Source organism: Abramis brama (assembly GCF_963993115.1).
Source record: "Abramis brama genome assembly, chromosome: 7".
Classification (NCBI taxonomy): Eukaryota; Metazoa; Chordata; class Actinopteri; order Cypriniformes; family Leuciscidae; genus Abramis; species Abramis brama.
This window is the reverse complement of record NC_139969.1, coordinates 38179821-38238888: the sequence shown is the minus strand read 5'-3', so window position 1 is coordinate 38238888 and position 59068 is coordinate 38179821. Positions and strand designations below refer to the sequence as shown.

Genomic DNA, 59068 nt, shown 5'->3' with positions numbered 1-59068 from the left:
TGTTCATATTACATAGCCATATTTATTCTGCTCTAATAAGGTAACTGCTAATACACTGCACATATTTATATTTAATTTATATTACTCTAAACCTAGCCCTTGACGTTGTCATACACAGATTCTAGTCAGAATTCCCGACCTAAAAATGTTGTGGGCGGGGCTACGTTCGGCTGGCATCCAGGCTACTCTAAACCACCTTCTGTAAACCAACTGTACACTACTGTCTACACTGCACTATATTTCGTGTCCTCTCTATACTTGTGTATATAACACATTGCACTTTTCTGCTCTTTTTGCACTTCTGGTTGGACGCAAACTGCATTTCGTTGTCTTTGTACTTGTACTGTGCACAATGACAAAGTTGAATCTAATCTAATATAATGTATTGCTACAAAGACTGAAATATTTCAGAAATAACTCTTGCTGACATGTCCTTTCCGCGGAGGTTATCATGAGAACAGTTGTCTATATTTCACATAATTATCAGGACATAAATAAGCCTACATGTTGTAAATAGTGTAGACGAGCACAATTTGCAAACTATTAGGATAAATTGCAATAATCATGTCTAGCGACATCATAACGGCCAATGTTATGAAACCATCATCAGTAGTTCATCTTCAATAGCACAACATACAATTATGCAGTAGCCTAATATTTGTTTGAAATTGTGAAACATTACCTCGTCAGTAGACATCTTCGGAGGCTATCTGTCTGTTCGATGTCCGACGCTTCCATCCTACTGAACAGAGACCGGTATACAGGCAGGGGGATCAGGCCGTGAGTGCAGAGACGGCTCTGCGTGAGTGGTATTTACGACAGTAACGTAAAATACAAGTACTCCACAGCGACTCTAGGGGTCACTGTTTGACAAAAACGCAAAACTGCATAGTGTGCCTTTAAAGCACTGCAAACTGCTATAGTGAACACTAACTATAATAATTATATATAATATTTCTATATTATATAATTCTATAATAATATAGAATTCATAGACAATTGGAAAAGTTTTTGGGGCAAACCTGACCTGTTGAAATGAGATGGTATTCATCCCTCCTGGGATGGTGCTGCTCTTCTCTCTAGTAATATGGCACATAGTCTTAGAGCTCAAACATGACAATCAGGGGCTCAGGTCAGGAAGCAGACAGACTGGCTAAACCGACCGTCTGCTAGCTGTCTCACGTCACCAAGGTCAGATAAATCCCATCACATAGAGCCTCTTTCACCTAGCTATCATCATATAGAGACTGTGTCTGTTCCCCGAACTTGGAAATCCAAAAAACGCTTAAACCCATCTAAGGTTAAAAATTTAATTGATGTTCAACAAATAAAAAACAGCTATAATACAGATGAGCAAATGCTAAAGCTTGGGTTGCTGAATATTTGATCGCTTACTTCAAAAGCACTCGTTGTTAATGATATGATTTCAGATAATAACCTAGATGTGCTGTGTTTGACAGAAACCTGGCTAAAACCAAACGATTACATTACTTTAAATGAGACCGCCCCGCAAGACTACTGTTATAAACATGAGCCTCGTCTGAAACGCAAAGGGGGAGTGTTGCTGTAATTTATAGTAATATTTTCAAAACCACTAAGAAACCAAGTTTTAAATATAATTCTTTTGAAGCATTGGTGCTTAATGTAAAAATATATAGTGTAAATGATAAATCACGCTTGAGATTTATGCTGGCTACTGTATACTGTTGCGCTTAAAGAAGATTAAAGAAAATAGTCCAACGCCGTGGTACAACGAGCACACTCGGACCCTTAAGAGAGCAGCCAGAAAAATGGAGCGCAACTGGAAGAAAACAAAACTAGAGGTATTTTGCATTTCATGGAAGGAGAGCTCGATTACTTACAGAGATGCTTTAAAAGCTGCTAGATCTGCTTATTTTTCAACCCTATTAGAAGAAAATAAACATAATCCTAGGTATTTATTTGAAACGGTGGCTAAACTAACGAAAAATAAAGCTTCAAGCACCGAAGTTTCCAAGCAACACAGCAGTAATGATTTTATGAACTTCTTTACTTATAAGATTGATAATATCAGGGACAAAATTATAACTATGCAACCGTCTACTACAGTATCGCATCAGGGAGTGCATTGTAGTCTCCCTGAGGAAAAATTGTATTCATTCGTTGCTGTAGGAGAGGAAGAATTTACTAAACTCGTTAAATCATCTAAATCGACAACATGTATGTTAGACCCAATCCCGACTAAGCTACTGAAAGAGATGCTTCCAGAGGTCACACATCCTCTTCTTAATATCATTAATTCGTCTTTGTCTCTAGGATATGTACCAAAAAACTTTAAGCTGGCTATGATTAAACCGCTTCTTAAAAAAACGCAACTTGATCCTACAGAATTAGTCAATTACAGGCCGATCTCAAATCTACCTTTTCTGTCAAAGATATTAGAAAAGGCGGTATCCTCACAACTATGTTCCTTTCTTGAAAGAAATGATATCTGCGAGGATTTCCAGTCCGGATTTAGACCGTACCATAGTACCGAGACAGCTCTCGTTAGAGTCACAAATGATTTGCTCTTATCATCCGATCCTGGTTGTATCTCTCTATTAGTGTTACTCGATCTTAGTGCTGCATTTGACACCATTGACCACAACGTTCTTTTAAATAGACTCGAACATTATGTTGGCATTAGGGGAAATGCACGACATATGCTCTCATTGACAAATGCGGAACAATTAGTTCATGCGTTCATGACCTCAAGGCTAGATTACTGTAATGCTCTACTGGGTGGTTGCCCTGCACGCTTAATAAACAAACTACAGCTAGTTCAAAACGCAGCAGCTCGAGTTCTTACCAGAACCAGGAAGTATGACCATATTAGCCCGGTTCTGTCAACACTGCACTGGCTCCCTATTAAACATCGCATAAATTTTAAAATATTGCTGATTACTTACAAAGCACTAAATGGTTTAGCTCCGCAGTACTTGAGCGAGCTCTTAACGCATTATAGTCCTTCACGTCTATTGCGATCTCAAAATTCCGGCCAGTTAATAATACCTAGAATATCAAAATCGACTGCTGGCGGTAGATCCTTCTCCTATTTAGCACCAAAACTCTGGAACAGTCTTCCTACCATTGTCCGGGAAGCAGACAAACTCTGTCAGTTCAAAGCCAGATTAAAGACACATCTCTTTGACCTAGCATTCACATAACACATTATAGACTTCTATAATTCAATGTTAGGCTGCATAGATTAGGTCAGCCGGAACCGGGAACACTTCGCATAAATCCTGATGTACTCGTTACCTCATGAGAAGAATGGCATCTACGCTAACTTTAGTGTCTGTGTTTATCCCGAGGTTTTCCTGCAGCCTGCCGGATCCAGGCCGTATCCAGATCTGACGAAGGACCTTCGCGTGGACCCGATGAAAACGCAGTGCTGAAGTGTCTCTCCCTATGGAGGATCCCTTTATACCACTCTACAGACAAGCAATGTCGGGAAAATTCGTTTCGCGTTCCTACCCCAAAGCGACAAAATAAAATAAAATTCTTTATCAAAATTTATAAGGAAAGACCAGTACTTTGTTTAGGCTTGGCTTGTAGGGAATTCCAAACCTGCGCACATATATTCAAACGCACATAACTATAGAACCAATTCTAAATGCGCATGTGAACGCCATCAGCGTTTCTCACAGGTTCGCGTTTAAAGTCTGTGTAGAGAGAATGGTGTCGTCTTAGCGGCCCCTAATTTAATAACAAATGATCGTTGCGATGGAAGCAAATCAATCAAAACTAACTTTAGCTGGAAAATAACTTTATTAAAGAACCTCTATAAAGCCAAAACAATCTCTGTTACCTTAAATTATATGCTTATCTCTGTGAAGCTGCTTTGAAACAATCTACATTGTTAAAAGCGCTATATAAATGAAGATGACTTGACTTGACTTGACTAACTAGCAATTTAAATGTTGAGCAGCAAACTCATTGGCTGCAGATGCGACAGGAACCAATCAGATTGTGCCATGTAGTTAATGATATAAAAGTCATCAGGTTGTGTTAAAGACCCATCAGCCTGCGCCATCTAGAGTTTCATGACAGAACTTGGTATATATCCTAAAATGTTTTCTTGATTTGTATGGTTGGGTTCAAGTCATTTTATCCTATTGTTTTATTATTTTTCAGAGCCAGCTTTTATTTTATTTTTTTCGTCTACAAGCAGCTCTTCTAGGTCCCCAAACGCTCAGTATAGTCAATGACAAACAGCTTATTGTTAAAACAGCATATTGTTCATGACAAACAGCACTCCTGATCAACCACTCCATTCTCTTTGTTATTGTCTTTGATATTTGTCTTTTATTCTGCTTTTCTTGTGAAGAAAGAAAGTGAAATGCAATTAAATATGGAACAAAATGGAGCAGCATGTTTCTAAACTCTCATGTCATTAAAATGGAGATGAGCATTAAAGAACAACAGAATAATGTCTTGTGTGGGATATTTATGGGAAATGTTATGTAAGCATGTCACATTTTTCTCTATGTTTCATGTCATTATCACTTCTTGCTGTGATGTTCCTTAGGGAAGACTTGAAGATTACAGTGAAAAACTGTATCCACATTACAGGGATTTTTTTTTATTGCTTTGCTACTATTTTTACAAGCAAGTGGTAAATTCATAGTACTAACTCTTCATACTAATCTGATAACAGATCAGCAAAAGTGCACTTTTTATTGCACAATAAGTATTTCATTCACAGTAACTGCCTTTCATAATGCTTTTACAATCACGCTTTTCATTTCCATCTCTTCTAAAATGTTTTAAAATGTTAACAAAGAGCACACAAGAGAGACACAATCAATGACTGTGCAGACATCAGTTTTATTATGAGGGATACCATTAGCAATGTATAGATAATACCATTACATACATTATAGAAGCTAGTCAGTTACATAATTAATGCAAGTCTATTTTATAATGTGTCAGCTGTAGCAAGCATTACAATGACATCTTTCATTTTGCAACAAGGGTGATTTGAAACATGTATCTTGCATTGTTGGCTATAAACAACTGATTGATAAAAGGACTAAATTGATTTAAAAAAAAAATAATAATAATAATAATAAAAAAAAAAAATAATAATATATATATATATATATATGTGTGTGTGTGTGTGTGTGTGTGTGTGTGTGTTTTGAAAATGTACACATATCCCATTAATCCCATTAAAAACTCAAAATATCAAAATCTGAGGTTAATTTTACAGCATTTCTGTGTAGAACAAACCTCTTCATTGAACTTGGATTATGAGTTATGGAAGCAAATCATATTGTCAAGTGACATTGGAAGCATATCATATTATAGAAAAACTTTACTAATTTATCTGACTAAATGGAAATCTATCAAATGCTACACATAACCTGTAGGCTTGGAATAAGTTGGATTGTTTTGAGTTCAAAACTTAACATTCAAATCCTTACTAAATAAATATCTTTGTTGTTAAATGTTGATTCTCAGAGGAATAGATTTCGCTGTGATGTCAGAGACGTCCTTGAATATTCTGATATCTGACCATAATTTATCATTTCATATGGATGAGCAGATGTAATTAAATCATTGTGCTGAAATGCAAACTATAAAAATATGGATTCAAATATGAGTTTGGAGTTATGCTCTGGAGTTATGCTGTTAAACCCCAAAATTACAATCAGTTTACACTGATGTTCAAGAGAAAGATCAACAGTGACATCTAAAGGACAAACTCAGTCAGCACAACAAGCCCAACAGAACATCTGTATGTCTGTATACAGGATTAATACAGACATTCATACATGTGTTTCGTTTACTTATTTTGAAATATTTTGACCGGAAGTGTGATTATATCGGTCTCTATGTAATATGGTGTTATTGCACGAGGCAGTGACATAGAGAACAGCGACAGTATATGACATTTATTGGTCTCACACACTTTAAGTTGGAAAAGTTGGAACGGACACTGAAAGAAAAGTGGCCACACATTTCACACAAAAAGGCAAAGGGTCTAAAACATTTTCCACCACATATTTCCCATTTTTGCATCAAAGTTCATATTTAATAGTTGGATGACTTTATTATTATTTTGAAATCTGAAAATAGCCAAATAAATGGCTATAATGGCTATATCATATTTTATCATCCCTCAAAAATACACCAAAATGTGGATTAATTTCTGAATAATTCCTATCAGAACAATAGCTCTATTTATAATAAATCATAGATTAGGAAAAAGACTACACAGAGCTCATAATGTATAATGTAAAATACATATACAAATAATGCAACATACAAATGCTAATACTGTAAAAACTAAGTAGTTAATGTTAAATGACCATGTATGTTCACTAAATGACATTTAGCAGCCAGTATAATACTGAATATAAGAACAATAAAAACACAGATTTCATTAGGAGCAAAATGCACATAAGATCTACAGTACCTGAAGTACAGTTAAACAAGCTTAATCTGTTTAAGAATATAACCTCACTGCTTACTGTAACACCCGAGGGTCATAATCATACAAATGTGTGTTTATTTACAGATAAATAAGCTGATTCAGAAGCAGACTTCAAGAATTGACGGCACCAGTGTAGTTTGTAATAATACATAGAGTGCGAATTATGAAATACTAAAACATATTTCTGAGATGTGTATGTTGCACATAATGGAAGACAATGTCAGCATTTATTGTTTTTAATTTTTTAATTGTAATTTAGGTTTTTTTTTTCAGACAACTGTGCCAGATTTCGCCTCCATGTGACTTAACCCCCCCCATCAGGCCCTTGTGCTCCTATAGCGTGATGCGAATGTAAGGGTAGACCATCGGAAAGTCTCAATCACTCTGATTGACTGATTGCCATGTCAATGTGTGAATGCCCACAGCCCACTTCTCACGCTCGCAATCACGGATCCTAAGTGGCTCGTACCGCAGGAAATGGAGTGGCTAATTACAAAGAAAACAACGAACACACTCAGACGTCATCACTGTCAATCACATATCAATCAAAATGATGAAATGAGTGAGCCGCTTATTAAAGAGCTCGCAGCTCGATTCAGTTAGGGTGTATAAAACATCAGACACGTTTTTCAACAAGTACAGACCGTAACTAACCTAAACCATTTATGCTGTGCCTCATGTTGATTTAATCCATGGCACATGGTAAAAACCTCATTTGAAAAACATGACCGCAGTGTGCTGAAATGAACACTAGTGGCAGTAAAACAGCAACAACTATTTCTTTTCACAAATTACAATCACAGGGGCAGATTGCTGATTAATAAAGACTCATTTTCACGCCAATCCTTGCGAAATACTGTTATGATCTCAAAACACTTTTACCATAGTGCAACTAATACATTTAGACATTTCCCAGACAGTAACATGGTGTCGGCCAAGATCCGGCCCACATCTGGTGTGTGAGGAATCCATGTTGCTGTCTGGGTTGCAGCATGTATGGCTTTTCTAAAGCGTTGTGAACAGCTCACCTGGTACCAAGGCCATAGCTAGGGTAAAAAAAAAAATATATATATATATATATAAAATAAAATAACTAAAGCCCTGCCTGGTACAGCATTGCACTTGCACTTCACGTGAAACACGAGTCACAATAAAAGAGCTCAAAGACTTAAACAAGCTAAAATGCCATGGTTGCTTCAGCAAATGTGTTTGTTTTGGAGAAAATTGAATGCGCTTCTAGTGCCTTTGAAAGTTCAAGAAGAAGCGTAAAAAATAATATTACATTTATCTTGTTTTAAGCATATTTTTACTGTAAAAAAGAGACAAAAATAGTGATTAAGAACACTATTTTTAATAGTGTATTTCTGGCAGTTGTAGAATTTGAGGTATAGTATGTAGTATTTCATGAATGTAATGCAAACTTTACTTGAAATGATAATATATGACTTCTATTATTTTATTTCTAAAAGTATCAGTGCTGATGTAAATATAAATTCTTGGCACATGTGACACTGGAAACAAAAACTGTACATAATGTACACCATGACAACACGGCTCCCAGAAACCTTGTTTTTACAATCTCTGGTCTCCCCTACTGGACCCTTTTGATGCGGATCATCATGTTTATCATCGTGGATTCATCATCAGTTTAGGAATGTTCTCGGTTCAATATATTTCACGTTCTATCATTATCTAGTATAATGTCCAACCACTGTAAAATCATTTTAATTCCTAAACCAGACTTTGTGAAGGGTTAAAATAAAAAAAGTGAAACCTGAAAAGGGTCATGACACAACAAATAGCTATTCATTATTAATAGTTCATTATAAGTAAATCTCAAGGAACATATTAATGTGACCCCCTTAAATAAATAAAAAATAAAAATTAATTTTCCAAAAAAATAAAAAATAATAATAACTTTTCGAATACTTTTTCGTGCAACTACTTTTCTAGGTGTATGAACCTCTAGTTATGTAATATAAGTTTCCGGGTTTACTAATCCATGCATTGTCATTACAGCGAAGTTGAACGATTGTATAAACTTCCTGAAAAAAAGTGTTAAAAAGTGATATTATGACACCAGCCTAATGTTAACACATATTATGCTAAAGTCTATTTTTTTAAACTGTGTATTATAACATTTATTTATGGAAGCTTGTTTCCACCACGGAATAAAACAATTTAAAAGATAAATGCGTCTTTTTATCTCACAATTCTGACTTTTTTCTCATAATTGCGTAATACAGTCGCAATTGACCCTTCGCAGGGAGTTTGAGTGACAGGGGATCTGACAAATCATAATCCGCCATCCGCCATTTTTGCCCGACAAAGCAGTCAGGAGAGTTCGTAGATTAACGTTGGAGGATTTGAACTTGAAAAACGGAGTGTAGCCTACTGATCTTCATTCATGTTTATTTAATGCTATAAATTAACTAGAAGAGATGATCGGTTCACAAGCAGCTTTAACTGAGGCGACACAGCAATCTGTCACAACACATTAAAGAGACACAAAATGGTATTTATTGTTTAAATTTCTTTAAAAAATGACCAAATTTGAAAGTTGAGACTTTGTTTCATATCAAAAGTAACCTGGTCTGTCCTGTCTGTCAGCGCATTTGTCAGTGTTCTCCATTGGACACAGCGACCCCATTGGATTCAACGGAGAAAAGTGAAGTCAATTAGAAGCACTCACTTCCTGATGGCTGACCGTACTACGCAGACTCAAACTGAGCTTGACGACGTAGATGTGACGTGAGCAACCCGTCTGTCTTCTAGTAGCTGTGCCAAGAGAAATCTGAATCATTCCCTTCCGAAACTTGCAGAGACGGAGAGTGTGAGTAGGAGGTGTCCATGAGCTAGGAGCAACTTTTGCTAAGTATTCTGATGAATTATTTTGTCATTTTGCCTCCACGTCCCCCCGATTGCCCGCGAGCTTCTCCTCCTGTCCATACGGTAATCTCTCTACTGTGCGACAGAGTCGCGTGGTTATGACGCAATCGTTAGCCTATTTTTACAAAACTGCTTCTACGGGCCCATAACGTAAGATACAAGGTAATGGAGCCTTTTATACATTTTCGTGTTTCTTTAGAAATAAATAATGGACAAATGGAGTCTTCAAACGCCTCAGATGTAAAGTTATTCACTGTCAAAGTGACGCCAAAATGAATGGGAGTCAATGGAATGCTAACAGCAGGTGATGGTCTGCTAATCAATGGCGGGGAAGCTTCAGTTTACAGCTGATAGATTACCCCCTTGGTGTCCTCTCTGCTCCACGATGTATTTTGCAACAGTAACTAAAGAGGGCGGGTCTTTGCCAATGGTCAATTGCGAGTTATTGAGTCAGAACAGCATAATAGAAAGACAGAACTGTGAGATGTAAACTTGCCATTGTGAGAAAAAAGTCAGAATTGTGAGATTAAAAGTCTATGTCATGACCACTTTAAAGCTACACTGTGTAATTTTTTAAGTTGATTCTTAGCAAAAAACACTTTGTTCTTTCAAAATTATATGTGCTCATTAATGTGTAATTACTTCTACCAACTAATCAAGTATTCTGGTAAGCGTAGAATCTGGCATTTAGAATACATACAAGCGAGTCGCTCGAATGGCGGAAGCCATGTTGTGCCTCCATCTTGAAAATACATTAGCCAAAGAGGGACATACATGTTTTTACACTCAGTGGCACTGTGACGAATGCAAGGGGGAGATTACTCACAAATGCCAGCAGATCTGAAATAATACGTCCACCATAGGAGTTAAAACGCCCTCGCAATGGGAGGGGCTAGAAAGTAATATTCAGTTGGTAGTCATATACAATTTCACCGCTAGATGGGAGAAAATCCTACACAATAAATGAAAATAAAATTGTAATTTTTTCCCCAAATAAAATACATTTAGAATACTTTTTTGAAGTGCAACTACTTTTCTAGGTGTATAAAGAAAAAAGAGGAAAAAGTCATAACTGCGAGATATAAACTTGCAATTTGGGATTATAAATCTAAAAGATTTTTTTTATGCTTCACAATTGCTGTCAACAGACCTGTTTTGAACCAGGAACATTCCTTTAAATGTATAGGCACTTAAATCCTCTTTTTTTAAACACTGTTTCCAGTACATGTGCTGATGATTCAGACACTATCTGTGTGCGCTGGATGGACGGTCCGTCAGGGGAATGGTAGTCCTCTGCCGAGGGCACAGGATCTTGACGAAGGCCCTACGGAAGCTGCTGTGGCACAGCGGGTAAAGGAACGGGTTGATCGCTGAGTTTAGCCACAGCAGCCAGAACGTCACCTCGTACCAGTGATGCGACACACAGTCTCCTCTGCACGCCGCCCGCACGATCATCAGCAGAGTGTACGGCGCCCAGCACACTGCGAAAACACACACGATTATCGCCAAGGATTTCGCAATCTTCTTGTCCTGCCTCAGACGCGAGCGCTGAACGCACCGCATGGACAGACCGTCGCTCTCCGAGCTCTTCTTCTTGCTGTCTTCAGTCTTTTTGAGTGTCAGTGAGTTCCAGTAGATCCGCACGCTCACGCCTGTCCTCTTCCCGTACAGAGCCGAGGCATCCTGGCGCTTTGGAGAAGGGGATTCTCTTTTACTGCCGAGCCTCCTCCGACGGATGCTGAGGTAGATGCTGATGTTGAAGAAAGCCACGGATAAAAAAGGCGAGAAGAACTCAACCACTGAAGCAGAGAGCAGGAAGTACCAGGTGTAGTAGAACTCGGCGAAGCACTCGTCATCCGGCACACGACTCCTGCCGGTCAGCGGCTCCCAGAATAAGATGGCCGGTCCGTACAGGAGGAAGGCCAGAATCCAAACCGCTGCTATCTTCACCACAGCGAAGTGGGTCATTCCTTGCTTGGCACGATAAGATACCTGAAATCAGGTAAATAATATTGAATAAAGTTAAACCACTGTTTTTATCAGTTTTGTTTTGTCCATCATTTATACAATTATTTGATGCAAAAAAATTATAAACTTGTGGCTTCGGTGTTCTTTAAAATGAAAAAATGGCTTTGTGTTTTTTATTAAAATACACATTGCCTAAATATATAGTGATTTTTTAGTCACAAGTATCAATTATTTGAACATATAAACAGCCATTTCTTTAAAATAAACACTTTCTTGAGGGGAAAACAAAGGAATTGACATGCTTTTAAACATGCTTTTTAAATGGCACATGAGCTTTGTTAACAGGACTGAGAAAACGTGCATCCATCTTCTGTTTAACCGCTCCTCAAGCCCGAGTTGAAGCCCAAGGACATCCAACTTGTAAGATGTGTTAAGAAGAGTGGCTACTAGAGGAGGCAGTGTGTTAATGGTAACACTGTTTTCAAATGAACATTTGCAACCAACTAAGAGAGCTAGCATGTTTAGCACTGGTGAAATAAATACTATTGGCTTTCTACCGAGGCAGATAACATGGCTAAGTAACTAGCTAACATCAGCTAGTTTCCCACTTCACGTTACTTCACAAAGCTGGGGAGAGCAGACTGTGTTCCTGTGATTTAGTACAACAATGAAATATAGCTGGTATCACTTCTACTTTAGTTTAAGTCTTCCACAATTGTGTACAAACAAAAAATCAGACCGTTTGTGTGTTGTACGAGAGAGAGAGTGTGTGAGAGTGTGTGTGTGTGTGTGTGTGTGTGTGTGTGTGTGTGTGTGTGTGTGTGTGTGTGTGTGTGTGTGTGTGTGTGTGACACACTCGCGCTCTATCTGTCCTTACGTGTATATGTGCATCAACACTGAAATAACAGTAATCAATTTTATAGCATTATTTGATATTATTCTTAGCAGTAGTAGTATATGTTTTCACATGAAATCAATAACATAAAATATAAAACCTGTCTGGGAATTTTTTAAAGAATGAAATCCCTAAGATGAGAACAAAAGAACACAGAAGTCAGGGCTAGGTGCAGAAACAACTGGCAGAAGCGGTGTGGTTTTCTGCAACTACCGATGTTTGGCCCAGCAATGGAGGTAGTGGAGAACCAAACATCAGCTTTACAGAGCATTTCCTCTCTCCAGATTGGGAATTGAAGTCCTCCTGCCTCTAAGCTGTGTTTCCCCCAGAGGACCACACAGCTGACAACATCTTAGATTTATCTGTAAACATACTGCAGGACTGAAGAATCATGAAAAAGTGTTTGTCTAGCATCACAACAGACCATGCAACCAACCAACCATGTTACTCTGTGTTTGGCTTGGCTGTTTTGGCCATAACTTAAATCTAGCTATAGCCAAAGTGCTCAAAATTCAAAGCGTTGACTCAGCTGTAAGAGTATCCTGTATATATATGGTATACAGGGAAGCTCTCGCAGCTGGAAAAGAAAGAGAATTTAAGAAAAATCAGGCAATCCTGAACATTCCTGAAAAATCACTCATTCATCATGTAGTGACGAGAAGGGGGTTCACTTTCAAAATGATTGAGAGATTTCTGGAACAGCAGTGCAGTGCTCGCAGCAGACAGAAGCTCATGGCATTGAATGCCAAAAGACAGTGATGTGCACATTTTGGAGACGGTCTGTGAACTTCTGGGGCCTCTAAATGACTTCTTCTGAAACACAGACCACTCTGTTATCTTTGAAGCCTGTTATGGAGCACCTCAATGCCATACTGAATGAAAATGAGGAAGATGATGCCCTTACAAAACAAATGAAAAAGGTAATGATGGATGATCTGCAACACCGATACTCCTCTGAGAAAGTCAATAAGGTGGTTGACATTGCTTGCTTCATTGATCGCTGTTTCAAGGGCAACTTTTCTCAAACCAGGATGACACCATTATCTATGCTAATGTTAGTCTTTCAGTTTATTCCGAGATTTACTGTAGTCAGCCGGATCTGGGCACTGATCCTCAACAAACTCATCTCCATACCGGCGTGATAACTCCGATCTTCAACCAGATGGAACTGGATAAATATTCTGAATGTTCTGATCTAATCTGACTTCTGACCTGTAATGCTGCCTGGATCATAATCATTCACTGTTCGCTCGTTGGCCAGAGGAGAACTGAGCGACTGAGCCTGGGTTCTCCCAAGGGGTTTTTTCTCCATTCTGTCACTAATGGAGTTTTGGTTCCTTGCCACTGTCTCCTTTGGCTTTTGTCTTGCTTAGTTGGGGACACTTAATATTCAACAATATTATTGATCTGACAGCATTTACACCATTATATGAGAACTGAACACTGTTTTCTCCAGAGCGGTTATATATATATATATATATATATATATATATATATTAAAAAGGGGTTCTTAAAAAGGGGTAAGGATACATAATGTATCAAATAATGAGACTAAGTTCGATACTTGCATGTCTCGCCCATTTGAATTAAACTGTCCTGATGTAATTTGTTGAGGCTCCAGTTGATCTTTGCTGATGTGGTCATGATGAGAGAGAACCAGTGGGAGTCAGAGGATCTTTGGTGAATGGAAAGACAAGGCCGCAAACTGGCACATGCTTGGGGGTCCGACAGAATTTCTAGGCGCAGCCAGGGGCCGGAGGGTGTCAGGTTTGGGGACCACACAATTTCGTCTCTGCTTTTTGCGGATGATGTTGTCGTGTTGGCCCCATCAGACCAGGACCTTCAGCATGCACTGGGACGGTTTGCAGCCGAGTGTGAAGTGGCTAGGATGAGAATCAGCGCCTCCAAATCCGAGGCCATGGTCCTCAGTCTAAAAAGGGTGGCTTGCCCACTTCAGGTTGGTGGAGAGTTCCTGCCTCAAGTGGAGGAGTTCAAGTATCTTGGGGTCTTGTTCACGAGTGAGGGAAGGATGGAATGGGAGATTGACAGACAGATCGGTGCAGCTTCTGCAGTAATGCGGTCGATGTACCGGTCTGTCGTGGTGAAGAAAGAGCTGAGCCGCAAGGCGAATTACCGGTCAATCTATGTTCCTACTCTCACCTATGGTCATGAGCTGTGGGTCATGACCGAAAGGACAAGATCCCGGATACAGGCGGCCGAAATGAGCTTTCTCCACAGGGTGGCTGGGCGATCCCTTAGAGATAGGGTGAGAAGCTCAGAGTAGAGCCGCTGCTCCTCCACATCGAGAGGGGCCAGCTGAGGTGGCTCGGGCATCTGTTCCGGATGCCTCCTGGACGCCTTCCTGGGAAGGTGTTCCGGGCGCGTCCCACCAGGAGGAGACCCCGGGGAAGACCTAGGACACGCTGGAGAGACAATGTCTCCCGGCTGGCCTGGGAACGCATTGGTGTCCCCCCGGAAGAGCTGGAGGAAGTGTCTAGGGAGAGGGAAGTCTCTGCTTAGACTGCTGCCCCTGTGACCCGGCCCCGGATAAGCAGAAGAAGATGGATGGATGGATGGATGGACTAAGAGACGTGATCTTGTGATCAGTGATTTTTAAAGCGTGAAGATGTCACACCCTCTGGAGGGTTCTGAGCAAGAAGAAGTTGTTCCCTTTGGAGGGAATTTCTTTACGACCTTTTGTTCAAGCAGGCCTTTGAATATGTAATTTGATTGGGTGTTTAACAAAAGAATCTTCAAGATTCATATAATACTAATGTGTCACAAAGTTAGCAAAATGTAATGTAAATTAACAAATGGGGAACGAAGATTGGAGTTTAATGGACTAAACATGCTACACATGATTTTGGTTAACAACTATAGTATGCAAGTCTGAAACATTAATCCAAAAGAGCTGAATACATAGGCCAAACCACATAAAAGGAAAATCATGAGATAGGAAAATTAGACACGTTTATACATTTCATTCCTTTTAGGGTCGTAAAAAGTCTTATCAGTCTTAATGTGTCTTGCAATCTCTACTAATGAGCTGATGAGCTAAATCAGATGTGTTAGATGAGGGAGACACAAAATGTGCAGTGGTGGGGGTCCACACGCACCCACTGACCTTTTCCAAATCTTTTCCAAGTTCCACTTGATTTCAAACTGAACACAGCACTTTTTCCAAATGCTATACTGAAGTGATGTCTAGTGTGAAGACACGCTTGAAGGATGAACGATACTGCTTTTCGATCCGATACTTTCAAGGCAAGTATTATCAATACCAAAAACAATAACAATACTTCTAAACTTAACTGATCTTTTAAATCATAATTTCTAAAGATAAAATGATTAATTACACCCACTTAACATGTTCACTATAAGAAAGAAAAAAAATCACCTTTAAGCCGGGCTCAGACTACAGGAGTTTTTCAATCTTAACCGATTGTGAAATCTTTTGTGAAAACGATTGTTGTATCACGCACATAAGGAGAATCTTCACAGATTTTTTTCTTTCAAATCTCAAACCTGTACACACTACCAGATTAAAAAATTGTGGCGCATCACACACTTCAAATATTCTTAAGATTATCGTGCCAGATTTAACACCACATGTGATCTCAAGTGGATGTAAACAAAATGGATACTGTGTCGTGGCAACTTGCTGTAGACATGTGAGGAGACATTATAAAGGCAGTTGTGTTGTTCCCACATTTCGACTAGCTGTTCCTGGTTTTATCCGTTGTCTACTGGACTTGTACAGCTGCTTGTTGTGTGCGGTCGCCATTTCAAAAGTTCCTTCACTTCCGTCTCCTTAAAGACTTGTCTCTCATTGGCTATTGTGGAAGTACGTAAGTAATCATAGTCGCAATCATCCTGATTAAAAATCCTAAATATCAAACATGTTTGATATTGTCGGGACGGCCCTGAGCAGATCGGGAGGTTTAAGATTTGAGCAGAAAAAATGTCTCACATTACCAGATAATCTGGCCTGAACATCAGAACCGACCGATGCTCTGGACGCGATTTATTTCTCTGAATGTCGGGAGGGGTAAATCTGGCATAAACTGGCCTTAAACTCCTGTAGTCTGAGCCTGGCTTTAGCTTCTCACTGGGGCAGTAACCTTGTTACATGTGCATGTTAGTATTATAAGATACAAGTACACCTTTAATTAAAAATAACCATGGTCAAATACTAGTCAAACAATGGTTACTGTAGTAAAACTGTAGTTATTTTTTGTAACGGACTGGCAATGAATGTGAGTTTCCATTTGTTTATTGTGAAATAACTCCCAATTGTACTGGCCATCTGTCCGGGTTGTTTCCGTGCCTTCAGCCTGAGATGCTGGGATAGGCTCCAGCATCCCTACGACCCTTCAGAGGACAAGCGGTTTGGAGAATGGGTGGATCGAAGAGGGTATGGTGCCAATGGTTTCTTATGATCTACTTATGCTTATGATGCCTTTGGGAAATGCAGCTCTGTTTGGATAAGTGCTGCAAGTGAATCATCAGATGAACAGGAGACATGGCTCTATCCCACACTATTATTCGTCCATTCATATTTTGCACTTCAAAGCTGTTTTTATGCATTCAATTATGTACTAAATAAACAAAATCTCTGGTTAAATACTAAATATCCCACAAAAGTCCCCCTGTAGTCAATAATTGTATCCCTTAAAACTCATATTTGATCACCAAAATGACATACAGTATTAAACATTTTTTCCTGTGAAAAAAAAAATATTCCTGCCTTAAAATAGCCCACATAGCAAACAGACTTGGCCCAAATGTGGCCTCATCATGGCACTGCTGGCCTGTTGCCGGCACTGGCATGCATCATGTCAGCCAACTGTGGGCAATGTGTGGCAATGATGGCACTGCATGCATGACGGCAGACAACATTTGGGCCGATTGTGGATGGGTGGTGTGTGGCCCAGATCATGTCAGCCAACTGTGGGCCAAGTGTGGCGATGATGGCACTGCATGACGGCAGACAACATTTGGGCCTATTGTGCATGGGCGGTGTGTGGCCCAGATCAGTGTAGCGATTATGGGCCATACTTTGTGTACGGGACAATTATATGTATTTAGGCCGCTACTATTATATGTCTACTATATGTCCCCCCCACCACCACAATTTTTCACGGGAGAAATAAAACAGTTTAAAGTGTTGTCCATGGATAGTGCAGTTATCAAAACTACGAAAGAGATGAAATGATTTTAAGAATTAATAACAATAATAATATGAATTGACTTTTGAGTCAGTGAAAAAAGCTATGTCCAGAAAAAATTATAAATAATTATAAATATAGCATTTAGTTTTCAGCAGTGTTCACAAAATTCAATAATCATTTAAAAATTCCCAAATCCATTTGACCTGAACAAAATATACATTTTCCTAACATGACAACTGAGTTACATGTTTTTAAATTATTTATTTTAATTTGTTTTTATGAATTTCTAATAAAAAAAACTTAATTCACATACAAAATAGTCTAAAGTTTTCCATACTCTTTAGTTTAAGAACCACAAAATCATGTTAAAAACTTATATATATACACAGTTGCATAAATACAGTGAGGAAAATAAGTATTTGAACACCCTGCTATTTTGCAAGTTCTCCCACTTGGAAATCATGGAGGGGTCTGAAATTGTCATCGTAGGTGCATGTCCACTGTGAGAGACATAATCTAAAAAAAATAATCCAGAAATCACAATGTATGATTTTTTTAACTATTTATTTGTATGATACAGCTGCAAATAAGTATTTGAACACCTGTCTATCAGCTAGAATTCTGACCCTCAAAGACCTGTTAGTCTGCCTTTAAAATGTCCACCTCCACTCCATTTATTATCCTAAATTAGATGCACCTGTTTGAGGTCGTTAGCTGCATAAAGACACCTGTCCACCCCATACAATCAGTAAGAATCCAACTACTAACATGGCCAAGACCAAAGAGCTGTCCAAAGACACTAGAGACAAAATTGTACACCTCCACAAGGCTGGAAAGGGCTACGGGGAAATTGCCAAGCAGCTTGGTGAAAAAAGGTCCACTGTTGGAGCAATCATTAGAAAATGGAAGAAGCTAAACATGACTGTCAATCTCCCTCGGACTGGGGCTCCATGCAAGATCTCACCTCGTGGGGTCTCAATGATCCTAAGAAAGGTGAGAAATCAGCCCAGAACTACACGGGAGGAGCTGGCCAATGACCTGAAAAGAGCTGGGACCACCGTTTCCAAGGTTACTGTTGGTAATACACTAAGACGTCATGGTTTGAAATCATGCATGGCACGGAAGGTTCCCCTGCTTAATGTCAAGGCCCGTCTTAAGTTTGCCAATGACCATTTGGATGATCCAGAGGAGTCATGGGAGAAAGTCATGTGGTCAGATGAGACCAAAATAGAACTTTTTGGTCATAATTCCACTAAACGTGTTTGGAGGAAGAAGAATGATGAGTACCATCCCAAGAACACCATCCCTACTGTGAAGCATGGGGGTGGTAGCATCATGCTTTGGGGGTGTTTTTCTGCACATGGGACAGGGCGACTGCACTGTATTAAGGAGAGGATGACCGGGGCCATGTATTGTGATATTTTGGGGAACAACCTCCTTCCCTCAGTTAGAGCATTGAAGATGGGTCGAGGCTGGGTCTTCCAACATGACAATGACCCGAAGCACACAGCCAGGATAACCAAGGAGTGGCTCTGTAAGAAGCATATCAAGGTTCTGGCGTGGCCTAGCCAGTCTCCAGACCTAAACCCAATAGAGAATCTTTGGAGGGAGCTCAAACTCCGTGTTTCTCAGCGACAGCCCAGAAACCTGACTGATCTAGAGAAGATCTGTGTGGAGGAGTGGGCCAAAATCCCTCCTGCAGTGTGTGCAAACCTGGTGAAAAACTACAGGAAACGTTTGACCTCTGTAATTGCAAACAAAGGCTACTGTACCAAATATTAACATTGATTTTCTCAGGTGTTCAAATACTTATTTGCAGCTGTATCATACAAATAAATAGTTAAAAAATCATACATTGTGATTTCTGGATTTTTTTTTTTAGATTATGTCTCTCACAGTGGACATGCACCTACGATGACAATTTCAGACCCCTCCATGATTTCTAAGTGGGAGAACTTGCAAAATAGCAGGGTGTTCAAATACTTATTTTCCTCACTGTATGTACAGTTAACTGTGCAGTGAACTATTGTTTATTTTGTGCGATCTCCACGGTAACAGCAGCTTTCTGGTTGGTGGATGAGGTTCACGTGATGCGTCGTTTGAAATTTCTCCCGCTGAAGGGTGAAGAAGACGTCTGACAAACCGAACCGCTGTTCAGGTAAGTGAAGCTATTTTGTGCACGACCCTATTTTTTTTACAGTCTATATATTGTGTACGACCTAACATTAAATGCAATACATACAGCAGATATGCAACCACATGGGTTCTCTTTTGCACTCATGCCGCAATAGATCAAGCCTGCGATGTGTTTACAGCTCTCTCATTTTTTTAGTATTTTTATTTAACCTTAACCTCGATTAAAAATCGACCGTGGCGGGTACGAAGGTTATTTTGGCAGGTTAATGGCAATCTTTAAAAAATAGAAGAACATCTCTTTTTTGGAGCTTTTTTAAATACCTGAATTTTTTGCCTATGAACTTTTACCTATGGTAGCTGATTCACTGCCCTGAACTTGAGAACGCGAGTACAGACTGACGTGACCGGGGTGCTTTTGACCGGCCTGCGGGTCATTCAATAGTGCCACATTATAAGCAATCATTTCCTGTATAAAATGTAACCGAAGCAACCTTATTTTAATTTGTTACCTAAATTTATTTACAGTTGGTGGATGAATATTTGTATATGTATTTATTAATTTAGTATTTTGTCTTTTAGCTGCTGTGAGGAAAAAATCGTCTGACACATGCCACTGATCAGGAGAAAGAAGCAACAATACAAAGATGGCTTCAGCTCCTGAAACAGCATCATAGTTTCAGCCGTTTACTGTCTATGGTTTCAGCCCAGATCTGGCCCAAATCTGGTTCATGTGGATTTCACACGGTCCAGATGTGGGCCGGATCTGGGGTGCGTTTCCCGAAAGCATCGTTGGCCAACTATGGTCGCAAGTTCATCGCAATGTCCATTGAACTCTATTGGTAACGACGGAACTTGCGACCATAGTTGGCCAACGATGCTTTCGGGAAACGCACCCCTGGGCCAACACAGAAAAGAGGGGCTGCAGAGCTGTACTTCACTTCCTGAGGATAGCATCACTCTCTCCCTCACACATACAAACATTCTTTTGTGCAAATTTGTTTTAAGTAATTTTTTTTCATTTGCTTTATGTTTGTTGAGAGTAAAATTACATTATAATATGTTTAAATTTCAGTGCTAGATTCATTGATAGATTCATTTAGTTAGAATTGAAAAATGTTTTTTTTTTTTGGCTTGTGCATTACTACAATAAGTAAACTACTGTTTAAGACAGACCAGAACATTTTGAAATTAAATGCACTGTGAGGTGGTAATAAGATGTTAAGCTTTGAATGTTCTAAAAAAAAAAAATAATAATAATAATAATAATAATAATAATTTATTATTATTGGCTTGTGCCTATTGTTAAATAAACTATTTTTGAGAATTGAATTTTCTTGTGCCTTATTTGTTCACATGGTTTGGGTAAGATTAGGCTGGGTTATGGCTCAGTTTTGGGGTTTCTGGTTAAAGGGTGGCGTTGATATGGTTAACTTATGGCTGAGAATTGGTACCAATAATAAAACCTGTTTTGGCCCAGTTCAGGGCCAGTTAAGGGTGACTAACTGGCTGAGATTCGGGCCAGTTATGGCCCATGTGTGACCCTTGTCTTTAATCCAGTTCTGGGCCACTTCAGGGCCGTCATTCTTTGCGGTACTTGGGCCAAGGGAAATGTGATAGTGTGGCCCGGAGCTGGGCCAGAAAAAAATTGCTATGTGGGCCCTTGCTTCATTTAGTATGCGGTTCTATGAATTTGCAAATTAGCCCCGCCTCCACTCACTCACACCAGCTCAGAGATCCACTCTGGGATTTTCACCACAGGGGGACTTTAACACTTAAATATCTCAACACAGACTCCAGTGCTCCACATTATTTTTAGCACACCATATTTATATGTAAGTGTTACAATACTCTTCAATCCTTTTTACACACTACTTGCTGTTACTTTATTTGTAGTTTTGTCACTATTCACTACTCTAACTCTAAAACAAAATGTTAAATTCAGATGAAAAAGTGTTACAAAATAACTATAGCAATTGATAAATTAACTGAAAAGTCAATAAATCAACCAAGCAATTATCAAGACGAGATAAAAATAAAGAGTTTAGAATTTATTACTAACCCATTATCAGACTGCCAATTACAAATAATCTCTTAGCATATTTAATTTCAAGACAACAAAGTGTGGCATTGCTCCACTGAACCAGGATCACCACACAGAAACCAAATAAAAAAATAAAATAAAAAAAACACATAGTAGCGAACGAGGACAAACATTTTATTTTGCTGACAATATCAGAGTATGTGTGCACCGTCATAGTGCTTCCGCCGATAGAAAGAATCTTTCTTCACTGGCTTTGATTGAAGCTGAAGCCGCAGTCTGTGAGATCAAACATGGCTGTCTAGCAGATTAAAGGCACATGTTACGTTTTGTGATTTATGTTCGTGTCATTGCTCTGATGTTAAGAGCTTGTGTGGGGAAACAAAACAAGACATTTTCAAGGACGCTTTCTGACCCGAGTCTAACCAAACATCAGAGAAACCTTTGAAGTAAATATTCAACAGTATCCACTGCTTTATATATCTGTGTTCCCAGGCCATCCCAGGATGTTTCTTTAGTTAGACAGATTATTATTTTATCTACAGTAAAAGTAGTTTATGCACCTCTCCACTCAACAGTGCCTAAATGAAAATACAATCCTAGCCAACCAGGTTCACACCTGTTGCTGCCTAATATTCCTAGTTTACACCACTGATAATCTACTTATCACTGTAGATTTTTTTAATAATAGAAAAAATAATAACAATGAATTATATACATGTGTATTTTTCACAACTGTTCAAGGACTCCGGTAGCATGCAAGTAGCTCAAGCACTATTACTGTTGTGCTCTTAAGTACAGTGGTCTTCTTTTGTGCTTTGAGCAAAGATCAAAGTAGCAGTAAAATAATAAAATATCAATAATTCCTTTAGTTTGTGGGGAGAACAGGTGTGTTGTTGAGCATCGCTGTGTGATATGTGAACCACTTTAGCTTAAGAACCTACAGAAGGCTGTTTATCTCCGATACCTCTGCGCTGGAACTACCAGATGATCCAGTGGTTTATTTCCATCAATCCATCAGACGTTCAGCAGCACACTGTCTGAAAAAGTGGGTCATATATTTGGAGATGTGGTCTGGCAAGTTTCCCATCCTCCGCATCTCCTTCAGTGAGATAAAGCGCATTTAGATGAAGCCAGGTAAACGAATTTGGCTTGCTGTCCATGATGGATAGCTTGAGCACTCGACAAGATATCAAACATATTTTCTTTTTCTGTCCTATTTGAATGCAATCTCAAAGAAAAGGTATAGGTAATATTTTATTGGAATGGACTTGTTTCACATCTGAAATTGCTTTTATTTTTGGCTGACCAAGCCCTCTTATTTTTAACCATTTATCACATAGAGACCACTTTTCACAATCCAATAAATTCCCAGTGAGTGAGATCAAGTCTACAATTTTCTTGTTGAATATCCTATTTTATTTTATAAAATATATTAGAATATGGAAGCAAAGTGTGCTGCGAACAGTGTTTCACATTGAATTTAAGCAGGCAATGGGTAGTGGCAGTTTGTGAGAACTTTTCAGAGATGCTGATAGGTAAACAAACATTGATCAAACTATTTTTTTTTTTATTGCAGCAGGTTTGATTTTTATGTATCTGCTGATAATCAGTGGTCTAATATTCTGTGTTTAGTTAGTTTTCTTTGTTATCTAGGTTTCCAAATACATACTCATTTGCTTCTATAGTTACTGATTAAGTTCGTCACTTGTCTAGTTTGGTTCATCGTTATCTAGTGTATTCAGTTTCCTCGGTTAGAACTGCCCCACTTCATCTTATATCCAATCTGATGAAACTTACATTCATCTTCAAAACACAAATTAAGATATAAAAATAAAATTTGAAGATTAAAAAGTTTAAGCTTCATATAGTTCATAAAGACATCCTAAAAGACTGGATTGAATCAATCATTCCATATTGATTTTTATCATGTAAACCATATTAATCAAGCATTTTAATCAGGGCCTTCTAAAGAGACACAATTTCTTTATATAATGAACATATTTAATTAAGGCTTTTATTTACATAAAAACCTTATAAGCTGGACATCAAATGAGAGCTCAACACTACTTGCATGATGTAATGCACAAGAACCAGTGAGGTTTGTTCTCGCGTATCAAGGACACATGGTCATTCTGTCAGCCGGTGAGGTGCATGGAATGAGCGGAGCGGTTCTTGAAATGTAATCTGTCAGCCAGTGAGCTTGCAAACTCCCGAGCATTAAATCAGGGTTCTTCAAATCTAGACCTCAATTCAAGGTCCCACTCCCAAACCTAATCAAGCACCTTGAACAAGCTATTCAAGGCCTTCAGGATTACTATAGACTAGTTTAATCAGACTTATCAGACCTATTTTAAACAGACTTATTTCAGTGTTACTGCAAACTGGTAATGTAATACAATGTACATGTATTATAAGAGCCAATGCAAGGTTTTTCCACTTGATTCTTGAGAAAGGTAAATCCTGTAATCTAAAGTAAAATCTACCACAGTGTGATGGAGCTGGTCAAGGTGCTCTCAATGACGCTGCTGAGACTCTTTGGTGCCATGCCGGAGTTTCCTCAATCTTCTGAGGAAGTACATCTGCTGTTGTGCTATCTTGACCAGCTGGGTGGTGTTAAGTGACTGATTTAGATGCACAGGGATTTAAAACAACTCACCCTCTCCACCTCAGGCCCATGGATGATCAGCAGCTGATGAGTTCTCCTCTCCTTCCTCATGTCTATGATCATCTCCTTGGTTTTGTCTGTATTGAGAGTGAGATTGTTTTCTTCACACCATTCCACTAGACTCGCTACCTCGCCCCTGTATGCTGTTTCGTCACCGCCAGCGATAAATCCAACAACTGTGGTGTCGCCAGTGAATTTCAGGATGATGTTATCCTTATGGTTAGCAACGCAGTCGAATGTGAACAGTGTGTAGAGTGTGAGGCAAAGGACACCTCCTTTCGTGGTTCCAGTGTTCATCACAATGCTGTTTGATGTGATATTTCCATTTCTGACAGACTGTGGCCTGCCAGTGAGGAAATCCAACAGCCAATTGCAAAGTGCAGAGTTCAGTCCAAGTTGTAACAGTTCATCAGTGAATAACTATTAAAAGTGGAACTGTAGTCAATGAAAAGCATCCTAGTGCTGCGCGTCTTTGTTTTTCAAGATGTGAGCGGGTTATATGAAGGGCTGCTGAGATGGTGTCCGAGGTAGATCTGTTTGGGCGGCAGGCATACTGTAAGGAATCCAGCGTTTCCGGTACACTGCTCTGAATGTAGGTCAGAACCACTCTCTCAAAACACTCCATTATGATTTCAACGGATCTGTAGTAATTCAAACAGGTCACTGTTCTCTTTTTGGGAACTGGGATAATGGTGGTAGTTTTAAAACAGGTAGGAACCGTGGTCTGTGAGAGTGACAGATTGAAGTAGAGGTGAGAACATCAGCCAGCTCTGAGGCACATCCCCTAAAGGCCTGCCCAGGGGTGTTATCCGGGCCTGCAGCCTTGCGAGGAGTAATTCTCCTTAAGGCTTTGTGTACTTCAGCTAGTGAGACAGTTAAAGGGGGGTTGTGCGATCTGGCTGTGCGAATGGCCCCACTGTGTATAGCTGCAGGAGGTCTTAAAGTGGGCGTAAAATTGGTTTAGCTGTTCAGGCAGGGTGACAGTGGAGCTACTTACATCTGAAGTGCTCTTATAGTCTGTGATGTGTTGCAGGCCTTGCCACATCCACCTAGCATCAGCAGTAGAGTAAAAGCTCTCAATTTTCTCTCTATACTGCCTTTTAGCCTTCATGATGGTCTTCCTTAGTTTGTACTTCGCTGCAATGTACTCCTCTGTGTTTCCTGATCTAAATGCAAGAGATCGAGCACACAGCATGTTGCGCACCTGATTGTTCATCCACGGCTTCTGGTTTGGAAACCTCCTGATTTGTATGATGGGCACAATGTTGTCGACGCCAGTGCTTATGTACCCAGTCACATATTCAGCATACACTTATATTTTGATGGAAGAATCCTCTAGTGTGGCTGCAGATTTAAACCCCTCCCAGTCTGTCTGAGCTAAACAGTCTTGAATTATGCACTCTGTTTCTGGAGACCAGAGTTTAACTTGTTTAACAGTTGGGTTTGTTTGCTTAAAGTCAATAATTGTATACCTTAAAACTCACCTTTGATCACCAAAATTACATATTTAGGACTTATTACCTTAAAATAGCTTGAATGTAATTCTACACCCTTGCCTCATTTAGTATACGTGGTTGTATGAATATGCAAATGAATATGAATAGCTTGTGACGTCAGAAACACCAGCGATTTCAAACCGTATTTTTGAGTCTTTGCTTCACTGCAGTTTTAAGGAGAAAATACTTAGCAATGGTGTTGACTTTGATCATGGTTTGTCTTAAAGCATATTAAAAACATCACATAGACATATAAACAACATTAAAAGCTGGATGTTCACCACAGGGGGACTTTTAAGTCTATAGGCTGGGTTTAGGAACAAAGAAATATGATCAGAAAGTAAAAGGCTTTGTATGCATCTCGGATGTTACTGTAAACATGATCCAGCATATTCTGATCATGTGTGGGAATGTGTACGTGCTGAAGATATTTCGGCAATACAGTCCGTAGATTACAGTGATTGAAGTCGCCCGAGATAAACAAAAGCAGCATTGGGGTGCGCCGTTTCCAGCGCATTGATGGCGTCATGAGTTTGCCAAGCACTGCTGATGAGTTGGCATGCGGAGGAATGTAAACAGCAGCCAAAAACACAGCACTAAATTCCCATGGTAGATAATAGGGACGGCATTTCTGTAGCAGCATCTCAACATCTGGTGAACAGTGCTTAAAAACAACCTGTACTCCACACCATGAGTTGTTAACAAACAAACACACACCTCCCCTCTGGTCTTACCGGAGGCAGCTGCGCGTTTGTAACTGCAGGGCAGATTCCGGGACTTTGGCTGATAGCCAAGTCTCTGCAAAAATTAGAGCACTAATTTCCCATTGCGTTGTAATCCTGATACTCAGTTTGTCAAGTTTGTTGTCCAGTGATCGCATGTTAGCTAGCAGGAGGCTGGGTAGCCGTGGTCGGCTAGCGCAAGCTTTTAGCTTGACATAAAGTCCCCCTCTCTTGCCTCGCTTGTGTCTCTGCCGTCGCAGGGTCGGCATCCTCACCTGAGCTAAGAGGCCTTCTCTGGGAACGCGGTAGTTACGTGCGATGCAAACAATGCAGTACAGGTTCGGAGGTATAAAACTGGTAGTGATGTGTCGTTTATGAACGATTCGTTCATTTTGAACGAATCTTTACTATGACTGGGGACTGCCGAGTTGTCTCAGAGAGTGATTAGTGCTTAGTGATTAGTGATACATGCGCACAACATCCCATAGTTTCTGTACATGAAACAGAAATGATTAGTTTGAGTCTTCGGGAGTTCGGGTTCGACTCGGCCGGGTCCTCCGAGTCTTTCGTTCTTCCTGTCAGTCCCATTGAGACTATATGATTAGTTCATCGAGTCTTTCGGGTCTGAGTCCTTCATTCTTTTGTCATGTGACCGCTGGTATCTCGCTACAAATACAACATTAGATTTGTATTATTGATTTGTATATATATATATATATATATATATATATATATACAAATCAATAATACAAATCTATATATACAAATCAATAATACAAATATTATATATATATATATATATATATATATATATATATATATATATATATATATATATATATATATATATATATATATATATATATATATATATACAAATCAATAATACAAATCTAATGTTGTATTTGTAGCGAGATACCAGCGGTCACGTGACAAAAGAAAGAACGAATAATTTCTCTTTCCAGTACTGACAGCATATTCTCTATGGGACTGACAGGAAGAACGAAAGACTCGGAGGACCCGGACGAGCCGAACCCGAACTCCCAAAGACTCGAACTAATCATTTCTGTTTCATATACAGAAACAATGGGATGTTCAACACAAAATGAACCGGTACTTTATGGGATTAATATCCTGCCATGATTCAAAACTGAAAATAAAGTTCTGAAAGGTTGAAACTAAGTGTTCGAAAACTCAAAATCTTACAAAAAAAAGTTTTGCAAGATCGAAAAATAAGATTTGAAAGCTTGCAAAATGTAAAAAAATAAAAATATCTCTGCAAACATTATGTTGTTTTTGAGATTTCCTTCTTCAGAACACGTTGTCCCCTAGAGGACTTAATGAAGATTTTGATATTCGTCCATTTCTTTGAATTGTTATATATGTGTGTGTGTTTCTCTCTTTTTGTATATAATACATCAAAGGTTTTGGAGTGATTATTTTAATTTAATTATTTTGATGTATATTTTGCAGGTATCAAGAAAAGTGTTTTTCGAAGTGCATATTAATTATGATATTGTTGTATTTTGCATAGTTTTTTAGATATTTTTGTGTGTATTTTTTCTTTTCTTTTTTTTTCTTTTTTTCGTTTTGTAGTTGTTGTATTGGTTAGTAACATGATGTTTGGACATGTGATCACTTGGAGATATAAAAGGTTGCACATCTGTAGTCAATTTGTCTGATGAAGAGCCTGCGTGCTCGAAACGTTACATACGCTATGCGATAGTTGTCTTGAAAATAAATATTTTTGATAATTTTGGAGCTTAGGTGTTGCCGACTTTATACTTTATTTTTTATTTGCTGTTTTCTAGTCGAGCACCCTTTTGAGACTGATGTGCGTGCTTTTGTTTCATTTTTCTTCTTCAGAACTGCAACATTTTTTTTTACGATGTTGCGCAAACAATTTTTCAGAGTTTCAAATTTGTCAGTGTTCTCCCACTGTATTAGTTTGTTTTCCAGGTTTGAAACCTTGTAAATGGTGATCTGAAAACTGGTGTGCAAATGTGTGAAAAAAAGTTTTGAAACTCTGAAAACAGTGTTTTGCAGGCTTGCAAAGTGGTAAAAATAATAAAATCTCTGCAAACATAATTTTGTTTTTGAGTTTTCCTTCTTCAGAAGTGCAACACTCTTTTTTACGGTGTTGTGCAATCATTTTTTCAGAGTTTCGAATGTGTCACTGTTCTCCCAGTGTATAGTTTGTTTTCCAGATTTGAAACCTTGTAAATGGTGATCTGAAAACTGGTGTGCAAATAGGTGAAAAAAAGTTTTGAAACTCTGAAAACTGAGGATCGAAAGGGCGAAACTTATTACATTACATTACTTTTGCACTCCTATTGCAGACTATTTTTTCAGAGCTGAGTTTACAACACCCACTTTGCGGAGATACGCCCACACAGTTGCGAGCTTGCGACTCACGTGATTTGTGGCAGCGTTGTCACGCAGCTCTGCTCTGAAACTCTGAAACTCAGACTGAGCGAAAATGAAGCTTCGCTTTTGTGTTGTAAAAGTCCTTTATTCTGAAGCAATAATCTTAAATTGATTCTCATTGCATTTTTTAAAAACATTTATAAAGGCAATTTCCCCCTAACTGTCATCTTTCAAGTCAAATTCTATACATTTTAAGTCACTATATTGCTTTTACCAATCAAATTGACTAGTATCAAAAAAAAAATAATAATAATATGCAAAACAAGCATAAAACAAACAAACAAAAAAAACATTGTTTTGGTATCAACTATTCAACATGAATGCATGGGGCAAAAATTAAAAAATATTTTGTGTATATTATGTGTATTTTATGTTTGTTTAATGACTGCTGCTGGCCAATAGAAAAAAAAAAACAATAAAACTTATAAATACAATTGTAGTTAAAAAACAAAAAATAATCATAAAACATAATGGGGCATTCATGTTGAATATTCTTTTGAATGGTGTTATCAAATAATGATCTGTTATAATCTGATAGAGAAAAACAACATGCAAGTAATTTATAGGCCTACAGTTAACTAATGTGATCTTTACAAAAAACATAATGGTGTATGTAACTTTGAATTGTGTTTTACCTATTTTGATACCAATGTGAATCAGCAAAAACGGAAATGTCACTTTTTCAGAATATTCTATTTTAAAGATAATTTATAAAATAAACTTTTTAAAAAGCCGTGCATCCTGTTTGCGTATCCTGTGCGCTTTCGTCATTGGCGGAGCAGTCGGTCAATCCCACCTTTCCAATAAATACGACTTGTGATTGGACTGTACGTCAGCAAAAAGCAAAGCATTGGCCAAGAGCAGAAGGCCCTCCCTCCAGGCTTTTTTTTAAGTTGAGAAGTTGCGAAGCTTCATTTTCGCTCAGTCTGAGTTTCAGAGTTTCAGAGCAGAGCTGCGTGACAACGCTGCCACAAATCACGTGAGTCGCAAGCTCGCAACTGTGTGGGCGTATCTCCGCAAAGTGGGTGTTGTAAACTCAGCTCTGAAAAAATAGTCTGCAATAGGAGTGCAAAAGTAATGTAATGTAATAAGTTTCGCCCTTTCGATCCTCAGTTTTCAGAGTTTCAAAACTTTTTTTCACCTATTCGCACACCAGTTTTCAGATCACCATTTACAAGGTTTCAAATCTGGAAAACAAACTATACACTGGGAGAACAGTGACACATTCGAAACTCTGAAAAAATGATTGCACAACACCGTAAAAAAGAGTGTTGCACTTCTGAAGAAGGAAAACTCAAAAACAAAATTATGTTTGCAGAGATTTTATTATTTTTACCACTTTGCAAGTCTGCAAAACTCTGTTTTCAGAGTTTCAAAACTTTTTTTCACACATTGGCACACCAGTTTTCAGATCACCATTTACAAGGTTTCAAACCTGGAAAACAAACTAATACAGTGGGAGAACACTGACAAATTTGAAACTCTGAAAAATTGTTTGCGCAACATCGTAAAAAAAAAAGTTGCAGTTCTGAAGAAGGAAATCTCAAAAACAACATAATGTTTGCAGAGATATTTTTATTTTTTTACATTTTGCAAGCTTGCAAATCTTATTTTTCGATCTTGCAAAACTTTTTTTTGTAAGATTTTGAGTTTTCGAACACTTAGTTTCAACCTTTCAGAACTTTATTTTCAGTTTTGAATCATGGCAGGATATTAATCCCATAGTACTTCAGTGCGTCTCGAAGTTCGAACCCGAAGACACGAGGCGGGGAACAGACGTGATCAATTTGAAGTTGTATAAGAAAGAACGTCTTGGATCAGGAGGTGAGGTGAACTAACAGACTACATTAGCCTGAACTTAAGACCCAACTAATCAATTAATTAAACATTTCAATTTCTTATAATTTCGAATGTAATCAACATTTTCGTAAGTAGCCTACTAGACGTGTTGGGCTATTTAACATGACATTTTAATTATATTCTGCTGAAATTAACGAAATGACTCAAAAAAAAAAAAAAGATTCGTTCATTTTGCTGATCGAGATTCAAAGATCCGAGAGATCCATGATCATGAGACTATTCCTACTAATTCTGAGGAATTCCTTACTGTTGTAGTGGCCGATAGGTGTTGTCAGGGTGTTGTAGGGCTGAGCAAATATGGGCAGAACTCTTTACTGCCCTAGTACTTAAAAAAGCCTTTTAAAGGTATACATGTGAATTAAACGTGGCACAATGGCCTTCATCATCACTGTATGCTAATGCATAACTAGTACAAGGGTTTCATCAATATGCTGATTGAGGACTGTTGGGACACTCCAGGCACAGAATGGTTCTGTCGGGAGAGACAGTCATTTGCACCTCAATGACACATCTGTACCATTTGCTTCACAGCACATATGCTTTCAACTACATACTGTTTATTTACTAGTGTGTTCTAATATGTAATTATGCCATGTTTGGTCTCATTTGACAGCCTATAAACTGAAATGAATGGTGGTGAACTTAATAGAGATATTAAAGTACACTGTAAAAAAAAATCCCGTAAAAAAACGGTAAATCTCTGGCAGCAAAGTTTCCAGACGGATTCCGTTAAATTACAGCAAATAACCATTTCACAAAATTACAGGCAAAAACCGTAAAAATACAGAATTGACTTTACGGTCAAAATTAATTAAATTACAGTACATTACTGTTGATAATGGCTTATTAAACCGTAGAAAAACGGATAAATTATGTCAAATTACATAAAAAGAACATTTAACTTTAAGGTTAAACTGTAAATTTAGGGTTTTATAAAGTTATTTTATAATAATGCTCTGTCTATCTACAGTAATTATCTTTTAATATATAGTTTTTCTGTGTAAAATAACTATGAAGTTATGTATAAAAATGCAATAAGTACATGAATTCAAATACAAAGTTTGTATATTTACAGTTTTAATTTTGCAGATCGTTTCACAAATAATAGCAAATGTAGTCAATTTCTGTTGAATTAACTAAACGTAAAAGTACGGAATACCAGCACATTTACAGTATTACTCATTAAACAAACACTGAACATCAAGATACGTGAATGATAGGCAATACAGGCTTAGTATATCATTTAGAACATGTAAAAATATCCACATTAAAAGACAATTGCTGTATGCCTTTATACTCTAATATAACTTATTTTAAACATTTACAATTACATTTTATCCAAAGTGACTTAAAATTAAGAGAACAATAGAAGCAACGAGTGCAGTGACAAGTCCCAGTTAGTGTAGCACAGTGCACAATTTTTTTTTTTTTTTTTTAAACAAAGATTTAGTATTATTGGGTCAAGTGTTTATGAAAAGATGGATCTTTAGCAGTTTCTTGAAAATGTGTTGAGTTGGGCAGGTCATCCCACCAGCAGGGAACAGTCCAGGGAAAGGTCAGTGAAAGTGATTTTGTGTCTCTTTGGGATGATGGCACCACAAGGTGCCGTACACTTTCAGAACACAAGCTTCTGGAGACACATAGATCTGAAGCAGTGAGTTTAGGTCTTGCTGCAGCATCTGGATCAGTTGCAGAGGTTTGACTGATGCTGGAAGGCCTGCAATAGTCCAGTCTGGATAGAACAAGAGCTTAGACAAGGAGTTGTGTGGCTCCGATAGGAAGGGCCGGATCTTTCTGATGTTGTATAAGGCAAATCAGCAGGATCGCAGCAAGGATGGTTTGGCTGAAACCATAAGCAATTCTGTCTTGGCAAGGTTAAGTTGAAGATAAAGGTTTTTCACATCCAGCAAGAATTTTCCATCAGGTAGGCTGAGATGCGAACAGCTACCGTCAGATCCTCTGGCTGGAATGAAAGGTACAGATATGTGTCATTAAGTGATAGGAAAAGTCATGTTTCTGAATGACAGAGCCTAGTTACACTACAAAAAAAAACCAAAAAATTAAATAGATGTGTGGAATCTAACACAATCGTGGTCTTACTGTAGCAAAACCAAACCTTGTGCAGCTACAGTGGCCTCACAAGGATCAAATGAATATTCACATGGGAAAATACAGTATAAAACAAATTACATTTTCTGCACTTTTAGTGCAATCATATGGAATCAGAAGACTCGGCCATTACAATATTTTAAATTACTTCTTCCCATACCTTGTTTGCCATGATCATTTTGCTTTCCACTTGACCTGAAATCACAAAAAAATATATTTTTTAACAACTCAGTATTACATTTACACATGTCAGAATATGTTCCACTGGGACAATGCAAAACCTCAACTGACTATGATCTGGAAGCTGAGCAGGAAAGGCTAACAGTGAAGTTTTGAGCTGAGACACCTAACGTTAGGGGTGTACCTTTCTGTTCATCTGGATCAATGCAATTTTCATAACCAATGATCAAAAGTATCCTATGAAAAAGGCTTCTATGATGACCCCAGGCCATCCAAAATGTAGATAAGTTCATTTCTTCATCAGAACACAAACATTCTATCAACTTTTATTTTATAAGCCTAATATATGCATTCTATAGCTACGTGTTGGCAAGTAGATGCAGCCAGAATATGCAATTTATCATGTTGTGTTCATATTCTAGTCTCATGTGCTTTCCTGTATCATCAAGTACAGTATTTACTGAATTCGTTTTCTTAACAGTCTTGATAACCCTTACGAAAATTAACTATGATTTAACCACAAAGAAAAAACAAAAAAACAAACAAACATGGTAGGCCTATTTGTAGTATAACTGTGGTTATTAAAAATGGTAATAAAAATCCGCCAAAAACGTGGTTACTATAATTTTACTATAATTAAAACCAAGGATATTTTTTAAGAGAAGAGTTTTCAGCTTCCAGACGGTGTTTCAAAACGTCCCGCCATTTAAGAGATTGATTTACTGACAGATACTATCGCGTATTAACGAAGATTTTATACACAATTAGCTAAACGGACTTTGATATGTAGGCTATAACAAGTCTACGAAAGCTCGTTTTAGGTCTTTTGAGGTGTGGGTTCAACTGATCTTTCTTAAAACAGATGGAAAATGTAAAGACGCATGATGCTACTGCTACATTTTCATTGTTTTGCCCTCCAGCTCTCGCCAGTTAACTGAACATCATTTAAGAATGCTAACGTAAGCTTGAAAACTGTAAACTTTTAACACAAATGTATGTAATATAAAATATCGTTCACATGTAACGTTAGTATAATGAGACTCTTACCTCAGCCGGTGATCGGTTGGCATGATGTCCACTGTGACGAACAAGGCTCACTGAAAAGGGCGTTTATTTCCGAAGAATCCAAATGGACTGACTGACTGACAACAGAGCTCCTGCTCACGGCTGCTCTTGACGAATACGATTGCTTTGAACCACTGTTGATCTCACAATCCACTTCACTAGAGTAACGTTAGACTGAGTTCAAATCTCCCGCTTGCCCAAACTCGACTGATCAGCTAACGTTAACCGTTGTTGTGGGCGGGAGTAAACAGCGGAAATGAATTTGAATCTGCGTCATCGCGCGCGCGCACTCTCTCTCACACACACACACACACACACACACAAAGCCCTGAATGTGAAGCAACGGAGATTTGGAAAAATATTCATAAAATATACATGAAATTATGGGAGATTAAGACAATGAAATAATGATCAAAATGAGTATAGAATAAAATGTGAAATAAAAAATAATTCAATACAGGCCTACTGTAGCCTAGGGTACTGTATGTACTACAGATACTATTATTTAACCTTATAAAAAACTCACTTTAACCCCCACATGCTTAATAATCTGTAAGGAAAACATATTGAATAGATGCTTATTTCCGCAGTTATACCTTCTTTTCTTTGTTTTCTAATTTCACAGAAAAAATCTGTAAAATATTTTATTTTAAAATATTAAATATTTATTTTATTTGTAAAATATACTTAATAATTTCTGTAAAATTACACATAACTCTGTAAAAATACAGACAAGTTCCTTTTAAAAAACATAAAATTGCTGTAAAACCAAAATACAAGCAATTACCTGTAAATTTAACAGTGGACCTTTAAATTACAGCAAATGCCTTTTATTTTACAGATATTTGCTGTATAATGACAAAACGGTAAAATTCTGTAAAAAAATACAGACAATTACCTGTAAAATTACACTTTTTTTTTACAGTGTATCCTAATGTACAATCTAGGTACTATTGGTTAAACATGCACTGAGGAGAATGTTAATGTTCTTCTCCCCCTCTAGATCTCCACCCATTTGCCTCATCTTTTGGTTTCCTGTCGGTTGGGTTTGGTGTTGGTATTCCACTCATGTTTAACAGTGCTTTGCTCAGGGTATAAGAAGGAAAGGTAACTGTTGATCTAGGAGAAAGGCTGTAACCCCGCCACTCCCGCACACTGGTGCGTAACCTCATACTATGAGAAAGGCTTTTACGGCCTCTTCTGCACGACAGTGCATTATTTGTTACAACTAAGTTTCTATACAGTATGTTGTTCCATTCTACTGTCTGTATATTTAATGTAACTTAATAAATAACTTTGCCTGCTTTAAAGGTTGAGAATATTTCCTTTTATCACCGATTATGTTGAAAGCTAAAGTGATTATAACTTTCATTATCTAAACGTTCCTACGTTTTCCTATCAGTTCTAAGAAAGACCTTTACCTTTAAAGAATAAGAGGTTAAAGAATAACAACAACTTTAATGGAGTCAGATTAATAAATATTTGAATTATACACGTTATCCTTCAACTGCCTTTTGTTCCAATTATTGGTTAAAAATAGCAGCGTAAGCTTCCAGCCTTACAGTATTCTGATAAATACAAGTAGTCTGGACACTTCCAATATATGGAAGATAATAATAAAGCAGAAAATAATGCAAAATGTTTTTAAGGGAATGTATGTTTGCTAGTTCATATTGTACTTTACTACACTTCAGTCCTTTTTTTACATCATCAAATATGTTCTGCAGTGTAACATAAAAAACGGAAAAAGAGCTATGCCAACCCCAACACAGAACAAAGGTACTACACAAATGCCAAGATGCTTGACACGTGGGATATAGCAGTGGATTAAAGCCAGTTATGATGAGGCACAATCAGCATCAGCTTTGGCTTATCATGTGCTGCCAGTGGGACTCCATTGTCCTGCCACCCCTTCCTATCATGAGACTTATCCCAGCATTACCGCTGGACTGGACTGAGTGACAGTGATTTGAAGGGAAGCATCCTCACAAAAATCAACTAACAGACTTGCATTACCATTTAAAAAGGTTGATGGAGTACGACATTAGTGACAGTGCAATTCTTTAAAAAAAGGATAAAATTACCACAAGAGTGTCAATAGAACAGGGTTACAAGCATCTGAATTGCTCTTTAACATGCTAAAATATGTGCAATTACTTATTACAATTACTTATTTTCTGCCAGATTTTTTTCAAGGTAAATGTATGTCTTTCCAAAAAAAGGACACCTGGACACTCCAAAAGGACACAAAATAACCAAGTGATATAAGGAGACCATATAATTCATACATTTATGCACACCAAAGCGCGCACGGATTGGGCACCTCTGGTGTATAGTATGTTTAGTGCAAAAGAGCTTGTTTACATTTTAGACAAGTCAAGTTGCGATACCGACCGGGACTACATGCCAAAAAAAACCTAAACCAACCACCTTGACCTGACTACATATACCCACTACAGTACACAGACCCATTCAGAATGACTAAAAACAGCAACATACACATGACAAATCAAAATATTATCCTGGATATGAGTGGAAACAACCTGAATGTAGTGAAATGTGTCTGTACATAAATACAATGTGCGATCAGTGCGTCAAGAGCATACACAGTTTGTTTGTGCATCAATACAATGGACTCACACGATTACTGTATGGCTCCTGTAAGTCACTGTAATCGTCTACACCAGGGGTGCTCATTCCTGCTCCTGCCGATCTACTGTCCTGCACAGTTCATCTCCAACCCTAATCAAACACACCTGCCTTTAATTTTCAAGTGATCCTGAAGACCTTAATTGGTTGCTTCAGGTGTGTTTGATTAGGGTTGGAGATGAACTGTGCAGGACAGTCGATCGACAGGAGCAAGGTTAGGCACCCCTGCTCTATACCTTGATTGCAATCCTCATCCATCAAAACTTTACTAGCAGATGCTCAGTGCGACTCCCGACTAATGCTGTGTTTCATATGAGGTTGGACGTGGGAATATCCCCAAATAAATGTCCCACTTCAGACCTCAGTGAGTTCCAGGCAATCAGACGTCACGTTCACAGGTTGACCACATGATGTCGCCATGACACATTGAGAGCATAACATGTTTTTGTGTCAATTATGGCAAAAATAGAATAACATGAAAATAACATAAAATTGCTTTGAAAACAGCTGACGAAAAACAAAAACAAAGGTATTATTACATAAACTTAATGTCTAATGTTAAGATTTGTTTTTACGTTTATGCTCATTGGAAGCAGCCGATATCTTGGAAGTGATGATCGGTGCACCCCGAGTTCACAGGCCGAATGTCCGACTTTGAGTGGCATTCCAGATGTTATTTCCAAAAACAAGATGGGAAAAATTCAAATTCCGAGCTGTCTGAAACACAGCTAAGATCATCTCACTGCGTGACGTTATGTTAATGACGCAATTTTACGTGCTTCAGTAATTTATTTGGGTTCAATTATTTTAACATGTTAAGGACTTTAAATGAATCACATGTGTTAATGTCGACAGCCCTAGCTACAGTATTTCATGTGAGAATCAATCCCCTCAATACATCAGTATTGAATGCAGCTTCTTAAAAATACAGAAGCATGAGTATCATAATCTTGTTCAATTCTATGTGGTACTCCATAAGTTCGGCTTTCATGTAAGTCAGACTAGTGAACAAAGCAAATAAGTCGCAGTGACATGTTTCTAAATGAATGAGTTTCATGAATAAAGCTTGTTGCTGTTGTTTATTCTGCTGGTTGCCATGAGCTAAGAATACTGAGTCACAATGAATACACGTTGCTATAACTGAATGCACAATATGCTATATTTCACTCCATATTATAAGATTCCGTGCATAAAATTAGGCCTCACCGCTTTTGTAACGGAGAGATAGCGGTCGTAGCTGATAAGTACGATGTTGAAGACAGAAGCAGTGCAGAGAAGGTAGTCTACGACAAGCCACAGCTTGCAAAGTCCTTTACCCAGCATCCATTTCCCTGTCAAGACGTAGGGTATATACACGGGTATACAGAAGGCACCTGTGGGAAACACCAATCAGAAGCCACAATTACAGTCATTCTTCAAATAAAGCTGAAGAATTTGTGTGGTTGCAACATTTTGTCCATTCAGTTGGTTTTGATGCTGTCAACCTTGATGTAAAAGGTGAAAAAGGGGTGGATTTTCCTTTTTTTTTCTTTTTTTTATGGTCATAGGGCCTACTCTATGGAAGCCCGTTTCCGCCACGTTGAGTAAAAAAAAAAGATTCTTTAAGTCATAATAATGAGAAACTTTCTCATAATAATGACTTAACATCTCATAATAATGAGAAACTTTCTCGTAGTAATGAGAAACTTTCTCGTAATAATTACTTAACATCTCGTAATAATGAGAAACTTTATCATAATAATGAGAAACTTTCTCGTAATAATGACTTAACATCTCAAAATAATGAGAAACTTTCTCGTAATTATGACTTAAACTTCTCGTAATAATGAGAAACTTTCTCATAATAATGACTTAACATCTCGTAATATGAGAAACTTTCTCGAAATAGAAGTGCGAGAAAATAATACGAGATTACGAGAAAGTTTCTCATTATTATGAGATGTTAAGTCATTATTTCTCATTATTATGACTTAAAGAATCTTTATTATTTTACTCAATGTGGCGGAAACGGGCTTCCATATTATACAGTCATTGCAATTTCAAGAGTAAAGATAAGGTCAGATTAGCAAAATTATGAAATCAAAAAGCGTCCATTGTCAGTACTGTAGTGATGCTTTGTTACTTGTGAAAACAAGCAGCTTTCTGTTTGTCAACGCAGCAAATCCATGTGACCAAAAAAAAAAAAGAAAAAAAAAAAAAGAAGGTTGTTTTGGTTTTTGCATTTTTAAATGATTTTTTATCGTATTATATCGTTTTCAAATTTCCTATAAATTTCAGGTTATTTTAGTTAGTTTCATTATTGTTTTGTTAAATTAAGTTTAGTTTTTTGGGAAGACATTTCTATTTAATTTTTAATATATTTAGTTTTAGTGATTATAATTTAGAAGAGTTACACTTCCAGTGTAGACCAAAGCAAGACATTTCATTTCAGCAAAGTTTAATGTTTCAGTTAACTCTTGTGCAATCCTCTTAATAATACAAATAAAATAATTGTTTGAGGTTGAAAAAAGAACCAAACAAATGCACTTAAAAGTATAAAAGTAAAAAAAAAAATGTATCCATTCATACTTATTCATTAACTGCACATGAATGTATTAATGTAATATAAATCACTTATGAATAAGAAAACGGTAAATGTTATTCTGCATCAAAAATAAATGTGAAGCAATATAGTCACCAGCAGGCAGAGAAGAATTACTTCATTTGTATGTGGAGATGTGTTATACTGTAGCAATATAATATAAATACAATAAAAGACAATAAAGCTCCTTACAGTACAATAAGAAAAGGTCCCATTCAAAGTGCATATCCAATCACATAAAATTAGTCAAGGTTTCGAATGAGAAATAAGAGTGTAACCAGTCAAATCAATACAGGCAAGACAATAAAGATGAGAATACAAGAATACAAGCAATTCTTTGTATAGAGACTGTCATGAGCAGCCAACCAACACTGAACTATCTGTAGCATAAACATGTTTACGTGGAACAAGACTGATTTGATTTCATCGGATTTCATTCAAATACTTTCTAGCTTCACACCATTTGCTTTCCTCAACAGTTGTTTGATTTTTATTTTACTGTGATGGCATATATGAATCATCAAGAATCAGTTTTTGTCATCACTAGAACAGACAACAGTGGACACATATATACATCACATGCAGTGATTAATGAATTTAGAGCATTATTTTTAACACCATGATTTGACAAGGCAAGATTCTGACATAGGCTAATACACGGAGAAAAAAATGTAAAAATAATTCGAAGCCATGCAATATTTTCTTTCGTTGCCCAAACAAATGCACAGTGATGTGAAGAATAAGGGCAACAGAACATTGCTGTCCGCACTTATCTCACTTTAATTGAGTGCTGTACTTACAGCAGAACTCTATTAACTCGAGTTTTTTAAGACTCTTGTTTAAGTATTATGGAGAAATACAAGTAAAAAATAATAATAATAATAAAAAAAAAAAAAAAAAAAAAAAAAAATATATATATATATATATATATATATATATATATATATATATATATATATATATATATAAGCGTATGTCGTGTGATAAAAAACAAAATAAAAAAAAACAATTCAACATACAACCTGAAATTAGAGCCTATTGTTTATTAATATATTTAGATAATAATCTTACTAAATAATACTTTTACTAAAAACTAGTACAAATATTAAAGTAAACATTTTTATTCAATTTAATTGCATTCTCTGAAAGCAATATTTCAGACAACCCAGTTCTTCACATTGTTAAATTGTAGCATTCACCCAAGCATCCTGTCGAACACTGGCGCATTTCTGATTCTGACTAAAAATCACTGACCATGAAACTTCTCTGTGAACTTTACTTACCAACGAGGAAGTCTGAGATTGCCAGGTTTAGTAGGAAATAATTGCTCTGTTTGCGCAAACTCTTGTCCATCTTGAAGGCGACGATGACCAGTGCGTTGCCACATACGATCACAGTAATCAATATGACCATCATGAGCGTGAGCAGCGCGAGCACCGGAGCCGCGAACCCCGAGTCTCTCCTCACGGCGGTCCAGTTACTGACCGTGTGTTCACGGGTCATGTTGGGATGGTTACCCATCGAGAGCTTCACGGTCTTCAGTTCGAGCTTGTCTTTTTCATGTGTCTCATGTAGAATGAATTGGTCTAGTAAATGTCTCGTGTGCGCGCAAGTTGACGCCCCTTGCCCGTTCCCACTGCAACCTGGTCTCACAGCAATCCAGCTTCCCTGGCAATAAGACCGAAATAATAACAAAAAAAAAAAATTAAAAAGCGATCAAACGACGACAGAACAATGCAATATCAAGTTAATCACTTTAAAAATAAATATTTAAAGTGATTTATTTTTAAAGTACACCCAGAATAAAGTGATACGTTTCCAAATTATAAAACAACGCCAACTGGGGGAGCGCAGGTGTTGGAACAGGGAATTCGTTTGTGGACCACGGATGCTGCCTTTCATTGACTTACATAGGCATCACTTCCGTGGGCCCATCCCGGAATTTTCGGCGATTCCGTGAAACTGCCACAGATTTTGAGTTAAGGGGCCGTGCTCATTTCACGGAATTCTGTGAGACCAGGTGCGCACGCGCGTCAATGGCGATTTACTATTTGGTGTTCTGATATGACATAATCAGAAAAAAATAAAATAATAAATAATAATTCCTTTTAACATTTAATTATGCAACACTCTTTACAGAAAAATATCCCACAGTTATGTATAAACTCACAACATCATCATCAAGTGCTGTGCTGGGCACTTTGGGCAAGTGCCCTCCAACGTATTCAATCTGTGGCCAAGTTCTCCACATCTTCCCATGGGACACTGACATTCTTCAGGTCTTCGTGAAAAATCTGTCTCCGTGTCTTCCTTGGTCTTCCCTGTCTCCTGCATCCTCCTGGTGGTGTCCACTTCCTAACTGTCTTTGGGTGTTGTTGTTTGGGCATGCGTAGGATGTGTCCAGTGAGGTGCACCCTTTGCTCTGTCACAGTTCCTGAAAGTCTTCATGTGGAGTCCCACTCCTCCTCAGGATATCTTTGATGCAGAACCAATATTGAAAATAGTCATTTATCTTTTTTCCATATTGTTAAAGCATTTTGTTTTCTCTTTACAGCTTCATAAACTGTACTGGATGTCTGCCTAATGCCTTTATCAAAAAAGTGTCAGTGCTCATCAGGTGTTTTGGTAAAGGACAAATTCATTGACATCCATTAGTTCTAGTCATGCAGCAACTTCATGATGCAATAGACAAATGCATATTTCTGCAAGTGTATATAGCAGGTGTTTGTCCGAACAAAGATGAGAGTGTTCAGGAAAACCTTTTGAAAACAATCAATATTTTTTTAATTATTTTTGGTGCTGAAAGAATATTTGTTACCTTTACATTTAGATGGACTTAATGTCTTACATTTAGCTTCATTAAACCTTTTATTACAGTGGTCACTATAGTAAATGTCCACTATAACTACATCTATGGTATCATTATATCACTACCTGGGTTAATGTACAGTAAATGTAATATTCCCATGAATGTATTTTATAGAAACATTTTCTTGCTGACATTTATAATTATTAACTGTTTTAAGTTTCCTTTCATTTAGTTACAATAAAAGTGAACAATAATCACAAGGATATAGAATTAAAGTTGAGAATGTAAAATGTTGTGCTTACGTTTTTGCCTATTTGTTCTTTAAAGCGGAGAAACAAATATATTTTCACAAGTTGAATCTCATCTCTTGGTTTGTAAAAATATAACTTCATCATTATTCATCATTTTTCTCTTCACGATCCTTCTCGCTTCATAAAACAGGTATTTGACACTGTTGGTCCGGATGTTCTGCGTATCATTAACAACAGTCTCTTGACTGGGACTGTCCCTGCTTGTTTTAAACTCGTCACTGTGACTCCCATCCTCAAGAAGCCGTCACTCGACTCTGCTGTATATGCGAATTACAGACCCATTTCCAACCTGTCTTTCTTATCAAAAATTCTTGAAAGAACGGTCTTTATACAGCTGCAACACTATCTGCACATTAATTCTATTTCGGATATGTTTCAGTCTGGTTTTAAACCCCTTCACAGCACGTTCTTAACAACATTTTAATAACGACAGATGCTGGCGATACCATGGCTTTAGTGCTATTAGACTTGAGTTCAGCTTTTGACTTTGTAGATCATAAGATTCTCCTATCTCGGCTAGAACGCTCGATCGGTATCTCAGGTATGGTACTCAAATGGTCCCAGTCTTTCCTATCAAACAGAAGTTTTTCTGTTAGATTAGGTAGTCATCTATCATCTGCCACTCACCTCAATTGTGGGGTACCCCAGGGATCAATTCTGGCACCCCTACTATTCTCATTGTACATGCTTCCTTTAGGATCAATTATAAGTAGATTTGGTGTGTCGTACCACTGTTATGCGGACGATACCCAACTCTACATACCTATAAAACATAATGAAAACACTACATGTAAGAGACTACAAGATTGTCTTCACAAACTCAAGCTGTGGCTCACTAACAACTTCATATTGCTTAATGACGCAACTAAAACCCAAATCATCCAATTTGGTCCAAATGAGCTCTCTGACAGAAATTGTACCGATCTTGGCACCCTCACACCACACCTCACTTCTGAAGTTAAAAACTTAACTTTTATCTTGACAGTAGTCTTAAACTGAACAAACAAATTAATGCCACAGTTAGAGCCAGCTTTTACCACTTACGCCGGTTGGCCAAAGTCAAGCCATTTTTAAACAGGAATAGCTTTGAAACTATTATTCACGCTTTTATTTCATCACGACTTGACTATTGTGGGTTACCTCTTCCATCTCTCGTCTTCAGATGGTCCAAAATGCGTCTGCCCGTCTGCTCACTGGCAGCCGAAAACGAGATTACATCACCCCAATCCTACGTTCTCTGCATTGGTTACCAGTCCGATACAGAAGTGATTTTAAAATTGTATTATTTGTTTATAAATCTCTTAGCAACCAGGGGCCCATTCTTCGTACGTCGCTAACTCAGTTAGCTGGATTTGATTGTTGACGATTTGGCATGATCTTGGATTGTTTGGTTCTTCGAAGCTCATCCTGGACTTGCTGTCATAGCAACAGGTCCGTAAGATTAAACCTGCTCGGGAGCAGGCTTATTTTCATATTTCAACAGGATTAGACTGCGGCTTCATAAGCGGAGCTGATATGGGAAGTCCAGCGCAGCGCGATAGTGCACTTTCTGAGAGATATATTTTTTCTCATGACTCGTGAGATTGTCGTTTACATTATTAATTTGTTGGAAATGCACATTTATTTTCGACTTGTCAGAGTCGGGCTTTAACTACAGCACAAACTGTTTGCATTGCCCTAAGATTATTTGCGAGTGGCTCTTTCCTTTACACTATTGGAGATGCGGAGAACTTGATGGAAAGTGCTGTCTGTCGTGTCATTCGGAGTTTACCTGGCGCTTTTAGGTTTAAAAAAACAGTTTTAGGTTTTTTGTGGCATTTCCAAGCCACAAAGCAGTTTTTTTTTTTTTTTAGGATATCATAATTTTTTATGAAGATCATGCAATCATGACTATGCCGATTACAGTACATGCCACTCAGGCTTATAGGCTAGACCATAGACTGCCATCAAGGCCTCAATGAAGGGGATTATGTGAACAGAAAGGGGGTTCACAATGTAAATGTGCAGCCCAGTTACTATTGTGATTCTTAATATTCCAGATTAGTGATATATCAAATTAAAAAAAGGCAGTTGACATGTCACTCTTCAGCCTTTTTTTATTAGTTTGAAGCTCCTCAATTTCTTCAAACTGTGCTTTTCTTTTTTGATTATTTGCTTGTTTCTTCTTTCTTTTTCTTCTCCTCCAAACTGGCTATGTATCTTGCACGTTACAGACATAAGAAGTTCTTTGTCAACTGCCACATTTTCAATTCCTCCTACAATCCGGAGATGACAGAGAACCCCCTCTCTACTGTCCCTTGCCCATGAGACAGCAGCAGGAGTTGACGGCACATTTTCCAGAGTCTTTGGACATACAGTATACTGTAGCTATGCAATAGAGTGTCTACTCGATTGCAAAGTGGGTTGAAGTCAGCAAATGCAGAATGTTTTTTCTGCACAACATCATCAATGAAATGTGCATACTGCAGAATAATTTTATCACAGTCCTGCTCATTGACCCTACCTTGATCTACCAGATAGGCAAGGGTTCTTCTTAGCATGTTCTTCAACTGGTCTGTTTCTTTTTCATATGCCATCTCTTAGATAGCCCATATTTTTCACCAAGATGAATTTCAAGGGAGACTTCTGTTGAAGTTTGTAAACCATAGCAACTAGACCATCTCTGCAGGACCGCCTGAAATCCATAAGGGTGCTTGCACCAACCTTTTGCTTTGCCCTCAACTCCTTTAAGATTCTGTTGGTGACAATTCCCAAGGTCGACGCATGACCAGTCCATGTAATTTGTTGGCAATTTAATGTCAACATCCAGGAGATTTTCACAGACTTGGCTTCCTGCTTGAGCTCTGGTTTGATGAATCTACACATTAGAGTCTTCAACATCTTGTGAAGATCTGCAGCTAGAAATGGGACCATTGGTTTATCTGTCTGGTACGTTGTCAGGAATGGGGTGACAGTCTTACTCACAGATAAAACAAAATAATAAAGCAAAATTTATCTGTGATTCTTCAGTGCTTAACAGATTTCATCAAATGACTTGGTGTCAGGATTTGATGTTTTTCTCCCTCCAACAGCACTCACATATGTGGCCAAGTTTGGCAAGATCTGCAATGCTCTCTCCAAGACAGGAGCATTTTCTACCCATCTTGTTGGGCAGAACGATAGTGGAAGAAGACTTGTGCATCAGTGACTTTAAAGGGGTGGTTGATTATGATTTCAATTTTTTTAACTTTGGTTAGTGTGTAATATTGCTGTTTGAGCATAAACAACAGCTGCAAAGTTACAATGCTCAAAGTTCAAAGCTAAGGGAGATATTTGCTTTTAAAGAAATCACTTTTGAAGGATTACAACAAACGGCTGGTAGGGACTACACGACATTCCTCCCGGGGTTAGTGACATCACCAACCCTAAAATTTACATAAACCCCGCCACCTGAACACGATTTATAGATTATCAAAACAGAATATGCTAATCAATGACTAGAAGATAACTACACATAAGCTACATAAATTCATCAACTAACCATACAGAAATGTCCTGTTGCTTTCTACACTTTCTGTCACTTCTTCTTGAGTCTCTCCATCATTGTCTGAATCCGGTTTTAACATGAAAGGCTAAAGGTTTTTGAAATTTTCAGTGCATGTCTGTGTGAGTGCAAGCTGTTAAAAGCTCCGCCCCCTGTGCCGGGAGCAGCAGCTCATTTGCATTTAAAGGAACAGACACAAAACGGTGCGTTTTTGCTCAACCTCAAAAATGAACAATTTTAACATGCTACATAAAAATATCTGTAGGGTATTTTGAGCTAAAACTTCACATACACACTCTGGGGACATCAAAGACTAATTTTACATCTTGTGAAAAGGGCATTGTACTAGCCCTTTAATATATTCCTTTTGACGGGCAGGACAATCATGTAGGAGCTGGTATATGGCACGTAGAAAGCCATCGACCCTCAAACCTGTTGATGAAAGTCCTTTCTGAAATGCCCCATTCACAATATGCAGACCATAACTGCCCAAATTCAAGAGGTTCAATCCATATTCATTTGCAAGGGACTGTTCCACCTTGTAAAAGGACCATTTAACATTTAGTCAATCCATGGATATTTGCAATATGTTTTTCTTTGGCAGTGCCTTTCTCGAAGGCCAATTTGAGATAATCTGCTCTGGCATGCCCCATGAACTCAATATCAAAAAATTGTGTCTGAACCTGATCACCATTCCAAAATCGTACATGAAAGTCACACTGATTTGATTGTGTCATCCGGTTGCGAGACTCATCAAAGAGCAACATCTCCAGATTCTAGTTTGTTGGTGAGCAGACCTTTGAAATGGGGATATGCATATGTAGGCGCACTTTGTCTGGCCATGAAAAGCTCTTTGCAATTTCACTATCAGGGAACATTGCAGAGAAAAGCTGACCTGTAGAAATAAAAATACAAAAAAAATAAATGAATAAAAATCAAGTAGGCCTTGCTTTTGCTTTTGTTATCACTACAGTGAATAAGAAACACAACCTTTATTTCCTTTACTTTGTAATTAAGACATTTCTGAATAAGTTTATGAACACTCCTTCGTGATTAACTTAAGAAATTAAACTCACGTGTTTGTTCACTGGAATGGTACGAATAATAAGACTGTGTCACTTTAAGTAACCACAATATATCTGCCTTCATGGTTACCTGCTTTGTGACGCTGACAATTTGCGATTGTCTCTGTGTCCCAAGTGTTGAGGCTGTTGTGGTAGGTTGTTGCACTGGCATAAACTGTTTATAGCTGTGAAAAACATAACATATTAGTGCTTTTGAACCCTACATGGAACCGTTCTTCGTTGAATAGATGCTGGTGCTAACTTCAGAACTGAAGGTGTTCTAAAACACTAAATGTATAAACACTCTAGTCTACTTGTCACCCGACAATAAAATCATAACTAATAAGGAATTACTGAAGAACTAATAGGTAATTCTTCATGAACACTTAAGTCACTGCAGTATGTAATAGAATTTTATGATTGTGTTAAGTAACAGTTAGTTAATCAATAACTAATTGTCATACCTCATGAAGAACTACTATTACTTATCTACTAATTAAGGTTCAAGAAAAATAACTAAGAAGTAACTACTGAACAGTCATACAAAACTACATTGAGTTGTGGCCCTTTCTTATTTACTAATGTTATTAATAATAGTATCATTATGAAAATACAATTTTAACAAATACATATACATGTTAAAGAGGTTTTTGCCTGTGTGGTTTTGTGTGTTCTGTAAGAAATCAACTTCAGAAAGGAACCCCACTCAAGTGCCTTGCCATAACTTACCTCAGATTAGTTTTAATATTTTATATACAGTACTGTGTGTGTCTGTTTTCCTCAGCATAGCATGTCATTGAGTAAATTCATGTATTTAGCCACATTCCCTCCAATGGCCCTTGCCAATCATGGCCTCCTAATAATCCCCATCCACTGAATTGGCTCTATCACTCCATCTCCTCCACCGATAGCTGGTGTGTGGCCCAGTGGATGCTAACACTGGTGCTGGTTGAGGAGAGACCCCGACATGATTGTAAAGCGCTTTGGGTGTACAGTAGTACATATGAAAGCACTATATAAATGCCTCATTCATTAATTTGAGGCAACGACTGAGGGAAATTAATAAATTAAGTAATTAATAAATAATTATCAAATAATTCTGCAGGAACCTGAAACAGTATTCTAAAGTGAAAATATAGGGAACCCATTAGTAATTAATAAAGAATTACCACATACTTGACTCAAATCAAACTTACTGTAAAAAAATACTGTTAACGTAATCATCTAAACCTTTGTAAAATACACGACAATGACTCGTTTACATGATATCTTCCTTTATTTCAGATGAGAACATTTCTTAATACAGCATATATTTTATTTCATTTTGTACAATACTGCCTACATTTAAGCTCATTTAACAAACATTTTAGAATCAAAAGTTAAACCTTTAAAAGCAATTCAAGTGTAATCAACCGGTCTCTGTCCTCCTGTTTCCACAGTAGTGTTGCTGGATCTCTTGCGGGAGCTGCATAACTTCAGACCGCCAACCTGCGTTTCACTCATAGCCAAAAGATGCTGTGACTGACTCTGAGAACATATTTTAACATCTTAAGTAATTAGATTTAGTATATTTAGAAATAAAATAATTTGTTTTATGCAAGGGATAAGGCGTTTCCATCACACAAAAAAAGACAGAGCCAACACTTGTTAGTTAGGCAACTGATATATATATAAAATGTAGAGATAATATTATAAATACATTTTACAACTGAGTGGAAAGATATGGATAGGCTAATTGGCAAAAAAAAAAAAAAAACCTAATCAATGGTCGCTGCTCGGGAAAGTTCAAGATGCTAAAAAAATATCATATATATTGATGCACACAGATACACACGTTTTTCTCCTGTAGAAAACAGTTATAAAGAAAACAATTAGTGTGACTTTAATGCATTGAAGACAGTGATATTATAAGAACAAATTCAGAACACACCTTATATACAGGCACGCAGAATATGAACTCAAAGCTTGCATTACATTCATATTTTGCTCTTCTGCTTGCCTATACATAATATGCTTTATTAATACAGTGTTCATTCTTATTCTTATTAATAAAATGTCCAACTCCGCTCAGTACGAAATCAAGGGGAAATACCGCAACGGAAAACACTCGAACACTGGTAGCAATAATCTATCTATAAATTACAGGAACATCTGTCTGTCTGTGTGTCTGTCTGTGTGTGTGTCTGTCTGTGTGTGTGTCTGTTAACCGCATATCTCTCGAACCGTTAGTCCGATGGATTTCAAACTTGACAGGTGTCTCGCTACGGGCACGAGTAAGTGCAGTGCCAAGTTTGACGTTGTTTGGATGAGAAATGCTAAAGATATCATTAAATATATCATTTTTAAAAGGTTGTGGTTTAAAAATAAACATTCTGACATTAGAGGGTTGTTTCAGTCAAAGAAGCCCTGTAAATGCTATTCACCAACTAAACATATCCTATTCAATGCGTTCACAGTCTCTTTCACGGGCATCATTTGTAGTAGCCTATTCACAAACTGTTTCCTCGAGTTCACTGTGTGCTTTCTACCATGCACAAATAAAAATGTCACTGAACTTTTGCTGTGTAATTGTAACAATGAGCACTCAAACACACCAAAACAACAATTACTAAAAACACACTCAAAAACTGATTTTGCACGGGCATTTTGTACTAGCACTTAGAAGGTTGTGGTATACATAAACTCTCAGTCAGCTACACTGTTTACTTCTGAATATTATAGTTTATTCACAGCCATCATTTGTAGTAACCTAGCCTGCTCCCTGAATTCAATGCGTTCAAAGTCTCTTTCACGGGCACCAAACCAACAATTACTAAAAACACACATAAAAACTGATTTTGCACGGGCATTTTGCACTAGTGTTTAAAAATCACAAAACAAATATTCTGGTATTAGGGGGATATGTTATAATTTTCACAGTGAACTCGAGGAAACAGTTTGTGAATAGCCTACTACAAATAATGCCCGTGAAAGAGACTGTGAACACATTGAATAGGATATGTTTAGTTGGTGAATAGCATAGGCTACTACTACACAGTAGCGATAACTTTAAGCGCACCAGAATGAAATATAATATTCAGAAGTAAACAGCATAGCTGACTTACAGATTCAGTTAACATCCACAAATGAATAAGCGCGTCGATTCAGGGAGCAGTGCAAAGTGCCAGTGCAAAATCAGTTTTTGTGAGCTGATAGCCGTCAAAAAAGTTCAGGAGATATTTCTAAGCGATAGCTGATTTCAACAGTTTCAATATGATAAAAAATAACTTTTATAGTGATTCAATGGATTAATTGCATTTTTGGGGAAAAATAATCCATTTTTATAAATCAAAATCTGGATTTGAATTTTTTATGTTATTATAACCTAAAGATGCTATGTGAAAGTTTGAAACAGAAAATAGTGGTTTTCATCTTGCCACTTTCTTGGTAAAGAAAACACATTTTTACTCAAATTAATCAAAATGGATTTATCACGTTCTGGAACCAAACTATAATATTCAGAAGTAAACAGTGTAGCTGACAGAGTGTTTATGTCAGAATGTTTATTTTTAAACCACAACCTTCTTGGGGCTTCTTTGAACGATACAACCCTCTAATGTCAGAATGTTTATTTTTAAACCACAACCTTCTAAAAATGATATATTTAACGATATCTTTAGCATTTCTCATCCAAACAACGTCAAACTTGGCACTGCACTTACTCGTGCCCGTAGCGAGACACCTGTCAAGTTTGAAATCCATCGGACTAACGGTTCGAGAGATATGCGGTTAACAGACAGACACACAGACAGACACACACACAGACAGACAGACGTTCCTGTAATTTATAGATAGAGTTTAAAAATCCCAAAACAAATATTCTGGTATTAGGGGGATATGTTATAATTTTCACTAAGCCCCTGAGTTTAGCTATCCGTCTAGCATTTCATTGTATCCAGATAGACCTCTAACACAACATTTACTTACTAAACTAAATATAATATAATCATTCTGAAAATGAATAGGCTACATAAAAAAAATATGTAAGTTTCGCTAGTTAAATACAACATATATTTAACTGTATGAGATTATATTTACCGTTTGTTTGACTCTTCATTGCCTGTGGATGTCCTCCACAGTGCCGACTCCCCCACGGTATCCAATTTGATGTTCTTCTTGCAAATTGTACATCTTGCTAAATGTACATCTGCTGGGACTTTCAGTAACAAGTTCTTATATGGATCAATACTGAGCCAAGAATCATTAAGGCCCTGGCATTGGGCCTGTAATAATTTGCTCTGCTTCATAGGTTCATGCAGGGCTGTGCATAAGCTCACGCGTTGTTATTTATTTTTTTCCTTCGCTACCCCATCACCCATTAGCGCTGTTTCGTTCTGTCTTTGACAGCGCATATAGGACCATTTTTGAAATAGCACCATTCCACTAAACAAAATGTATTTCAAATGTAATTCAAGCACTTTCAAGAACCTATAGACAAATCCGGCGAAACACGGAAGTAAAGCAGCGCCGCCATTACTGCGTGCCTGTCACATCCACCGTCTGTCTTCCTCATCTGTCTTTGCACTACACTCCCCAGAATCCTCCTTGGCGCACACCTACACTCACTCTCCTCTAAGTAATTATCATCATCACCTGTACCTCGTCATCTCACCCCTTTATATTCAGCACTCAACCTTCAGTCATCGTCTGGTCTCGTCAATACATGACACAGACTCTCTGCTATACTTACCTGTATACCTACCTTCGATCCCGATCTTCTCAGCCAGTCATCATTCCGTCTTCTAAGGAACTCCTTCATCATCATCATCTGCAAGAGAAAGAGAGAGAGAGACTTGGTTACACTTCAGTTAAGCTATCATCTGAAATTCAACTTACGGTTTACTCACCTGTTTCACTGTACCGATCCATTCTGCAAATTAAAGCATTTAACTTACCATTCTGTCTGCTTCGTCTATGCCAAACCTGACAGTGCCTTGCTGCTAAAGTAGAGTGTTGGTCCCGTAGGCGGCTGTAGCAGATGTGGCTGTATGAAATGTTATTTTTATCTATTCATCTTTAATTTTGTACAGTAGCCCTGCTGTATGGCTACACTTCCCTCGGCCGGCCATACAGTCACACACTACTTCGAGAACTTTGCAGTTTTCTCTCTGTATTGTTTCTGACCCATTATGATACCAGTTCACTGCCTGTGAAAACCTCACGACACCTTTTAATGTGATGAGCTGCGAACTTATGCAGTATCTGGCCAATCCATCCGGAGCTCATGTAATTCTGACCTTCAATCAATGCCCTGTACTTTAGGTTCTGAAGCTCGCATGCCAGATGATTAATAAAATAATCTTGAATACCTGTAAGCTGCCAACTCTCACGCTTTCACCGTGAGACACACGCAACTTTTCACACGCTCTCACGCCACACATCTTCTCACGCAAAGAGGACACGGAGACCGACAGACTAGACAGAGCAGGTTAGTTATGATATAAAAAAAGCTCAGCTCTCAGATTCTGTCAATTTTATTACGAAATTCAAACAATAAATACCGTTTTGGCGTTTGTAAATGTGACGTGAAAGATCTCTAGCGGCACGTGAACCGATCATCTCAACTTAATAGTAAATAGACACGAATGAACAATGTTAAAAGAAACAGTACAACTTACCGAAATGTATATTCATCATACATAATATCGATCAATCAGTGTTTTGTTTTTTTTTACCGCGGAAAGGGTCAATAAAACAGCTGGAGAACAATTATGTCATATAACATTTACCTCAGGAAAGCCATTTGATGACCATAATATAGGCTATAGCAGGTTAGTTGGCTAGAAAAAAAGAGCTACAGAGTATTTTGCTAAATATGTGTACTATATTACATATCTATTATATTTTTACTCATATCATTAAATAAAGTTGTTATTATAATAAAAAAACGCATTATATTTAATTTGAGTTATTTTTAACCTTAAATAATATTGATAGGGCTCTCTGTATGTTTAACTTACAGCATTAGGTGAGTTTTTTTTTTTCTTGAGAAAAATGAACGCCCATCTTGTGTACCTAATATTTATCCAAATTAGTCAATATTAAATCAAATCACAAGAATTGAACTGAATTGAAATCCTGAAATTTGTTTCAAGCAATAATAAAAAACCGTAGCTTACCAGAAATTGTACCATATAATATAAACATTGCAACATGTTGTCACTAAACCTAATAAAATTCAGTTTAGTTACTAAAATGTTTTGACAATCACAATATTTAAGCCCCAGGATCCGCTTTCATTGAAATGTCATTAGAGGGCACCGGCAAGTGTCACACCGCCGTCACTTCGCAGGCACGCAGTAATGACGGCAGGCAAGATGGCGGCGCCCATAGAGATTGCGGCGGATTTGCGTATATTTGTTTTCAAGTACTTTCCAGGCCTTGAATCCATGTGTCTGAAATTCAAGTAGCCTACTTTCAAGAAGCGTGAGAACCCTGTACCAAACTTTAGCTGTTAAACTATTGCGGGTCATCATTCTAACTAAATCAGATAATGACATTTATTATAGAGTGCAATAAAGCAGGAAAATTAATCAGTTTAAAAAAGCTATTATTCACCTGTATGTGTTTTGAAGTCTTGATGTGAAATATCATCAGACGATCTCTTCTCAGTGAACTGTGAAGCCGCAAGATGCGTGACATAACAATAGATAGCGGCAATGCTCAATTTTAGTTTGTGTCTAACAAGAAAACGCTGTGTTGCTTCAATGCATTGCAGGCTCGTCAAAACGCAAAAAACAGAATGTAGCTTTTGGTCGCATTTATTTATAATCAGGTTTGTGACATTTTAGTTCAATCGAACCACACAATCAATTTACTTATTTTTGTACTACATCTTATTAGGGACTGGGCTGGAAAACGAGGTCCTGCCAACATCTACTGATGAAGAGCATTGCTCCACCGCCGACAGCGAGAGACCAGTGTCAGCAAGGCTTTTAGACCTTAACACCCCTAGTAATTGGCCTGTGCATCTAGATGCCAAGACAGTGGATTTACTAGTGGAAAAGGTCTGGTCGTCATGTGCAGCTTTATTTTCCTCTCAAATCAAAAAAAAAAAAAAAAAAAAAAACTTTTTTTGATTACTTCTATGTAAGAAATTTGCCCAATTGTGTACAAGCTCATAGATAATGACTACTGAGCAAAATTTGGCATTTTGAGGAACAAATGCAAAGCTTTATGAAGACAACAACGGTAACTTTTTGGGGATAATAGAGATGCACGCCAGATTTGATCCCACTATGCAAGAATACGCATAAGAAATAAAGAAACTCGTGCACATTAAATAGGGTATCAGATTCAAAATGAGATCATTTTGATTGCACAGCAATATGAGCCACCAAAAGCAAATGTCACTGATTCTCTGTTTTGTTAATATAACATCATAAGAATAAATGTAGAAGAACACTTCACTGATTTTCAATTTCATAAATGACCAAACTAGAAAAAAGGATCAAATGCACTCCTGGCCGAACTAGAGGCCCTTGGACTGAACATAAATGACTGTCAGGGCCAAAGGTACGATAATGGGTCAAACATGAAAGGACAAAATCCGGAAGTCCAAGCCAATTTTTTTCTCAATCCCTCATGCCATGCGGTTGTTACAACCTGAATTTAACACTGGGAGATATGGCAACGTGTTGTTAAAAAGCAATGTTCAATGGTAAAAAAAAAAATCAACAGTATGGTACAACGGCTTTGCACAATATTTGCAGGCACTCCTAAACGGTAGGAAATAGTTAAAAGTGAAAGTCCTGGGCCCGTATTCATAAAGATTCTAAGAATCCTCTCAGAAAACTCTTCATTTATCTTAAAAACTTTTACATAGGAGTCTTAGCTTAAAAGCGATTCGGGACCAATCTGAGAGCAACTCTGAGTAAGGAAAAGACAAAAACTTTTATCTTAGTAAGGAGGCGGGGTTGACCCCGTTGCTATGTATGACACAATCTTTTGAAGACTGTGATTGGTTGGTTGTCCAAGAAGGAAAAAAAAAGTGATTTTAAGTATAGGGTCTATTCTAAGCCTTCACTTTGAAATTACATGCGTAATTTTTCCTATTTGACCGTTCTCTCAGAGTCACACACACACACACACACACACACACACACACACACATTATAGGCCTATATGTGTATATTAATCCTTTTTTTATTTTCCATGCTGTTAATTTCCTATAAGGTATTTGATTGCTTACACTGTAAAAAATTATCGTGATTTTAACAGTAAAAGACTGTAAAAATGCTACAGTGAAAAACTGTTAATTGATTAATAAATAACTGTGATAGATCTAATGGTACATGTAATGTAATTTTACTGTAAAATACCGTTAAATTTACATTTTTTGAAAGTGAAAAAGAACAACTCGTATAATTTACAGTGAAAAAACGTAAATTGACATTCCCACAATTCCCTGCGTGACACTTCACATTTGATCTATTTTTGTTAAAATAACTATGTTTCTTCATAGTTTTCTTAGTTTGTTCAAATCAGTTATGTACATTAGGGTCTTATGTTACATTTAATGTTGTTAAATTAATGTTTATTGCATTTTTAAAATTTCATGTGTGTTACCGTGATGGTGTTTAATGTTTGTGTGAATGACACTGTGCAGCTTCTATATATATTAGTATTAACCTTCTTGTGGAAGGGCTGCTTGTAATGAGTTTTGATTGATCATGTGACTCTCATCACTGCTGTGATTGATGGTTATCAGTGTATTACAGTGGTACAAAACAGATAGGATGGTAAATTCACATTATATCAGATAATAAAATATGGTTTATTACTGTAAATTTAAAATTTACCCCTTCAATAGGATGGTAAATTCACATTATATCAGATAATAAAATATGGTTTATTACTGTAAATTTTAAGTTAAGTCTGTAAAACCAATAATGTTGCTACCGTATTTTTGACGGTAAAGTTCTGGCAACCACAGCTGCCGTTTTTACCGTAAAAATCACGGTTTAATTTTTAACAGTGTAGAATGATAAAAATTGTTCCACTCTTTCCAATTACACTGATTGTTGGCATGTCTATTTAAGTGGTGGTTTGAATGTTGGTTTTAAAGTATCAAACATGGAATTTTCCCAGTTGCCAAATATCGTAATGTAGTGATTACTTTCATTTCTGGCGCTATGGCATTTCTGCGCTGTGCTGGAGATATTAGCGTGTCTCTAAAAAGATCTGTCACAAACATGATCCCTGCACGATCTAATCTATAGCGTCTTATTAACTCACTGTCATCCATTGTCTGCAACACATTTCTTCTCCCTCTTCGTCTTTCTGCCATTTTCTCCTCTGCTAAAGAAACTCTTAAGCCTCTTAAAAGTCCTCGTCCGTGCTCCTAACAATTTTAACCTTAAAACCTCTTTTAAGGGTTAAGATGCTTCCTGAATTACTTTTTTCTTTACTAGGATTTTTTCTTTAATTTTAAGAGTAAACGCCCACATTTCTAAGAATTTTCTTAGAATTTTGTCACTAGGAGCTACTCTTTGCATTAAGATTCTTTATGAATACGGGCCCTGGCTCTCACTGTTAAACTTTTGTCTAAAACAAGGTGGGAATGTCACATAGAGAATGTAAAAGCTATCAAGTGATATAACAAGTAATATTAGGGCCATGTTGCTTAAAGTGACAGAAGACTGCAGCGACCCAAAATATAAAAAATGAAGCCAAGTGTCTGGCAAATGAAATGCAAAGCTTTGAATTAATTATGTATTATGCATGTGGATGACATCATCGTTTTCAGAGATTCACGTTTTTGTTGTTTACACACCTAATGTAAATGAACGGCCAATGCACATAAAAAGTTTTACGTTTCTAGTTGAAAACGGTGTCTTGTAAACAGCCCCTAAGAATCTCCAGTTGAGGGACATGCAACTGGATGTGGCATTGTCTCAACTAAATGGACTAACTGACATTATGCAAAAACACAGGGACACCAGATTTGTGGCTGCAAAATCCTCTGCAGCTGAGATTGCTTCATATGTCTCACAATTCATCTGTCACCTTCTACTTCATCTGCACTACATTTCCCATGATCCCTCCTGGCTCCCACCTGCACACTCTCCTCAATCATCCACACCTGCCATCATTCACCTTCATCAGCTCCACACACTCATTGGCATCAAGAATTTTAAGGCTAAAAGTAGCTCCTAACTGGCAAATTTAGGAGCAACTCCTAAAAATAAGGGGCGTGTCACTCGTAACTTTAGGACTCCTCATTTTTTTGACTAAGAGTAATTCACAAAGCATTTTAGCCCTAAAAGTAGCACCTAAGCCTGGGACAGCTTAAAAGAAGTCGAGAGGACTCCTAACTCACTAAGACCTATTCACAAACCGCTTTTTTGTGGCATTTCACGTTGCGATGTTTTGAAATGCGTATGCAGCGGCTACAGGAGCTTCCAATCGCGAGGGAACAATTTTGCATTGTAGGCATAACTAGGGATGCAATAATGCCACCAACAACAACCAAAACTAGGCTACTCAGTGCATGTAAACTAATTGTAACGTTTCATTGTGAATCAAATTAAAATGTTCTTCTCTTTGCAAACGTAGGCAGAGGCATATAGTGACAGATTAATTCAATAATGTTGCAAAGATATTGCATCAATCCATATGTTTCATTAGGCTACTAGGCTATTTGTTTTGCCTTACTCTTTATTCATTTAGGCTATTTATTCAGTTATTCATCATCTTCCGTCCTTCGCACTACTTGTGTAGCGCACGCATTCTCAGACCTGTCACCTGTCACTCATCATCGTAGGGGAGGTGTTTGGAATCATTCCCGCGTTACAATCATCAGCCAATCAAGGTGGTCACTTCAGTCAAGCTCGTGCATGAGTAATGACGTCATCCATAGCAACGAAGACTCACTCTTAGTTTAGGAGTTGTCATTTTTCTTTACTAAGAGTAGGTCTGAAAGGCGTTGTGAATAACTTTTAAGAGAAAACTCCTAGCTAAAATCTTTTAGTGCGATTTAGGAGTACTCCTAGTGGTAAGATAAAATGCTTTGTGAATACGGCCCCTGCTCTACAACTCGGACTCCGTCAAACATTGTATGGACTACTTACCTGTGTGTTGTTTCTTCATCTCCGCTACCTCCTGTTTCCAGTTCCTCCAATGATAATCTCCAAAGATCTGTAAGGGAAAGTGTAAGACTGTCCTTCAATCTATTCAGCTACAGTCATCTCAAAGTGTGTGTGTGGTGCAACTCACCTGAGGGTTGTTCCATAAAACAAGATTAGAATACAAGCCAGGCTTATTTTGGTTAGTCAGACTTATTGTCGGTGGATTCTGTTTCATAAAGCAAACTTAAAATAGTTCAAACTCAGTTACCCTGGCAACTTATGCTGGGAAACTAGCCTGGTCCAGGGCAGGCTAACTGTCAGGCTAAGCCTCAGCTGTTACACAGATCCTCTAACACTGACCAATAGGAACACAATGATATTACCACTGACACTCTCTCATACCATTATTGGACTTTATTAACCACTATTAGTCCAAAAATAAATGCACAGTATACAGAAAATCAACTTAAATAAGGCTACAATGATAAATTAGACAATATATATATATATATATATATATATATATATATATATATATATATATATATATAGATAGATAGATAGATAGATGGATATATATATAGATATAGATATATAGATAGATAAATACAATGTATATACTACAGGTTTTCTTTTTTTACTGGCTGAATGTTTTGTGCCCAAGATTTAATTAGATTGTTTTAAAGATTTATGAATACATTTCTCTCTGGTTTTGTTTGGCAGCTGTAGTACATGTTTATGATTATTAGAAGAACATTAGAACACAATCTAAAAAAAAAAAAAGCTTTTAAAGCAGAAGTTAAAATCACAAAATTAAAAATAAATAATTACATTTAACACAATTATACAAATTGACAGTTCCTTTAAAGACATCATATTTTCCCCCAATAAATATTCCTTATTTTTCCTTCTACTTTTTTTCTTTTGTGATAATACCCA

At 37.5% G+C, this 59068-nt stretch overlaps 1 protein-coding gene across 1 annotated transcript; it reads right to left on the bottom strand.

Annotated features, from left to right (window-relative positions):
* Positions 1–10594: 10594 nt before the first annotated feature.
* On the bottom strand, positions 10595–41013 carry LOC311087540 (histamine H3 receptor; the record flags this gene model as incomplete). The annotated part of the gene is made up of 3 exons (XM_084120866.1): positions 40598–41013; positions 37940–38106; positions 10595–11341 (listed from the first exon to the last, which is right to left on the bottom strand). Exons 1-3 carry the CDS (start codon positions 40833–40835, stop codon positions 10595–10597), a joined length of 1152 nt encoding a protein of 383 aa, XP_083976992.1. The 5' UTR covers positions 40836–41013.
* Between the last annotated feature and the right edge of the window lie 18055 nt (positions 41014–59068).